General features: G+C 42.8%; 1 protein-coding gene across 1 annotated transcript; it reads right to left on the bottom strand.

The window, feature by feature from the left end:
* Window positions 1-24,351: 24,351 nt before the first annotated feature.
* Window positions 24,352-60,041, bottom strand: TFCP2L1 (transcription factor CP2 like 1). Its single transcript, XM_071435251.1, has 15 exons — window positions 59,811-60,041; window positions 55,465-55,616; window positions 42,674-42,750; window positions 41,014-41,119; window positions 40,661-40,767; window positions 39,921-40,073; window positions 38,939-39,049; window positions 37,134-37,225; window positions 35,727-35,775; window positions 35,537-35,630; window positions 34,583-34,673; window positions 33,899-33,999; window positions 32,782-32,924; window positions 30,359-30,410; window positions 24,352-29,923 (listed from the first exon to the last, which is right to left on the bottom strand). The coding sequence occupies exons 1-15, from the start codon at window positions 59,870-59,872 to the stop codon at window positions 29,886-29,888; spliced, it is 1,428 nt and encodes a 475-aa protein (XP_071291352.1). The 5' UTR covers window positions 59,873-60,041; the 3' UTR covers window positions 24,352-29,885.
* Between the last annotated feature and the right edge of the window lie 3,285 nt (window positions 60,042-63,326).

Below are 63,326 nucleotides of genomic sequence, written 5' to 3' on the forward strand. Positions count from 1 at the left end.
AGTCCTACCATCACAGAGAGCAGGAAAACACAGCTCTGCTGTGTGCTTTATACAGCTGGTTCGTTTGCAGGCATGGGTCAGTGAAAAGCAAATGCAAACCTCATGCCTCAATGTCCTTATATATGAGTTTAAAAGCACACAGCACACTTATAAAAGGGCTATGTCTCCAGGCCTAACCTATAAGTGCCAAACAAAAATCCACCAAGATTGATGAGTTGGGGTTTTTTACAGCATTCAGCACATCTGACATTATACTGGACTTTAAAAAGTCCTGCAAGAACAAGGGCAAATAAATATCTAGAATAAATACAGTCAAATGGGAGTTCAGACACTCTACTCTTCATTTCCATGGGCATGTCCTGTACTTCGAGATGTGGTAAGCTTTCAAGTCAAATTCCTGGAAAGATTAGCCCAATGCACAACTCCCAGAGCCCACAGCTCATTAGGAAGAGGCTCTAATGCAACACCTTCCAAGCAGTCCATGTGCATGCTGGCAAAGCAGTTTCTTGCACACATTTGCTGGAGACAAAAGTCTGCTTGTCTGGTCATTGGGTCATTTCAACTTCAGAGACATCACCCAGCCACAGACAGCATCCACCCAGCGCTTCAGGGTGACAAGGAACAGAGGAACCTAATGCTGCTGCTGGAAAATGGGTTAGTGGATTGATTCATCCAAAGGAATGATGTCCTTGTGGCACACCTTTTGCTGGTTCCAGCGGAGGCCAAAAGGGCACACGTGTAAGGGCCAGCCCAGCACGTGGGCTGTTTAATGATGTCCTGCAAAGAAAACTCTCCATTGCCAGCTTACTTCATTACTGAAAAAGAATATATGAAATTCCCTGACACAGCCTGCATGAAGGCATCTGAAGGTGAACAGGTCATTTCCAGTATTAGCAATTTTTTCCTCTAATAAATTTCAGAAGGGGGATTGCTGTAGAGGCTGTTGAAAAGCAGGCTCACAGAGAGCCAAGGCAGAGGGGGGGGAGGTGGTCCCACTTGCAATTGTTAACAAGGACCATTTTCAGGCAGACTCCAACTTGCAAGCTCAGAAACCACCCAATTTCTCTAATGCTGGAGAAAACACAGGTCTGTGGAAGGACATCTGTTGCAAATAATCCGTCTGCACTGCCTGCCATCAGGTGCCTAACTCACCTTTAAATGAGCCATCTTCTCAGTCTTGAGATCAGTTCTGTCCCTCAGCCATGCCTTGGCCACCCACTGGTCCCTGCCTGGTTGAGACTGCAGAAATGCTTCATAACTAACAGCAATTATCATTCTGGTTTCATCACTGCCTTTCCAAGCAGCTTCTGTCTCTGCTGTTTGGAAACAACGCTCAAGGCTACCAGCACCAGATCAATAACTCATCTGGGAACAAACAACTGAGATGAAGGAGGATGGTCAAGGGAGGACCTTTTTGCCAAGGGAAGGTTTTCTGCCCCATGATAGGAACCAGAGATGGTCGTGAGAACACAGGCACAGAGAGCAGAGCACCAGCATGGGAGGCCAGGCACGGAGCAGAGGGAGCCACGCACTGGGGAGCATTGCTACATTCTGCTGACATTAGTGCTCCTCTCCAACTTGTCTACAGTCAGCTGAGGAGAACACATGGTCCTTGTAGCCATGGGGGCATCATATGTAAACCCCAAAACTCCAGAAAGCAAGCTGATGCAATTTTCATTATAATGAATTAATGTGCACTCATACACCACCCATCCAAGTGTTTCCCAAATACTTTTCACATGTTCTTGTTTCTTTCCCATGTTCTGAGAATTGAGCAAAAGGTTTTCCTGTCTAATTTTTTCCAACCAGCATATATGAGGATTTTTTTTACCAAATGGACAATTAATGAGCGTGTTTGCCAAGAGGTGGAGTACAAAATATGGTACATCTGTAACACTGTTATCCAAAGGCTCAGATTTTGACAAATATTCAGCCCAATGTTTGCACAGGACTGATGTTTCATAGAAAACTCAGAATGGGTCTCTGTCATGTATCCCCATCCTCACTACAAGGCACATCCCTCTCCAAAGGAGGGGAAAACAACACAAAACATGCATATGCCCTACCTTCCCAGAAAGGATCAAAGGATCAAAGTATCATGAACTATATAATGGGATAAAACCCACTGAATGTAGCAGAAAGGAATAAATATCAAACATTAATCTTTGAGCATCTGGCCTTGGACTAGCTGGGTCTTTTCCCAGGACTGCACACTGGAGAAAGGTGCAGTCTGAACTTCATATATGGCATGGCTGCAAAAACCAGCAGTACCTTGATAATTCAGAGAATTTAAAGCCAGAAGGAACCATATTGCTTGTAAGTTCCCTTTCTATTTACTGAAACGACTTCTTCTGTTTAAAATAATACTTTGGTATGACTAAAACATACCTTTCACCAAGGACCTCATGCAGTAGTTACCAAGAGGCAGATAATCAATGCCATCCCATTGTGGTTTGGCTAATCACCCTCCCATTAAAAGTTATGCTTTATTTTTAAGTACCAGCATCTCTCTTCAGCTGCAAACCCTTCATCTTGCTGCTCTTTCCAGAAGAAATGGCATGCTGCTCTTGCTGCTGTGGCTACTCAGGGTGACAGTGAGCCTGCCCTCCCATATACTAAAGACAGAGAGAGTTTCTTACTTCTCTTAGTGTAAAAGAAAAGGCTTCTCCCAACACCCCTTTTTGGGGCACTTTTCTGTGCCCCATTAATTTTTTAAAAATTTCTTTTAAAGGCTCTAGAGGTGAAGGCTCTATGCCAGTGTCAATCTCACCTATACCTGATACAAGCAGCATAACCCAGCTGAACAGGCAAATGAATGATAGAATTAGAAGCTACAAATCTACAGATATTTTAGTCACATACTTGACACTTCCCCACCACTGAAACACAGCCAACTTCCAAAACCACTATTGGTGCTTTAAAACTACACCTCAAAGGTTGCTTTGGCTGTGACAAAAAGCACAAAAATAAAATATGACACAGTATAATAAAATATAATTACTAGAACTGTGGAGGTTAATATTCCCCATTTAGAAGAAGTGCCTTTTACAAACTTTAAGGACCATATCTTAGATCCTTTAACAACCACTTAATTTTATTGTAGTGCCACTATTCTGTGCTGCTGCACGTGATTCAGTCTTTCATGAGGCCATGTACAAAAGATTATGTTTTGGTTATATTTTAACTGAAGCAAAAATACAAGTCATACAGCTCTTTCATACACAGTAGTATTTTGTTTGTGTAATGTAATTGAAGTGCTCTCAGAGCTCTTATGGCTGTTAAAGATGTCTTTGGTCCATAGATTTGGACTGCTGGTAATGGATCGGTTATTAAAAATCATTGTGGACGTCTATAGCACAAGGCACATTAGATCACAAAACCACAAGAACAATTTTTCTAGGTCACAGATAAATATATTTGAAACAACTGTTGGTTCTCCCCTCAAAAATGTTTGCAAATTCCTTAAGTATCTCATAAAATTTGTATTTCTCAGACGGCCCTGGCAGGGATTTCAAGTTTGCACTTCATATCATCACTGAGGAGTTCATAAAAAGCAGACTTCCAAACTGGACATACTTTTTCACTCCCAGCTACACAGTGATCCTCAAAGCATTGCATTTTTTCCCTGGATGCACCATAAGAATCAAATCAAATAACTCACAGCTTGTCACTAGATTAGAAATTAAAGACGAGCAGGAGCAACAACCAGACCGACAACTTGCTAATCCAAACAAGATGATCTGATCTTATTACAGGGAAGGTTTTTCTGGAAGAACAAGGGTGTTCACTGCTACTGCAGACACTCAGCAGAAACACAAACCTTCAGCTAGCTTTGTAATTGCCCCTCAGCATGAAAACTGCTGTCAGCACGTGTAACTGGTGGGGCAAATGTAAGAACCCGAACCACAGACCACCTTTGCTGTGGAAATTGATGTTTTATAAAGTCCATGTAAAGAGGATCCCTGTAGGAGTGTGAGCATGTGTGTGCAAATCATGTCTGAAAACACAGCTGGCCAGCTCTATAGTCAATTATTATTCATATTTTCTCAGAACAACTTAGAGTCTCTTCAAGCATGGCACATATGAAATTCTATTCACAGGTGTTTAAAGACTTCAAACTAGGACAGAGGAAATCTGTGTTTCATAGAGGAAGTCAATGCTCTGATAGGGATTATATATTGTTGAATATATTGATTTTCAAATATTTTCAGAACTTTTAAAAAACTTATTGGGAGCCCATTGTAAAACAAGCACTGTGACAAAGGAAAGAAGACAACATTTCCCAGACAGTGTCAGCATCAGCACACTGTACGTCCTATCTCTAAAAATTAAAACAGAAGATTTACAGTAATAAACTTCCAGTTACCATATCAATGTGAATAATTTCCATCTTGTCACTAGAAGAACAAAAGTCTATATAATACTGAGCAAATTACCAAGAAGACAGCAGTAAAATATGGTTGGTATTTCTGTAGGTATTTGACTGCTGAAAAACGAGTTGAGATTATTTACTGAGAATAATGTAAATGAAAGTACTACCTATATGTAAGAACACACACATATGCATGCATTATGTTCATTTTGCAAAAACATACCCAAAATTTCTTCAGCCATGCTGGTTTGAATGGGTGCCATTCCTTCTCACCATCTGCTCTAAAGAGCATTCCTTGGCGTTAAACTGTAATGCGTTTATGGAAAACTGGCTACAACCAGCTCAAACAGGTCAAAATTTATGTCCTCTCTATCAGCAATCAGTCTCTTGCAAAGAAAGCCAAGGGGAAATGATCCTTGACACACTGCTCTGGGTAGTTATGGAAATCCTTCTAATTGTACACTACTCCCAACAGTGACAATAAATAGATACTATTTGCCAATAATACTGATTGCCATCAGTCTGGGGTTACTATACTTTCACACATATAAACTGCATCTCAGATAACACCTATATAAAAGCATGAGTTGTTGTGAGCGTGTCCTCAGTTCACCTCATCATTTACTACCTCCCACAAAGCTGGAGGTGGAGGCAGGTGCCAGCCAGGGGGTTCAGGCATCGTGGTGATGCAGCTTTCCCTCATGATGCACTGACGTGTCTGTGGCCTCTCCTACTGCTAAATCACAGGGACTTTCCTAGGGTGACACATGGATTTATATGTTGCTACTTTAAAATACCCATAAGATAAAAATGAGAGTGCCTGATGACATGTCTCTAGCTGGGCACACAAAATCCTCAGTCACTTGTCACTCTAGACAGTTTCCACACACTGGGGAAGACAAAGGAGTGCCACCACGCTGGCTTAGGTGGTCACAGGAGTGCCCTCTCATAGCCACACAGCGGGCATGGCTGCACCATGCAGGGAGTACAGCAGGCTGCAGTGACAAGCTGAATCACAGAATTTGTCATTTAGGTTGGAAAAGACCTCTAAGATCACTGAGTCCAACCATTAACCCAGCACTGCCAAGTCCACCACTGAACCATATCCCTAATCACCACATTTACACAGCTTTTAAATACCTCCAGGGGTGGTGACTCAACTGAAATGTCATGCCAAAGGTTTCCAGCAAACTTGCACTCCACAGACTAGTCCAAAGCCTGACAGAAGTCCTGATACCAGGACTTTTTCCAAGGGACAATCTTATCTGTGAGCATGTTTACAAGAACATCATTAACTGTAGTTAGAAATTAGGGACCCACTGGGCCATTCAGACCAATGGACAACATCAGTCAAGTTGGCAGCACAGGCAAAGACCTCATGCTGATGGAAGGTGTCCTTCCAAGCTCAATGCACGTGCAGTTCTTGGAGTGAGAAATTAATCTGCATTTTTATTTTCATTTCCTTGAACTGGAGATAACACAGCAATGATTTTGTATCAGGTGTGCTTTTTACTGGACAAAGTTCACCTGACATGGGGGCAGCAATCACATAGGCAGGTTACAGCTCTGCTGGGTTTTAAACACCTTAAGGTGTTGTTTAGGCAAAGAACTGCTTAGCCTCACTTCTAGCAATCCAACAAGCCACTTTAAAAGATATTCAAAATAATGAAATAACTTCTAGAAGGATTTTGATGATGAATGTTTAGCCCTTGTAAGGTACATTTCAATTCCATTAAAAGCTGAAGACATTTTGTGAAGCAGAAAGCTGAAAATAAAAATGCCTGAAACAGCAGAATCCAGGACAAAAGGAAGTAAAAATTTGTATGCATATTAAGAAACATCTAATATCAAACTGAACAAGAAAACTGCCTGAAATGAGGCTGCAGGAATGCTCCCACTTCAAGAGCATCACACTGACTGACCCAAGCACATAAAACTGCAACTTTGCACAGGGAGACACTGAGAAAAGACTGGGGGCAATTCTCCACTTTCCAGAAAAGACAGGGATATACTTAAGGAGGATTGGGCTCAACTAATTCACTGTCCAGCATTTACAAGCTCATCACCAGTGTATGCTGATCACACAGGCTCCTTCTGCATTTACACAGGATTCACCCCAAACGTGTGTGGCGACCTGAGGCAGGCTGGACTAGTTACTCCATGCAAAATGAGCATAGTGGGATATGAAATCACTGCTTAGACAAGATACTTGCTTTTTGGAGGGCTACAGATGACTCCTAAGCACAGATTGCCATTTTACCTGGAATGGTTTTGGCACCAGACAGTGCAGGACCAAGCACTTCCTGATCTACTGAGATCAGGTCCATTTTTCTTTACTGGGTAATACCATAGCTTCCTCCAGGCCAATGCATCCAAGTTTTCTTGACATGAAAAACCAGACTGTGTATGTCAAGATCTTATCTCTGCCAGGCCTTGAGACACAGCTGGATCAGGCACTGGATCTGGCAGCGACAGTAAAACTACTTTTGGTCCCATGCAGTTCCTAAGTCACCGTCTATTTTAAGTATTTCAGATTCTCAGGCAAGGGAGATGGCATTTTTCTGGAAGGCACATCTGTGTGGAGCTGCATCGTTGAATACTGAGGGTTTCTTTCAATAACATCTGCCTGGAGTGACTCCTGAGTCCTGTTCAGCTTAGCTAAAGTTACCATCTGACTACATCCAAAATATCATAAATTCATCTTCAAGGAAACATTTGTTCTGACCACGGACAGTCTCTGTCTAATAAATGTCTTCTAGAAAAGGCAGAGTATAGTACATCTCATAAAAATATAGGACTTACAGACATTTAACAAATCTGGATCTTGAGAAAAATACCCAGTTAATTCAGTGTGTTTGGTAAGAGCATTACACTGTCACATCCCAGCAGATACTGTCATCCACCACATGCAACGTCTGCATTCCCAAGTCAAAACATTGGCATATTTTTTTCTCTGAAGGCTTGAGTCTAGTGCCTTATTCCTCTCATCAACCAGTAATTTCTTCCTTAATGTTAGCAAGCACCTTATTTCCTTTGCACACATTAAATTTTCCCCCTTATTTTCTCCTCAGGAAGGCTTCACTCCTTCTGTATGTTGAGCTACTTTCTCTCTTTGATTTTTATCGATGAAAAAATCTCATCACCAGATACTCTGACATGACAGCCCAGATCACTGTTTTGCCTCATTATACATTGCTATAATATACAGTGCTTAGGACCCACAATCAGGTTCACTGCTGGTAGAATTCCCTTTTACCATGCCTAGTGTCTTTATGAACTTTCTGATGTCATTGCTCTTTGAAAGAAGCAGGGTTTCTGGGTCAATAATTTCCCATTTTGGAAGCTCTCCAATTAATATTTTATTTCTTGTGGTGTCCTTGCAACTATGTTGAGTTGCTATTCCCAAAACAGTTTTAGACTGTTTTACCCTTCCCCTCCAGGGATGAGAACACACCACATACTCCTAGCTCACATCATCTTGAATCCATTCCTCACAGCACTGAACACACTTTCAGCACTTTCCTCCATTGTAGCCCATAAGCCATAAGTTGTCATGGCTCATGAAAATCATTGGTAGAGCTTCACCAGCTGGTACGCAAACGAATTTCATCAATTGATGAGGCAACTAATCCATGGAGTTGTCTCTTTTCAAAACTGTTCCATCACTTAATTTTATTTTTTCATTTCTGTCTACACCTCTGATTCTAATGTCAATCTACAAGCTGCCAACTGAACTGTTCCCACTTGTTTTGGTACCACAAACCCTTTTTGGTAACACTAACCATTGTCTGCTGGTCTGGGTACTTGGGTTATGCCCCTTCACTATTACCAAATTTAGCTTTGCTGTTATGTTGCAGCTGGTGGTTAATGCCATATGTTAACATTTCTTTCTAATTAGCCTATACATTAAACACATGTGACAAAAAGAAACCTCTTAGGTTTTAAGCACATACTGCCAAGCAAAATTAACTTACAGCATGGTCTTTGTGCCTTAAGTGAGAGTGGTGTGTTTATGGCCAAAATACCAACAAAGCTATGACAACACAACCCAGGTGATTACAATATTAAAGCTCCCTGCTGATGCCACAGGCTGCATTGTTTTAGCTTGTAACTCACCCCTCTCTCTAAACCCAGGTAAAAACAAAAAGCAGAGAAAAAAGATAAAGGCAAAGACAAGACAAAGGAAAGGAAAGTGTTGTTTCTCCTCCACCCCAAACTGCACAAGAGGGAGAAAGGCATCTGAACAGGCGACTCAGTCAGCTCAGGGAGAGCCATCAAAGGCTGAGAATTTTTGGCATCATGAAAACATTTTCCTCAGAGTTTAGGAGCCTAGAGCATCTTCAAAAAATTACAGACATAAGATGAGATATTATGATCCATTATCATGGTAAACCTGACCAGCTAGATTCCACCCAGGCTTCATTTAAGACCCCTGGATGCTCTGTTACTCGTTCTCCTCAGTCTCCTGTGCCTTTAGTCCAGTCTGTCTCCTGTTCTCCAACACAATGACACTTTGCAGAGACGACATTACCAAATATCAGAAGGTGCTCATGCAAACCTTGTTGTTTGCTACACAAAAGAGTCAGTGAGAAAGAGACAGATGACCTTCTCTCCAAATTTCAGTGTTCAGCTTAACACTGATGACCCTAAGGTTGCTCAAGTTATCTAGTGTGCTGTGACACCTCAGCGAGCCCTGTTAGCTAAGGACAGCCAGGAACAGCAGCACTCAGTCTGTGTGAGGATGGATGGATGGATGGTTGGTTGGATGGGAGCCACGAAATCTGGATGCAATCTCATGCACTACATGTCTCATGGATATATGTCTTTTATTAAGTGACATAAGGTGGCTAGACAAGACAGTCTGATTCCACCTCTTTCATGTCCTGCAATAGCTTTTTTGAAGTCTCATCAGTGTTGCCTCTTGCACAACCAACACTTTACTTGCTTCTTTTCCATGTTAAGGAACCACATAGTCCTTAAGCCAGCACTGTTTAAAGCCCAGGGAGTCCCAGTGCTCTTCCCATGGAGCTGGACTGCAGACCTGCAGGAGCAAACTGTGGAAGCAGTGGGTGCCAGGATCTCTCTGCCATGTTAGCCCCAGCAGGCAGGACTCAGAGTCACCCCCAGTCATCTCTGAGATGCTGCAGCAATCAATGACCAGGTTGGACAAAGAGAAGAGAAAACCTCCAGTCCAACAGACACAGCAAGAGTCTGCAACACCAGCGCGGGTGCACAAACCAGAGCCAGCTGGAAACACGAGCAGATCCTTGCAGGAAGGCAGACAAACACTTTAACACCACTGCTCATAAAGGGCAAGGCAGAAACAGGGAGGTTAAGTAGTTTACTTAAGCTATGGAGCAGAGCCTAGTTAGACACCCTGGAGCTGGGCTCAAGCCACTGTTAGACCAGCAGCTTTCAAATAATCATTCCCACGAACTTCTTCTGTGGTGATATTTCTGAACAATACCAGGGAACATTCCACCATAAATTGTGCTGTGTTCCAGTTTCCACATTATAGCTGTGATGTAACTCAGTAACACTTTGTCCCATCAAGCCCAACAACAATAGATTTAATCAGAACATTTGTCTCAGAGAGACAATGGGGAGTTCTGATTAACCTGGCACCAAACTCTGACAGTTGCCTGCAAGGGATTTTTTTATTTTTATTTTTTTCTGAATGCTTGCCCTTGGCAGCTCTTCAGCCTGCAATATGCCAAGCCCGTGGCTGCCAGGAGAGCTGTGAAAATGCCCCATGCCATTTGACATGCAAACAACATACCTCAGTTCAGAAATGCAACATTTCTGCAGAAGCAAGGAGGAAGATACTGTTCCCTGAGCATCCCACCAGCCAACCACATGAGCATCAATGACATCAGACCACTGTCAGATGCAAAGGGTCTGTCCTGTGAGAACTTGCTGGTGGAAGCTGAACAGCAGGCACTGGGCTCTCAGAAGAGGGACGAGAACAAGAGCAGCACTGCAGCTCTGCTCTGCAATGGGTTTTGCACCTCTGCCCAGAGCACAAACCCTCTGTGGGCTGCTGCAGAGCAGAGAGGCCCCTTCATATAGAGAAGGTGCAGGTGGGAGCCCAGGTGAGAAGAGAAAGCACAGGCCTGCTCAAACACAGTGATTGACAGACATCAGTCAGTCATCAAAGGTACAGGAGCACAAGCTACAGCCCAGTGGGACTGTGAACAAAGTAGGGCTCCGTGCTGCATCTGAGCAGCAAGTTGCACCAGGCAGTTCCCTGAGGCCTGCAGGGTGGGATAAAGTATTTTTTAGGTTTGGCTTAGGGGATATCCTGTATTGTTCCTTCATGCAGCCCTCTGTGCTCACAGCCCATCCCAGACAGCTCCCTCCCTGGCTTGCAGGCAGCCAGCATCTCCACATCTTCCTTCCTTCCTTCCATCCATCCTTCCATCCATCCATCCATCCATCCATCCCACACCTGTGCTGCTCACATCCCACAGCCTGGCTGCTTCCCTGCATGCAGCTGCCCTTCTCCCTAGCAGTGCAGTCACAAAACCCCCTTTCCATAAGGGGCCAAACTATATCAAGGCTGAGTCTCAGACTTGCCCTGGAGAAGATTGCTGCTAGGAAGTAATGCTCAGGAGTTGAAAATGTAATGGGAGTGTAACTCAAACTAGCCCTTGGTGTTTGTAATCTAAGACAGTTTGACATAAGTTGGGGGAAATACGAAAAAAGACAAAAACAAAACAAAAAAGCCAGAAAGAAAACAATGAATAAGAAAGAAGAAGTGCAATAACCAAAGCCTGCAAGAAGGTCCCAAAGCAGCTGTCAGCCTCCAGCTCTTACTCCATCCTTCCTCCTGCTCAGCCTTGCTGTCACTGCTTTCTCTGCAGTAGCACAAAGAAAAGAGCCAGTTCTGCTAGAGGAGATTTGGGTCCAGAGAAGGAAAGGGGGCTTGCCCAGGGCTCCCCATCAGAGCAACTACAAATTGTATTTTGGCACAGCATCTTCTGCATATCCTTCTTTCCCACCAAAAAGACAGTTTCTCCAATACTAGACAAAATTCCAGATACCCTTGTTTTCACCAACAGCCACTTCCATTCTCATCCTTTTGCCCTTCTTATGGCTGGCATGAGTGGTACTTCTGCAGTTAAGAAGTTCCTGTGTGTGTTGATGGAGTTGAAGAAACTTTCTCTGGGCGGATCCAGTCAGACAGTTTGAGACTTTTTATAAGCATGTTACTCATCCTGACCAGCTCCTGCCTCCAATTCATTTCAGTAAAATGTGTTTGTTTTGTTATAAATCTTGATTTTATGTCCACCACTGCCAAGAAAACACTCTGCATTCTGCATATCGCCACTATGTTCTCCTCTTCTTAGGAGCTTGATGTTGTGAAATAAAAAGATCAATTTATATTAAGGCCATATTTTTATCAGGCCAAGGCTTTTAATGGAAGGAATTTGTGTATGGTAAAATATATTAAAAATGACTGTTACTAAAAACCCCAACCAAAACAGTTGCTGTTCAAAGCATGTAAGCACCTTTTTCACTCTGTAATTTATTCAAAAACCCCTAGCATTCTTATGACTGTTGTACTATTGTTTTATCCACCACCAAAGTAACATTCTGATCATTCTGATTCTCAGATTCATTACAATAGCTCTGCAATTATACATCCAGATTGCTATGTGTGCACCAAGGAATTAAAAAAAAATTAAAATAATGAAGAACACCTTGTCTTGAGCTTTCTTAGAGGGCCTTAAGAGTGGAAACACTCTCATTTCTTAAGGACTTGGTTCATTTTAGGAATTATATTCCTTCCACAGAGATGTACAAATGTTTCCAGTCCAGAGTTTTTGGAGCTATGCAATAATTAGAGTTTTTCTCCAAGCTCAGGAGGTATTGGAATATTCTGAAGATACCCAGATTTAAAATATAATAAAATCTTCTCCACATGGTTGCAGAGTGGTTTAAAAGCAGATAGAGAAGATCCAGCTGTACAAACAATTATCTTCCAATATGATCTGGAAGCCATTCAGGAGCTGGTTACAGTGCATATAACACCATTGCTCTGTTCTCCCACATCAACAGGCTAATCCAGATGCAATTACACTTCCAACCATCATTATGCACATTCCTAATTCATGGTGTTTCAAAGAGACTAATGTCACATTTATTCTCTTTGTTACCAGCCCTATGATATTTTAAAACCATCTTTTTGGTTGAACTGTACCTTCATTAGAGATGGTTTCAAATCAGATTTTTGATGCTCCAGCTCTGGGGTCATTCACTATGTAGACCTCAGGTCTATCTCTTCCTGTAAATATGACCTACAAACCAGGGCCCAAAGCCAGTGATCCCCTGGCTAGTTCATCTTGATGTGTTATTTACTAACTCCTCACTCCCTTTAATAGATTTAAAGTTCTACCTCCAGATATTTTCTTTCCATATGCATTTCTTTCTGAGTCTAGTAGGTTTAATTATTTCCAGACCTTGCAGCCAAAAGTGAAAGAAACCTAAACCATACGATTAGAACATTTTTTTCTTCAAACACCACAAATAATCCATTACAATTATTTATGTCTTTGGATTGAGACAAAGAAAGAAAACAAGTATGCCATAAATGACAGCTTGATGTATTTCACCACGCCACAGAACTGCGTCAATGAAATCACTTTTAACTTGTTCTGCTGAGGTTCCTGAGAAATCTTATCAGGATTATTGCTGAACACAAACCAAAGGTGATACTGTTTGTATTTTCAGTTGCAGGAAAAACAAGAAGTGTTTTGGGTGATGCTTGAAGACAACCAAGAAAGTTTTGAGAAAACAGAAGTGGTTGTGATAGTGGAAGGGCAGAGGCAAGGCGCTGTCTGAAAGGAGAAGGCAGTACTGCCGAAAATGTCCTTTCATGCCTCAAAACCTGCCAACTTTTCCCAAATATAATACCAAAAGATGATGTCTTTACCACAGATTTTTCCCTGATCACCTGTACACTACCCTTCATCTACAAACCTTTACATTCCCTCAGGGAATCCAGTTGCTTTAGATTAAGTGGAATGTGAGCGAACAATCAAGTGATGCTTCTTGATTCACAATAGTTCATAACAATAACAGTGGCCACAGCATTTAGAAACACCTTTAGATTGTGAAGTGAAGAACAGCACAAATCATAGCATGTGCCTGCATCTCTTCCATAGCAAGAAATCACAGAATTGACTGGTCTTGCTCTTGACTTTGAGTTTGTCATCATAGGATAACTCAAACTGCTCTTTCCTTTATCAGAAATTTTGATGATACAGTACACACTTCTAGAAAGAAAATAGTCCCTAATAAATTCTCATTCATTAGTCCTACAGAAAAATACTAAATGTATTCAGCAGGCAATACTCATACTAAAAAAAACAAAAAACAAAAAAACAAAAAAAAAAAAAAAAAAAAAAAAAACCAAAGTACATTTTTCTATTCTGAAAGACAATTTTCCAGATCCGGTGTTACTAGCAGCTTTCTTTACAACTGAAAATCTACAATTTCTCTACCACTGCCCATATTCAGAATTTACAAGGAGGAATTTCTGCCTCTGCAATTGGAATTTGGGTTTGAAAAGGTCTGTGAGCAACCTAAAACAATCTAGTTCATTTATTCCATGCTGCCCTGCAGAATGACAAGCGCTCTGCATTTGGAGTTTTTCCCAGTTAATACCTAAAAAAAAATACTGCAGGGTAAGGATTTGATGTGTGCATCAACTACCTCACTTTTGCCAAGCCACCACATCTCCCAGTTTGTTTTGTGCAGTGCTAAATCCCATCTGAAAGCAGTTTTGCCACAGCAGGGCTACCTGTGATGATCAACCAGAACATGCACTAAGTCTCCACTGTGGTCATGCTGTCTTGCTAGGAATTGATGCATCCATAAGTCATCTCAAAAGAGCAGTTCTGAGTCAAACCTTATGGAAAAAGTTGCACATAAGCATTTAAGCAAAATTAGTGGTGCTGGCATTTATGTGTCATTGCAGGTAGAAGATCTTGAGACTTCTACACATCCCATGAACTTTAGTAAACTGACACATCTGGAATGCTTCAACACATTGTTTTGGTTGAAAGAAAAACCCACATCAAGCTGTTTTGCAGCTTTATTCCTAAAAATCCATGACACAATGTCTTTTTCTGCAGATAAAAAAGAGAGCTCTGTGTCAGGTTTCCTGGTTTGAGCAATCCCAAAGCTTTACATAGTGTGAGGTTTTGAGAGCACTAACAAAGTCACTGAGAGACACTGAGGGCTTTGGCTGTTTTACAGCTTTGTCTCAAGGGAAAATAAGAAGAGACCACAAATTTGTTCGTCTTTTAAGGAGCTGTACTTTGTGGAAACATGAAAATAGTGAGGGCTCCACTGGGTGATTAAATAGTAGCCCATATCAAGTAATAATGGTACTGACATTGCTTTTTAAAGTAAGTTCAAGTGTAAGGAGCTGGGGCTGCACTGAACTTGCTGCGGGAAGCTGCACACAACTCTGGATCCACAGTGCTGCCTGCTCCCTCCGTAATCTTTGCTCTGTCTCTCTCTATGGGCCTGTGGATTTTTAATAACTAATTGCCTCATCCCTGGCTGAGGAGCTCCATCAGATACATGAACCACTTGATGAGTTCATGCTCAACTTCCTCAAGGAGCAGCAAAGAGTTTGGGTTAGCCCTGGCCTTCACAGGGCACAGCCAAGCCATGCACCCAGCTCCTCCTGCTGGTGGGCCTCAGCACCCGGGATGGGGGTGGTAAGGATCAGATCAGGCACCTGACCCTGCTTAAAACATTTTTCTTCAAGTGTTCACCCCTCTCACAATCCAGGTTTGCCACCACCTGTGCCAGAGACATCCTGGAGAGGAGATGAAGGGACTGAGAGGGCAACCACAGCTTTGTGGTTGCAATGTGGTAGGAAGATGGAAGTTAAACCATCACAGGGGTTACTCACAGAGGTTGGAGATGTGGCCCTCATTCACACCCCACTGAAAACCAAAACCAGCCCCCCAGGGTGCAGCACAACTTTACTGCTGACCTCTCTGGCATTGTCTGAAAGAAGACAAGACACACATTCTTCATCTGAGGCTGCTACTGTCAAACTTGAATGTGCATTTTCTTTCCCCAGCCACCTCAAACACACTGTCTTGGACCAATATGCCCATTGTTGTAGCTATGAGATGAATCAGATGAAGAAATCCTTCCAAGTCACAGCCAGTCATTTATTTCTAACCTGGAGTAGTGTCTGCACAGACCCTGGCACAGGGCTCACACCACAGCCCAGGCACAGATGGAATGCAGGGCAGGAATCTCTGTGGGGCAGTGCAGCAGCCAGACACATCCTGGTGTGAGCCCATCCCGAGCACAGACAGCTCATCCCAAGACAACAGTGCAGGGTCAGCAGCAAGAGTAGGGCAAAATACACACAGAAAACCTGAAAGAAGAATAAAAGGGAGGGAGGGGGGAGCATGAAAACAAAATACTGTGGAAGAGGAAGCACATGGCAAGTGTTTTTTGATCTTGCCTACAATTGTATAGTGAGTGGTCATTAACACATATACACATCACTTCCTGGGACTGTCTGGACACACAACACCTGAACACAGAAAATGTACAAGGCCAGGGAGAAGGAAAGGTTTTACTTTGATCAGCAAAGCACTGAATAACAGGCTCACTATGTCTACATGAGGATTTTACCCCTTGCTAGCTCACAGGATCACAGACTCTGAAGACATGAGTGGCACAGACAGGAAATGTCACTGCATTTGCTGGTGACTGCCCATGGCTCCTACCTTACCTGTGCAGCAAGATCAAATATTGGCCTTGCCTGCACAGGGCAGGGAGTTCCATCTCTGAGTGCTACATTTCCAGTGACAGTGGGAACAGGTGAAGCCAGGGCTCTCTGCTCCTTGTCCCAGGAGTGTCCCTGGCTTCATTTTCCCACATGGAGGCCCCAGCCTGTTCAGTGTGATAATCTGTGACTGCTTGGTGCTGATCCAGCACTCTCCAGCTCCTTGTAGAGTGCACTAACCTCTGTTTTTTGACCATTATCCAAACACACTCTTTGCATCACACTTTTTATCTCCCCAGCTGGTAATTGCACCAAAGGAGGCTCCCGGATAAATATCAGTAGTTACAGATTCTCCCTCACTTGTCATTGTTCTACCATGATTCAAACAGCTTCAAATGACAGGCTTGAAAAATGGCCAGGGTTTGCAAAGTGTGGGAATGGAAAGTTTCTGAATGCTGGCAAGTGCTTATCAACCCCTACATCATAATCTCAGCAACCAACTGGCAACAGGGCTGTGCCAAATTAGGTGGAAAAGGAGCACACACAAAGAAAGATCAATAGATCTAAAGACAGAATTGCTATAAGCATGAGTACTCCTGAATAACTTCACCCACTGTTTGCTACAGCAGGACTTTCTCTCCAGTAGCATCTCCAAGTGCTGCTCCAGTGACCCTCAAGAAGGCTGATACAACATCCAAGAGTTTCAGCTGCAGTACAACATACACCTCATCCATTTTTGCAGCTGTCTAGCAAAACCAACCCTACAGCTCAGTCATAGTTTGCTGTGGAAAAGATTTTATCAACCCATGAATTCTTTGGATCTGCTTGGGAATATGTAAATACTCAGACAAAGTATGAAAAGAGAAAATATTGCCGGGCATCAAGTGCTACAGAAAAATTCTTACTCAAGAATACACAGGGCAGATGTTGGTCAGCGTGGTGGGATGCACTGCCTGGCCAGCACACAGGGCTATTTCACTGAGCACCACTGAAGTTATGCTTCTGGCTGCAGTGTGTGAAAACCTCAAACACTGAGCAGTCACACGCATCCCATCTTCTCCCTGTGGAAAAGAGGGTTTAGCCGTGCTTCCCTAGTTCAGTTACTGCCACAGGTTCCTGACAGACCAAAAGTATGTTTGCACTACACAATTTCCCTCTTCATAAAGATTATGTTGAAAAGAAACCATCAACCCCCCAAAAGTCCATCTGAACATAAAAAAGTGTAAAAAAAAAAATCCTGCCCTTTTTTCAGCAACTTTTGCAAGAACTAGGACATACCAAGCATGACTGCCTTTTATATGCTGAGAAAACTCAACAACATTAAATTTCCCCAGACAAACACCATGTCTTTTTAAGGTCTTTCAAATGCACTCCACTAAAAATACATAAAGAGATAAAGTATTACAGATTAGTTAGTAAAGGCTGGCCTTAAACCTAATTCTAAGAAAGTTCCTATTAACCCTATAGATCCCAGCTGAGCTGGTCCCAGGGATGCTGCAACAATACTCAGGAGCCATCCAGACCTATCAAACATAATTCCATGGGTCTTGGGGCCAAGCCATCATGTCAAGCACGTGTTCAGAAAACAGTTTGTGTTCTCAAAGCAGTGAGAACAAAGTGTACAGGCTAAATAACTTGATAAATAAAAATGTACCTTAAGCAATTGGTGTTCTACCCTGCTCTGCTGCCTTTAATTTACTGAGGTGAACAATGAATTTAATAATACTCTGCCAAGGGGAAAGAAGTCAGTGTCAGAATATCCCATTTTGAAAATGAGGCAGGAATAATTTTGAATGGCAAAACCTAAGTTTATCATTTGTTGAATTTCAATTTTTAAGTAATATTTTCACTCTAAATATCAATTACTCCCAAAAAAATTACTATGAAACAGAATAAATCTTCTCTTTCCCAGAAGCTTTATCAGTCACAGGTAGACTGTTTGAAGGAAGCTTGAAATTAAATTCCATGATGCATTTACTACTGCACAGACCAGAGTATCTACAGATGCTCAGTAATGTTGACAGAGACTATTCTGAATGGAAAACGTGTCAAGTAAGATTTTAAATTGAGAAAACCTGAAATATAGAACTGATTTTATTATCATCATCAGATTATGCCATTTTCCACATTTTAAATCTTCCTAAAGTCAAAACCCTTTCTAGCATGTGTCTCACATTCTTCTGAGAGAGCTGCACTCCAAACAGGACTCTTCAGTGTGAAGCCCATGGTCACAACTTGGGTGATTTAGTAGTTTTCCCATCAAGTTCCCTCTAGAATTTGCTCCTTTTTGAAGGAACATAATGATGATTTTCCTCAAAGAAGACACATGAAGGCACCATGTAATGCTTCTTGTGCTTTTAGCCCATGATCCAGGCTCAGCTTGTAAGACTCACCTTAGTTTCAGGGTAGAAAGCCCTGCCAGTTGCAGCCTCTCCATCCAAATAAAAAAAAGCACTGAAAATAGCTTACATCTTTATTTACATCAAGACTGTAACTTAAGGATAAGCATCTCTTATCCACCAACTCCAGAACCATTTCTCCTCTTGACTGTGTGTTATTTCATCATGCACAAAAAAAAAAAAAAAAAAGCCAAGTTAATGCAACTTCTCACATCTGGAGACATCAGAACAAGCAAGCAGAGCTGAGAATTTGCTGCACACATAACCAACTGCATAAGAACCCAGTTTGGAGATTTAATGCATTCCCAGCACAGGCTCCCCAGGCTCCCCAAAATGTAGACTGCTCTTCCAGGCACATGTGGAGCATGAGGGCATCTGCACAGTATGGAAAAACTCATCCATTGAAGTTTCACCCCAATTTAAAGCCCCTCAGACCCCTCACACTGCCAATTCCACCCATCATTGTGAAGCAGTACTGTTAGCAAGTAAAACCTTAAGTTTTTAGTGTCCAGCTCCATCTTTAGCTGGCAAACACACCACCACAAGAACTGCCCAACTTGGTAGAAAGTGATTGCCAAGTTACATTTTTTTTCTATTCACTGGGGAAAATTAATAAGTAAATAAATATATCCCAAGTAAAGTAAAATATAACTGTTAAAAACTGTTAAATAGACATTCTTAAGGGATGAATGAAAGATAATTATGGCTTAGCACACCCTATGTTGTTTTACTTTTCTCCCACCCAACACTAGAAAGACCAAAATCTTTTCTTAGTGATTCATGAATTCTCTGTGGCAAGAATGGGATATTATAATCTCTATTTGGGTTGCCTGGCTAGCACTGGCCATGGGCTTCCCCTTGCAGACCCTGCACAACAAGCAGCCTTTGGCCTAGCCCCACTCTGAGCAAGCCCAGATGACTTTTGAAGACTCCTTCCACACTAAATTACTTTATGAGCCTGTGAGTTTATAGCCTTTATCACAATAACAGGTTGACATCAATCACACTTTCTGGCAAGATAGTGAAACCTGATATTAAGCCTGGGAGCAAGTTTCACCCATACTGCCAGCTTTCAAGAGTAATTATCCCATTGAATGCAAAATCACCAGCCTGTAATTGATTTAATTGCATCCTTCTCCAGCTCCCAGCAGCACCAAGCACTGCACAGCCAGCACTGGGCTGGCAATTCCTTGAGCAGCCACAGGTGAGGGAGGTGTGAGCCCCAGCAGGAGGGATCAGCACAGGTTACAGCTGCAGGTGATGCTGCTGGCTGTACTAAGGCTTTGGCCCTAGAATTTGGGGATAGAAAGTTACTTGCCTGTGTGACCATTTTTATCCCCTGGACAGCTGAGATGTGATGGCTTTTGCTCTGAATTGCTCAGGATTTGTCTCATTTACACACCCAGAAAGGCAAAACCTGGAGTCACACAGACCCTTAAGAACACAGCAGAAAGAGCACACAGAGCACCACTCACTAAACAAACCGTCACTAGATGCTCCCATCAGAAAACTTCTCCAGACTATACCATAGCTTCATTCCCAGCATTTTAACAGCAAAAACTTATATCACAGCTGGCATGAACCATGTACAGCCAGTCCCCCAGAGAAGTGGGGGAAATACTGTAAGGGTGGGGAAAGCATTAGGGATTTTCATGCTGTGGGACCTGGTACAGACTCTTATGGAGTTTTATTGCAGCTTTCTACTCTCAAAGAGCAAACACTTTAGCAAGGCTTATCATAATGGGACAAGGAATAATGGCTTTAAACTGAAGAAGGTCAATTTATACTTTAACCACACCCACTCACCTGAGATACCACCCCTGCTCTGCCCTCAACTCCACCACCAAGGGAGGGAAGGGTGTGGTTCATAAAGCCAGGTCTCCTGAGCAGGTGCAAGGAGGGCTCCTTGTCTCCAAGCCAGTAAGGCTGACCCCACCATGGGCCAGTTTGGGAAATTAACACTCCCAGGAACACCTGCTGGCTTGTTTGCATCTCCCAGGATATCCCCCCAGCTTTGGCAAAAAGGATATTTTCAGTGCTGGCTTCCTTGGAAGACCTCCTAAAAAGTGAAATGTGGAGGTGAAAAAGTGTCGCTCTTAATTAAGGGCCATCAATTTCTTCCCCAGCATTTCCAGGTCAGCTTCCTTGCCCTCCATCCACTTGGCACCCTGCTAAGGTGACAAGGAAACACCTGAAGAAGGACCCTGGTAGTGTAGCTGTGACACTCTGTTGGGATGGGGCTCAGTGTCTTCTACTCCTGACTATAAAAATGCCCTGTTAATGTTTTACCTAATGTCTGATCCATGCTTCAGCCATAAATCTCCACAGGAAGAATTACGTTAAAAATCAGACACTGCAGACAAAACACATGTGGCAGAGTGCTGCCATGGTATTTACATTCTTACCATTCTTCCTGTGCTTTGTGGGTGTATAGAATGTAATTGCTTTTTTTAAATGTATATGTCTTTTATTTATTCCCTTCTCAAACCTGAAATCACCTCCCCACATATTCCCATATTTGTTCAACCAAGAGTGGTGGCTACCAGTCAGGAATGTACCAGGAGTCCAGTGGTTTGAGGGTTTCTGAGTTTCACAGCACTGTAATGTCATAAGAATTTAATTTTATAAGCAAGTGCCAGGCTAATTTTTCTCCACAGCCCTAAGCCCTGATAAATTCATCCATCTCTTTGGCCCAGGGTCTGAGTTTGGGCTCTTGGTCATGCTCTTTGCACTAAAATATAATTTTAAGGGCATTTTCACAGAGGGAGACACAGGGTCAACACCTGTGGGCATGGGAGCCTGAAAGGTGACAGATTAACACCACTTGGTGATGCTCGTGAGAGAGAAAAAATTGTTTCATTGTTTTAAAGTGGGAGTCTCCAAGAATCCAAAGGTTCATTTTCTCAATTACTTTGCTTGAGGATCTGGCCAGCAGTGACCAAACCATCACCATAACTAGATCAAAAATCAACTGTTGGAGAATTGAAAAGTGCAAAGCCATTGGCAGCGGCTGGAGGAACCAAAGCTTTAGAAAAAAAGAATGTCTCACCCTTTCTTCCCCCAGTAATCACTTCAACAATCACCAAAATTATCCCCATGTTTTCATTTGGGAATACATTTCTTTCTTCATTTCTTTCAAGCCATGCCTGTGACAGTAAATAACTATGGCTGCTGGAGGAACAAGAGTTGTGGCCTTGTAGGCACTGCTGTGAAATGAGGTGAATCTGAAAAAGGGAAACTATGGGCAGCTCTGGAATAATTTTGTCTGGGCCAATGTTTTTGTCCTCAGGACAGCTGTGCACCCTTGGCTCAATGTATGTGGTCTCCAAGCCTTTGTGCTGGGTTTGCTCTCCAGGGTGCTCTGGCCATTGCACCCTCAGCCAGGATTACCTGCACTGAGTCATGGGCTCATCTTTTAACTTAACTTTTCCCTTATCTTACTACCACAGGTTAAACCATTAGGTGATATAATGGAGATCCTAATTCCCAAAGTGGTGCCAACCCATCCAGGAACTTTCTTCTGGGAGATAGTAGGCTTTGAAAATATTTTCAAGGAGGAATTCCTCTCAGCATTGCCTTTTTTTTTAAGTGTATCCAACATAATATTTCTAGCACATCTCTTCTCTACATCAAAGTCTTCAGCATTTAAATTTTCACCATGGAAAAAACTATTTCTCAGTGCACTAATGTGCTCAGCTAAATTTGGATTGTCGCTAATCAAACTTTTTTCCAGCTGCATCATACTTGCTTATTACTTAATATCAGATAAATCAGAACTGAGGCTTTTCTAGACAGCAAAATGGATAGTGGCACTGTTTGCAACAGCCAAAAATAGAAGATTTAGGATGGGATAGGATGAGACAGTCCTGCCTCCCTGGGCCACACATCTCTGGGGAGCAGGGGAGTCAACACTTGTCTGAAACTCCAGTTTGATCAGGACAACCAGCCTCTGCTGTAATATACTAAAAAAACCTTCAGCAATTTAATTTATTGCAGGATCAAATCTTTCCTACTCAGGTAAGCCTGGAAGCATTTAGCTTCTTTACGGAAGGAGTATGACAGGTGGTATTTCCCTGTCTGCTCCATAGTTGTGACTAATCTAGCTGAAAGACTCCATTGTTTTGGGAATTAGAAAATTAATTTTAAAATGTTTACTTCCTATTGAGGATTTAGATGAGACTATGCCAGTGCTTTGACTAAACAGCTCCAGTCCTAAGTCTTGTTTCTCCTCACTCACTAAGAATTCCTGTCCAGTCCTATAGCTGCTGCTAACTTCTGGATCTATTCTGAGGTTGTTTACATGTGTTTCCCACAGAAATTAAATTGTGCAGAACTACCACTTTCCCAGTCCTTGAACACTTTTTTCTTAGGTAAAAACCTTCCTAGTGTTCCTTTCTGCATTGACCAACCCCAGCCAGCACATGGGTCAAGCTTACAGGAGAAGAGGGATAGTTTTGTGTGGAGTTTGGTAGGAACTATCCACGCACATGACGCTCCCTTGGCCCCCCACCTTGCAGGATCAGGGAGGGATTCACCTACAGCTCCCAAGAGCCCCAGGGATGGCCCCTGCAGCTGGCAGGCCTCATACACCCCCACCAAGGCACCAAGCATTTGCTGCCAGTGACCCCCCACACTTTGCACCCTCCAACCAGCCCTGAAGAGCCCAGATGCCAGCCCTGGACCCTGGAGTGCCTACCAGCATCCTGCCCTCAGGGAACAACCCACCCAAATTCCCTGTTGCTGCCTGGATGTGGATTTGAAGCTACACTGAAGCTGTGTGAACCCAGGAGCCCTGTGGGACACAGGGCTGCCTCACCATGCATGGAGCAGCTGAATACAGTATCAGGCCTCAGGTGGCTGGACTTCTGCCTTCAGAGGAATTTTAAACTAATAGACATTGGGGTAGACAGTCCCTTTCCTCTTCTAAGGGACACATGAGTTACTGGTAGGAAAAGATAATAAACTCTCTTGAACCTCTACCTAGGAACATTGTCTGTGCCCTTATACTTTGCATATGAACTGCTATTCACACCCAAGGCCCAAGATATGTTTTCTAATTTTGAGATTCAAATACTACTTCAGCAAAGGAGCTGAAATGGCTTGAGGTCAATTCAGATTAAGGAGCGCCCTTACATTGGTTGTACATCCATTCTCATTACTTTGCCTTGACATGAAGTTTGGCTGCTGGAAGAGTATTCTATCTCCAAACTGGGCTCCATCTTCTCTGACTGGAAAATGACTCTGAACATCTGCTCATTTCCTGACTATGTAAGTTACTAGATCTATGGTTTGAACCTTAGAGGATACTGGAGTTCTTCCAGCCAAACCACTGTGAATGCTGCACAATCCAAGCCTCACTGCCAGCATGTGTCTCACAGCTGCTCAATGGGACAGAGTGTTGCCGTGAGGAGGGACTCTGCTCATCTCTGATGTCAGCCAGGACAGGCTCTGAAATGGCTGTGCCTTCTGAGCACTGCAAGACCAAAGCCAGCTGCCATCTGACACAGCTGGTGCCCCCAGTAAAGCACATGCCCACGGTCACAGCCCCTGCAGGGACGAGGCTTCTCCTCGTGCCGTGACCCGGATCAAACATGAGCTGGTCACTGTGCTGTGGGGAAATGCAGGCAGTCCCAACTCGAGGAAAACGCTGCAGGACATTTGGCTGCAGCTGACATTCTCTGCCCAGCACTTGGCAGCCCTGCTCCCCCTCACCCCGAGATGGTGCCCAGCCCCTCACAGCTGCACGCCGAGCAGCGGCCAGTGCTGAGGCGCTCCTGTGCCCAACCGCACCAAAGAACCAGAGACCAAACCCGTGCTTCTTACAAACAGATTTATTTGCATTTTGACTGGAGCACAGATTCTAGATACAGATTTCTTCTGCACAACAGTACAAGAGCCAGTGCAAAATATGCTTTTTTATTATTTATTCATGTACAAAAAACCCCAAAAACCAACAAAGGAAAAGACGAAGAGTGTGGCAGTATTTACTCACAACTGATACGCCTCAGCCTCCCATCGACCCACCTCCACTCTCCCTTGCCCATCATGCCAACTTTGTGGCCAGCACTGCCTCCCTCTAACAGCTGCATTGTCAGTGAAGAGTGGTAACTCCCTTTTGAAAGATAAACACCCCAAGCAAACCAGGACAGCAGGCTACTTTAAAAAGTTGGGCACACCATCTGGTCACCAATGCATCCCTCGCCAGGGAGCAGAATTTTGAGGGAATGGGAAAAAAAAATACAAATCAAAAATGCACAAAAAATTAGGCACTAGCTTAACCTATTTGTTAGAGAGAGCCAAGGATGTTAGATACACCTCCAGTCTGCCTTCTCACATTCACCCACGGTAGTGATGGTCAAAGCCAAACACTCCCCACTCTGAGTACCCTGTGCTGTCAAGAGATTATAATCTAATGAAAATATTTCCATTACTAGCATAAAGTTAAACCATTTCATAACTGGAGGAGAAAGAGAAGCTACAGTCTGAATATAAGCATTTCTTTGAAAAGTAAAGAAAATCCCAACAGATAACAGACAAAAAAACCTATTTGAGTCATCCACCAGATGATTGTTAGAATTACAGCCAATGCTTAAGCAATACAACATTGAGCTAGGAAAAGTCATCGTATGGTTGTTCTGCTTATGGAGTAGCCTTACTAGTTCACTAGCATTGGGCAATCTATTTCTCTGTTACTCTAACTAATTTTCAGAAGCTGCAATGTAGAACTGCAGTGTTAGTGAAAGAATATGCTCATCTTCACCAAGGCCTGGGATTTGTATCACAGAAATTCATCAAACTTACATCACTCCAAGTGTACCATGTCCAAATCACCTAGTTGCTACTATAAACTTTACATTTCTACCCAAGGAATGGCTGGGTTTTGAAGCTTGATCAACCAGAGTCTTTTACACTGAACTGCAACTAAACAAAGCAGAGTACCAGTTAAAGCCAAAGAACACATGTACTCAGCACAAATATGTGTTGATACAGTACAGTATGTATGTGGATATATATGTATATATATATGCATATATATGTATATGTTACATTATAAGGAGAGTGCCATTCAGGGCTTCTCAAATGCAAGAATCCTTTTATCACCTCTGAGTCTTGAAACTTCAGCCCATTAAATTTCACACTAAAAGTCAATGAGAACTCCAGTATTTTCCATATTGAATGATTATTTCTATTTTAGCCAATTAACCATGCAGGGCCAGCAGAAAGAACAGGAGCTTTAATTTTAATAGCACCAGTCCTGCCACCTCAATCAGATGGCCAAGATTTTATCACCAGATCGTTTGCCCTCTCCCTGCCCTGCAGTTGTGTATCATGGGCATTACTTAGAGTTTTCCAGACATCACCAGAGTCATATTAATTGATCTCTATCATTTTACTCCATTGATAGAGAAAACACCACAATTTATGAAATTTCAAACAGACAGTACAGATCCGACAAGAATGCAAGTTTATACTCTGCAGTACTGGCTAGAGTCATATTGGTATTAATCACATGATGATTCTCCCTTTTCATCCCTAGCAAGCCCACTTTTACTCATAGTGGCTGTCATCATACATACAATTGAAGAAATGGACAGCTTGGGAAACTGTGTTACTCACTGTTATCCTAAGCCCCAGTCCTTATAAAGTTCTGCTGCACAAATTTCACATATAGCTGTAAAAAGTTCCAGTTAAATCACTTTGAGTAGGTTTTCTTACTTTTTTAAGAAAGAAATAGAAGCAACAACAATAAAAAAGAGTAAAAATAAGTGTAACAGGCACTTAATAAAAACTAAATGCTATTTAGATGAGTGGGAGCTACTCATCTCCCTTGCCTTTAGTCTATCTAGAATTTAGATATCTATCCTAGACTAAACATTTGTGCTTCCTCCACTCTTGAGGAAACAAAAGTTTCCTTCTGGAGGCTGTCACTTCCACAAAGGAGTCAAACAAGTCTCTCTAGGGATGGCAGATCCAAGGACAGTCAAGGAGTACCTGACACACAGGTGAGACAAGTCTTTCCTTCTCTCTTTGTCTCTCTGCACTTTCCTCAAGGGCAGCAGGGGAGGGGAAGTGCTGATCTCCCCTCTCTGGTGACCAGCAGCAGAAGTGAGGGAATGGAGTGAAGCTGAATCAGGGCAAGTTCAGACTGGACACTGGAGAAGGTTCTTCACTAGGAGGGTGGTTGGTCACTGGGATAGGCTGCCCAGGAACTTCCCTTGCCCCTGGTCATGGCACCAAGCCTGCCAGAGTCCAAGGAGCACCTGGGCTGCCCTGGATGACACTCACAGACACAGGGATCAGTTTTAGGTACTCCTCTAAGGACCAGGGCATTGCACTCTGTGACCCTTCAGGGTCCCTTTCAACTCAAGACAGTGAGTGAGTCTAAGCTGAAGTAACTCAACAGTCTCCTGGACACCAAACCAGCCATGCTGTGTCTTCATGGACACGTATATTACTTAACCACTAACCTCCAAATTCCTGTTGGGGCTACAGAGGTTAAACAAGGACTAGAACTACTCTGTCAAATACGGGTAGGTATTACACACACCCCTAAGCCATACACCTTTACAACAGCCTCACACAGAGCCAACCCATAGGAAAATATACATAGTCTATGGGATTGTTTACTCTGGTATATCTTTTAGAGCATGAGAGCAAGATATATTGTCAAATTCATCCTCAAATTATTTGATTTATTTTAAAAAATCTAAATACAGGAAGGCCCTAAGAGACTTCTTTTTGTTCAAAATTCATCAAGCAAGTACTATAGAAACACTATGAGGACTCTGGCGTATAATTCCTTACAGGCAAGATTTGGTTTTTAGAAGAATCAAGAAGTTAGACATTTTATAACAAGCAAACAGTTCTCAGTCCCTAACTCTGGCAGCAAAGCCACCTCTATCCTTTCTTCACTCTACTGTATCAGTATTGCTGTGTGGCCTCAGTTACAGGGCTACCACACATATCATACCCAAGTGGATATGATATGATATGGGCTACACTCCTGGAAACTTCAAGGTCTATTTAGAACCCTTCCCATGAGGTCAGATTTACCTGAGCTGCATGCCAATGACAGCCATACCATACACTGGGCCAGTATTACAGAGCAGGATGAAAAGCCACAGCCAACATCCATCTTCCAAAGCACCTTCTAGAAAATAAATCAAGCAGCTCCTGGTACACAGGGGCACACTGGTCGCACCTGCTCACAAAGGCATCTGGAATTCATTCACTCTTTTGGAAGGCAGCTGTGCATGGCCACAACCTGGATTCCATGGCCAGGAGCTCCCTCCTGACCTACAGAGCTTGGTTCTCAACAAGAAGCCTCAATTCCTTCATTTCAGAAGGGGGAACCACCACGCCCCAAAGCCTAGACATCCTTCTTGCACGCCTACAATTCATGGAGCATGCAGGACAGTCAGTTGAGCAAGATCGTGCCTAAGGAGGCATTGCTGCTCAATTAGCTGAGTTGGCTGAAGGTTTTCCCATTGTAACACAAGATTTCTATTCTAGTATTATTTTCGGTGTTAAAAAAACCAAAAAAACAGTGGAGATGGGTGGGGTTTTTTTGCGCAAAACTTGATGCTTTAATGAAAAAAAGGTTGCTTTTCTCAATATTTTGCTGTTTATTTCTGTTGGGAACACTTGAAACACATAACTTTTGTCAGAGAAATATCAGTCCGTGTCTGTCCGAATTCCTCCGGTGTCAGCTGGGAGCTGTAACTCAAGGGCTCCATGGCCCCCTCTCTCCCTGGGCACCTCTCCAGCCCTCATGACGCATTCCCTGTTTGACTAACCCAGGGTAGGAGCATCATGGGATCTGTAATTCAGCCAAAGAGCTCAGCCCCAAGGGAGACATGGCGCACAAGGCACTTGAATGACAATTTCTGAGGGCTGCAACAGTAGCTCAAACTGATGCTGCTTGAAGAGCCAAATGGATTTAATTAAATGTTTCCATTTAAAAAGGCTGGAACATTTTATTCAGTATTTTCCAGCTGACAATTTCTCATTTTTTGAAAAATTTCCATTCCAGGAAAATGTTTGGTATTTCAGCTTTCCATGTCAGTTCAGGATGTAATGAAATGTTCAAGAATCAGATTTTGATGGTATATGGACACTCAGTTTGGGGAAACAGCCACATTAGTTAGCTGTCAAAAGTGGAATGGTTTCATCCATGCAAGAAAGGTGTAATCCAGTTTGCCTTTGACTTCAGTGGAAGCCATCTTTTTAGCTTAATGGAGCCTGGATGGAGTCCCAAAAGACCAAGGGAGGGTGGAGCTGATCATAGTTACAGATATGGGAAACAGGGGTCAAAAGTGAAAGAGCAAGAACATAGGAAGCAGCAACTAAGATGATCTGTTACCTGGTCTTGATCAAAACAGTTTTAACCTCAGTAACAGGATGAAAATCCATTTAGATTATAACTTCTAATTCCCAGTTACAGTAAAGATAGCAGTTAATCACTAATTTGTAGAGTAGAATAAATCCATAGTATGAATTCGTCATGAGCACTATAGCTTCCAATGCTCAAAACAGTTCCTCAGAAAACCTTCATATGCTCCATTCAAGGAGACTACTCTCAAGCTACAGATAATAATATGGTACTGAACTGCTCACCACAAGTTGTCTGTCCTCCCTCAAACCCCCCAGAACTGCTCTGCTGGATTGGTACTACAGAAGGTCTGTCAGGAGGGACCAGGGTCTCTGGACTTTGAGCACACCTGCAGGTGGAGAACAGCTAAGTGTGGGCTTCCAGAGCTGACACTTCAGTGAAGGCTGGGCACCAAACCCATCCTCTGCACTGCCCAATCTGTTTTGGGAGGTAGCCCCAAGCCTTCCACCTCAAAGAGTACAAGAGGAACCCTGTGGAGTCCACATCCATCAGCATCAGGGTGTGTGTTGAAAGCAAGAGAGCACTCAGAACTGTAAGTAAATCAATTAATGAGGGGTGAAGAGAATTGGGATTTGTTTATCTTTCATTTCCCTTTAGTACAAGGCAGATGTTTCTAAGTAATAAGCAGAAACCTCTACAATTTTCAAGACTGAAGAGGAAGGGAGGGAGGAAAAAACATGTACAAGCTTTGAGGATGTTCTCAGCTCCAGCTTAAAAAAACCAAAAGAACCAAAACAAAAATCAAACCAAACAAACAAAAAAACCAAACCCACCAAAATCACACACCACCAAAAATTTCTATCTGTAAAAGCAAGTTTTTTCTTAAGCTGTTTGGTAATTCTTAGTTCACAGGAGCATTTATCCAGAAGGTTCTTCGTGTTTCCAGTCTAGGTTGTAGCAATCTCAGTGAGGCACTAAGTTTTAGGCCATTAAAAGTCTCTCTGTGCAGCATGGTCATTTTAAAATGATGTGGTAGCCATCATTGCTCTCAGCTGAAACAAAGAAATGCAAAGCATATTTTCATCGCTTTTAAGAAACACCAGAAATACAGAACTTCAAATTTTCTCAGTATTTTGCAATAGTTCATACACTTGTTTCACAACCCACTCATGAAAACCAATGTTGAACACCTAAGTAAAATAATTTACATTAAAAACCCCTAAATACTATCATATTTTATCATTTTACTCAAAGGCTTCCTGCTCATTTATGTCAGTGGTGTCAATGGATTTATAGAATTTTTGTAGCAGTGTAACTGAGAGTAAAGCATTGATCAGTCTATCATAGTGTAGTCAACAGCTTGACTTACACTAGATTAGATTACTTATCTTTTCAGGATAACAGCATTGAATTTGTGATAACATTTAGTGCAATTGAAAGGAGGAATTATCTTTAGAGTAACAGGTAACAGCAGCAGCAATACACACCTTTCAATGTACTGATAACAAAACAGGATTCATCTTGGAAGTTTTGCACCATCTGAAGGGCAGAAGGAAAAAAGCCAACACAATACATTTTTAGCAATTAAATTCACAATTCTTTCAGAGCCAGTATAGACTTAGAGGAGAGGTATTAAACAGCATTTGGTGTCTAATTCTGCACAGTCCTGAGCAACCCTGCCCATGAGATTATTAATGTACATGACTGATCAATTAAGGTCCTTGCAGTTGCTACTGTGTTTAAGGGAAGCTCACACTAAATGTGTTTGCCTGAAACTGATCTAGCTTATTCAGCATTTTACCATTCTCTTTGTAGCTCTTGATCCTGAAGGTTCCTATACCACTCCAATTATTCTATTAAAGATCATGCTCTTTGCTGCTTTTAGTGAAGCTGTACTAGTTTAGACAGGATTAAGGTAGTCCCTTTCCTAAAAATCCAATAGTGGTAATTATATATTCAGCTAAACTATGGAGCTCAGCTGAACTTACATCAGCATTTAAAGAATACCTGGAAATGGTAAACCCCAAGAAATGGACTCCCTTCTGAATAAAGGAATTGCTACTGAAAAGCCACCTCAGCAGCATCCATCTGGCTATTTTGATCAGACATTAGTACAGATGCTGTGCTTGCAGGATTATTTTACCTGTTTGTATTTTGTCAAGGAACAAGAATTGTAGTGAAACTATTGTAAGAAACAAGGCAAATCATAGAAGAAAGCTCAAATAGCTTTAGGTTCTAGTCTATTTGTGAGAGGCAACTAGATTTTCAGAAGAAGTGCAGATTCTAGTGACAGCTTTAAATAAGAAGATAAAGATTATTTCAGCTGCAATATGAAAAGCCCATTTAAGATTCATCCTTAAGTCAATGCTTCCTCTCATCTTAGAGTAGTTATGTGGGACAGAGGAGGTAAATTACCTTCAGGAGATGTCTCATACAGTTGAAACAAATGCTGGACACAATTCCAGAGAAGGGAAGAGTGACCTGAACCTCTCTGATCAGTTCATGAAATCCAGCCTTGTGAAAAAGCCTTCTCCTAGCTACTGAGTATCATTCAAGAAGTACATTTTTCAGCTGTAAGTTCTCACATCAAAATACCCTTTTCAACGTAGACTGATCTCCCTATACTCTTTTGGATTTAACATCCAGCCTCTACTCCTTCAAATCAAACTTCTCTGGCCAGTTTGTGTGTCTTTGCCTAATGATGCATGAAGTACATTCACAGAGTGCCACAGTCTTGCCACTATAGTACTAGAACAAGAAGAAAAATATTAGAAAAGCAATAGAACTTGTTAATAATTGACTTCAGCAAATACTTAAAGCCTTATACCCAGGCTGGTTCATGCAATTCCCCTACCAAGAGCTGCCTCCAAGCATTTTGCATCCATAAAGCATTGAAGTTTCAGATTTAATCAGGCTGGAATAGCAAGGAGACTTCAGGAATAAGCATTACGGCCTTCCATTTAGGCTCCAGTTGAGACCTATGCTCTGCTTCATTTGTTTTAACAATGCTTCTTAAAATGAAGCTCCTTAAGTGATTCTGGGGCATGAATGAGTAAGTAATTTAGTAGAGAAAAAAGAGGAAGAAGGGCAACTCACTATTAACCTGTAAGTTAATGGAATGGACTAAATTAAGGCATCATATAATGGGACACAAACAGTATGAGAGGTCCATAAATTATAGTATGCATATAGTGACAGACCCAGTGCCTGGAAACATGGGCCAAGATGTAAAACTAATTGCCCTACAGATTTTCAAACTTACTTTCTTTGGGCAACTTACCTATTTAATTTTAAAAGTTCTTTAGATCCTCACTTCGAAATGTGTGTAAGTAGCCAAAATTAAAAGAAATTCATAGAATCATTTAGGTTGGAAAAAACCTCTAAGATCACCATGCACAAACATTGACCTGGCACCAGCAAGCCCAACTCTAAACCACGTCCCCAAGTGCCCCAGGGATGGTAACTCAACCACTTCCCTGAGCAGCCTGTTTCAATGCTTGGTAACCCTTTAAATAAACTATTTTTTCCTAATACGCAATCTAAACTTTCCCTAGTACAACTTGAGGCCATCTCCTCTCATCCTGACACTTGTTACTTGGGTGAAGAGACAGAGCCCCACACTGTCACAACCACTTTTCAAGTAGAGTGCAATAAATGACCAATTTTGTTTTTTTTTTTTTACTTTAAAAAAGCAAACAAAAACCCCAACATCTTTTACAAAGCAAAGGTCTTGAAACCACACCAAAATCAGTGTTGTGCATGCTGATTCACTACTTTAACTTGTTGGGATTAATGGCTTTACAATTCTCCCTTGAAGGTGCATTCCATAATTTGAAAGTTCATTCTAGCTTCAAGAAGTCAGACAACTGTTCCACCTCTGACAAAGCTGCAGCCCCTTCAGCCCCCTCACCTCATTGCTCACGAGGACGTGGATCCCCGTGGGTCCCTGCCGGTAGATGCGGTTGATCTGCTGTGGAGAAATGCTGTACAAGTTTGCAATCTTCTCCAGCAACTCCAGCATGGTCAGCTCCTCTAAGAAGATTGCATGATACACTGCAACAAGTGGAAAGCAGCTACAGAACAGCAAATGCAGATGGCACCAAGACACTCAGCATCAACAACCAAATGGGTTTAAGATGAAGTTCAAATGGAATAAACAAGCTTAGTATTTTAAAGCATCCTCCAAATATCTGATTTGATGATTTGCAGAAAAATACCCACTATTCCTATGCAGCAGGCAATTAAAACACACACAACTTTTACCCAGAGGAAAACATGGGGACTAATTACAACTTGCATCATGAGGCACTAAAACAGCCTTCTCATAAAGCTGCTTATATTTGTGGATAATCTTCTTTTACTGATTTTTGAAGTTTAAAAAAAATAATTCCATCAAATAGTAAAACACAGGCTATGTCACACCAAAGCAGTATTTTATTAGATACCATTCACTGATTCCATAGGCACAAACTAGAATGTACAATGTAGAAGGTAACACCATGGATGACAGTATTGTTTTAGAAATCTAATCCAAATTATAGCTACGAGGTAGGAAAGCTGTGCCTGTTTATTACTAAATGCAAGATTTAAGGAGAATCTTTGTTCTCATTTGATTGTACATTGTGTCATGAGGGATGAAAAATTCCCAAAAGCTGTGAACTTTCAAGAATTATAACATTACTTTAAGACCTACCAACCTTCCACTCCCCTGAATATTTTCAAACAAGACATAATCTAAAGAAAATTGTGGATGGAAGGGTGGTTTTTAATGCTGTTGTCCCTACTAAGAACTGAATAGACATTTTGCTGTGGCACTCTGCAGACAATTTGTAAGCTGGGTCTGTCCCCCAGGCAGACGGTGCCATTTGGAATCTGTAGCTGTTAAACCATAACCAAAGTGGCAAAACTGGGATAAACAGGATCCCCTCAAACCCTAAGGACACCAAGCTGTTCTACACAGGAGCTCAGGCAGAAAGCAGCATTCTCACCAGGTAAGTGTTTAACAAAATCCATACATAAGAACTTACCACAAAGACTGCCATCTCCATTTTCTCGTTTTTGGTGGAGATGGGACCTGTTTTGCTCTGGTTCTTGACAGACATAAATTGTCATCTTGGGCCTCACATTTCTATGGATTAATCGAAACCAGCAGTAAGTTATTGAGTAGATCTGAAATAGATCTAAAAGTTCCAGGTCAGCTATCAAACAGTAAGAGATGGAATCATTCATGCCATGCATAAGTAACAAACTAAGGGATAGTCTTGATGCTGGTGACTAGACAGCCTAGGATGTCTAGCAAGAGACTCCTGGGAGGTGATGTAGAGCATCTTAATCTTTTCAACATCAGATAAGAACAAACAGTTTACAGCACTTGCTAAGCAGTTCATCATACCTGCCTCTACTGATTTAAATCCTGCTCAGCTGTAGAATTTATGAGCAGCATAGGGTAGTGTAGGCTGTGTATCTCATGAAATGATGCAAGCAATCAGCTGGCAGCAAATAAACCACTAGAGATCCACATTATGCTGCTTTGTTTTGGCAACATTTCTGAGCTGTGCTTGGATTTGAATATCATTGTGATCTCCAGTCCCTGAGAGAACCTCTCTGAAGTATTAAAAGGGAGTATAAATGCTACAACTCCAGGATTAACTTCTAGTTAACACTGAAATTATCAAGGGATCAGAAAAAAATAGAAAGGAAATAGTACAAACCTTCCTTTAATTGCATTAAAGAGCCGAATTCCATCAGCAGGCCCACAGATTTGAACAAAATCTTCTTTGGACATCTTCAGTAAGTCGGCACCTACATATTTCAAATTGATTTTTCTTCAGAAGTTAAGCAAATCCCAGATTCCAAATAGTATGTATGGGCAGCAGAAAAGGGCAGGGGTAGAGGGCATAGAGAATCCACAAAGCTAAACCACATAGATTTATACAGAGAAGTTGCAAATTCAGAGAGGTGTGCACTTTAAATCAATCACTGTGAAACAAAGCTGGAAGCTGCCAAAAGAACAATGCTGCATTGGAAAATACTCCAGCCAACTCATAAACAAGGTAAATATTTCACACTGGCCATTAAATGACCTGTTCTTCTGTAACTGTCACATTCACTGAGTTATTTCATCATGCTGCAAGTCAGAGAGAGTCTCCTCATGGTTTCAACACCTCTAACAACTGCCCCTTCCACCGTCTTACTGGTGTGTACAACTGCTGAATGGGAGGGCACAGCGAAGGTGCCAGATGCCTCTTAAATGTGCACATGGACAGGATGGGAGGCAGCAGACAGAAGATGAAATGCTGATTAGATATAAGAAAAAACATTTTCACTGTCAGAATAGGTAAATATCTGAAGAGGTTGTTTAGAGAGATTGTCGAATGTCCAGCTTTGGAGATGTTCAAAGCCAACTGCACAAGGCCCTGGACTTGCTTTGAAGTTGCACTTCATGAACTTAGGAAGGCCCTTCCATCTTAACTTATTTCCTTCCATTTTTACTTACTCTGTAGGTCTACAAATTGTTTTGACAAACGGTAACTAATCTAAGAACCAAAGAACAACCACACTGGATCAGACCAAGGATCCCATCAAACGTGGCCAGCAGCAGATGATACATGAGCTGCACTTACAGAAGAGAAAAAAACCAGAACATTTGGACTGTTTAAACTCACCCGAAAAACTTGAGAAGAGTCTACAGAATGGAGAGAACCTATTACGATGAAGCCACTGCTGGGCATCTTGAATAGAAGCAGAAGGAAGGAGATGCTACATTGCAAAAAGAATAAGAAGGTCTTGAAATGAACTGTTCACCAGTGTCCTAAAAGAGAAAAGCACCACATTAACATGATCTCAAGTACTTACATCATTGCTGGGAGGCAGGAGCTCCATTTGGTGGGTTGGAGAACTGTTGCTAAAAGAAATTATATAAAGTTGGAAGAGAAAAAAAACACATTATTTTAAATTTTACATTGCAGTGTCCATCCTCTTCCCCCTCCTCTATTTGACTCAACTTTCACAAATTACATCCAATTTGGCTTTTTTTGTCTGTTACATCCAACTTGGCTTTTTTTGTCGATCAGATCTTTAAAAAGGTGTTCAAAATTTGGAACAAGAATAAAAAAAAAAAAAAAAAGCTCTCTACCTGAGTCATTTGTTGGTCATTTGAGGTCCTCATCAAAACTAAGATAAAAACTCAGGTTTGCTGACCTCAATCAAGCTTTTCCATATGGTTGACTCACTAATGTGACATCACCTAAGCAAGAAAATTGTAACCTACAGGGTGGCTGAACTTGAGATTTCTATGAGCCAGAAATATCCTAACTAAATCTACTGTCTAGTAATAATTCTTCACAAAAAATGAATAAAAGACCTTATAATTCAACCCCAGTGTTATCTTAAACATAGTCAAGTGCCATAAATCATGCAAAACCACATTTCTAGTAAATTCCCCTAAACACAGACAGGACTCCTAAACATATCAGGGATTTTACCAAAGGAAAAAAAACTTAGCAGATCTCTCTACTAACACAAAATTTTGTAATTTCAGTGTTTGTTCTTTCTCATAGTCTGAGGGGATTAACTGAAAATTAGTGATACAGCATGGATTAATACAACATGGTAATTAAGTTGTGTAGGAAGGCAATAAGATGGCAGAGTCCTACCAAAAGAAAAAGGCCTATACCAAAGTCCTAAGGGGAAGTATGCAGAAAGGGGGACTGATAAGTACTATGGGACACCAGTTATCATCTTCAGCATTTCAGAATCACTAGAGCTGTCATGTTATGATGGCTATTTAATGAATTAAACATGTCTTCATTAGCCCTTTGTTCTGAAACAGCATCTCAAAAGCCAGGCTGTTTTGCCACAAACAGCATTTCTTTACATGCCATTCACCTAGGAATTCAGCACCCCAAACTACCTCAAGACAGAAAGTAAGGAGGAAACACCAATTCTGAAGAGGTGCTGAAAGCCTCTACACACTTGTGAGAAGATACTGGGGTTGGTGGTAGAGGGCATGGTGTATTCTCACCAAGAGTTGCCCTGAGGCCCTCTGATGCTCCCCTGCCAGGCATCACATAAACATGCACAAACAGTACTCTGCACTACAGGGAATCCCTGGATGGAAGGTCTTAAAGGCTTTTGGAAAAATACTTTCTCCTTGCCAGAAAGGGGGGAGGTCCTTAACATCATCTTACAGGCTATGAGATGCATGGACACACAAAGGCTACCATATCAAGAGGAAAGATAAAGCATGTATTTGTTACATACCCATCTCCGAGGTTGAAGCTGTTGGGAGAACTGTTGTAGCTTGGAGATGGAGCATTGTTCATTTGATAAGGCACATCTGGCCAGGGAGAGCACTGTTGGATGAAAGGCAGTGGGGAAACTTTCATAAGGATGGAAATAAAGGATTTGATTCTCTAATACCACATTCATGCTGTTGCCACGCCACTAACTTCAGCTCATCACTCCTGCTGGGAGGAAGAGACGGGCCATGGATTTTCTACACTGCTCTCCAAGTGGGCTGTCAGGGGGCCAAGATTGATTCCAGTTGTGCATTCCACATTTCTTTCTCCCATTTCACAAAGCCTGTCCCCAAATAACACTGGGCCAAAGTGTGCACAGCTGTAAGTCAGAGCAATGCCAGTAAGTCAACTCAGACTGAAGGCAGCAATGATACAGAAATACCCCTGGTCTCAATTATAAATCCCTAATTAAATCCAGGCAAGAGTGACAAAAATGCTCCTGTGGCATTGCTTCAGGTTTATACCAGCAAAAGAGCAGAATTTGAACCAGCCTGCTGAAACCTCTGGCTATTAGTCAAACAGCTCCAATCATAAATGGCTACTAAGTGGAAAAAACTTAAGATAGACAGACAGACACAAAGCTACTAAAAGCCTTCACAAATATAGGTCAGACTCCACATTCCATGACAGTAGCATAAAACCAGAGTAACCCAGCTAGAATTGGTGACTCTGTCCTGAATTTAAGCCACAGTAATCAGCAGGAGAAATCTAGCCCTGTTGAACCCCCTGCCACCAAGAGCTCAAGAAAATGCTCTGTAGAGGCCTTGTTTGCAATGATAAAAAGACAGCAAGTGTAGCTTTGGAGCTTTATCATCTCCACAAACACTAGCAAATATTTTATAATCTCCACAAGCACTGGCAAATATTTAACTCTTTGGCAACCCACATTTCCCCACGCAATATGTCAAAGTGCATCAGAGCTCGCAGGCAGCGTCTGGGATCTGCCAACTCAGTAGAATTAGGTCTGTCAATCAGAAAACATGCTGGTTGCTCCTGGCAACATGAGGAAAATGGAGTGGGAGAGATTGGATCTCAAAAATAGGAAGTTTATTTAAATTAGGAATAATTAACATCATTTTTGGAAGTCCAGCAAGCTGCTCCAAAAAAAAGAAGTACTAAATCAAATAACAAGTCATTCCCATAGGGAGACTGAGCAACACTTAAATCTCTTGAGCCCTGTTGCTGACTAATTCTACAGCCTATGCTAAGTTTATACAAACATCTTAGTAATGACAGGGAGGGGCAGAAACACATACAACTTTACACCAGCTGCATCAGAATATAAAACAAGATATTCCTAGAGTACAACGCAAAATCTTGCATGTAACAACAGCTTCATAGGCACATTCCCAGAAAAACAGATCAATAATTTAATCAGACAGCCTATTCATCTGCTCAAGTGTCCTATCTTCAGCATGAGCTTTTGCCAAGCAGTTCTGAAAAAAATAGACAACTGTATTTTCATACAACTGGCACCTGAGGACCATGACAAGTGCCCAGGAGCACAGTGGTGAAAACTGAGAAAGTTGTTGTTTTGGTTTTTTTTTTAAAGCCAGGCTTCTAAGGGTTAGTTTATACCCCAAGACAAACTTTGGCACCTTTCATAAATTTCAGCAGTGAGTCATTTTATAATTTTGTTTCACTCTCAGTTTCACTCAGATCTGAGCACACGTCTCCACACAAGACAATCTCCAGGGGCTCAGATGCTGTTTTCTTTTAAATTTATCTCCCAACATGATGTAGTATGATGTGTCTAAAACACTTTACCTCTGTGAGAATAGTTGTCTCATAGGAAGGCTGATACTTCTCCTTCTCTTGGGTGGTCTTCTTTTCCATTTTTTCCCTGTCAGTCTTCTGTTTTCTGTCAGCTCCTTTAGGCTATAAGTACAAGCACAGGCTCTCCCTTATGCCAAGCATTACAAGTTTGGAGACAGAGGCCAACAGATTAATCTGTTCACAAAAGTCTCCTTAAGATTTACAGGCATTCTACATATGAAACAAGATCAGATCTGCATTTTCTAGACAAAAGAACTAATCAAGCATCCCTGTTTCTGTACATTCACCACTGATGCCTACTGCAATTCTGAAATGGGCTGACCACAGCCCTGAGATGTGATTCCAACTACTTCAGTCCATAAGTTACACACCTCAACTGGCATGTGTAGCATCTTTCCAGAAACAGGAAAGACACTGCTCACAGGAACACAAGTGGAGCAGCACATCCCTTGAGCAAACAGGCCTATGGAGAGTTTGTTGTTAAGTAGCTATAGGTCTGCTATGCCTGGATTAGGAGCTTCAAAGATTCTTGTTCTATGAATCTTTTTCTCCTCCAGGTACCATAGAGACAAACTCTGCTCCAACAAAAACAAAAAAAAAAGGTATTTAAGATCTCCACAATAAGATTTTATTGTTCATGGAGGGTTCAAACAAAGAAACTGAAGATGCCCTAATGCCTTGATTGCCTAGGAGCATCAAAACACACCGGATACCCCAAATATGTCAGTATTTTTGTAGTGTTTGAAGTACAACAGACTAGCACAAGCCTTGGTGCAACATTTCAACTAGAATTGCTGTGTAGGTCAGTGTTTATAGCAGCATGTGCACATGAGTCCTGTTTAAGATCTTAAGCATACCCAGTTAAAAGTCTGTTCTTTTACTCCAGTATTTGCATTGCTCCTATACCACCTGAAATCTTTGCATATTCCTGTGCCTTAATCTAGTTGATGACAAAGCCAAAACTACCTCATACCTTGAACACTTTGATCTGGCAGCTTGCAGAATGCAAGTGTTCTGTGTATTCACCATTTTCATTCTGCTTAAAGGTGTCGATTTGCACCCGGAAGGGCACCCCTTTCTCTCCTCCATGCTTCCGTGGAGTAAATTCTGTGCTGATGCAATGTACCTGGCAAAACAGAAACTGTGCTCATCTCTGGAGACAGCTGGAACCTGTGCTCATCTGAATTTCAGATACTGCCTGAACATAAGGTTTTTGCTCCTCACAAAAAACTAAGAGGCAGAAGAGCTTGTATGTTTTCATTTCTGTTCCTTTCAACAAAATAATCAGAACAAGCAGTTCAGAAAGAAACAGGGCATCAGGAAAAGCATCCTTTAAGTAAATACCTCATTCAGATTAAAAACAAATCATTGATGCTCAGAATGAGAAATAGTCATGAAAGAGGAAAGCAAGGAAAACTAACAGGTTATGAACAGGTTCCTCGAAACAAAACCTATGCTTAGAAAGCAACACCAGTGTCTGAGTACTTTTTTAAAGAAAATCCTGGCAGTAGCAAGTAGTACCCCAACATTAACAAGTAGCCAGCAAATTGATTTAGCGAGTATCCTACAAATTAATTACACATGACTATCACGAGCTAGTAATTATCATTACCATCCTTCTCTCTTGCTCATGTATTGGTTATTTTTTCTCCCCAGGTCTTTAAAAGATATCTAACCACTGTATTTAGCACAGAAATATGACTTATCTCTTACCTGAATGAATGCTGAAGCCCTCTTTGATGGATCCCAGAGAAATTCAACAGTGTTCAACTGCGTCGGGCTAGCCCTGGGATCCAAGATACCAACTGACAGCGGGATATCTGTAGAAGAAAACCCCTAAAATTTTAAAAATATTAAATTGAAGAAGAGAAAGCATTTCCATACAATCAGAACATGCATGTGAAAGCGAAGCCATCAAAGACAGCTCTACTTGTGCCTATAGCGTCAGATCTCCTTCCCTCCCAAAGACATACAGGATTCTTAGGAAACCTAAACACACATGCAAACACTGCATGCACCACTCATCTCCCCAGCAGTGCAGAGGTGCCACAATGAAATAGCCTCACCTATATCGAGGATGCGGTCCCCAGGCCGACTCCACCTCCAGCCCTCGAGCTGCTGATGCTCCGTGTACTGCAGGCGGCGGTCATGGAAAACCACACGAATTATACTCTGTTAAAAAAATAATGAACAATGGCATCCAGAACCCTCTCTCAAGATTAATTTGGTTTTCCAGAGTAGAAGCAAAAGCTGATCTGTTATGCTTCTCACCTCCATTGATGAGGAGAGTAGAAGGGTCCACCCAAGAGACCCATCACCATGTGTATCAAATTCCCTAGGGACCCCTGAGAGAGAAACACACTTCCCCCTTCACAGGGCACATCTTACAGGAGTAACACAGCCCTGTACAGCTTTCTGGGATTCACTCTGGAAGCACTATAGCAATGTCCACCTAATCTTAAGTGTCATGGCATGTAAACTTCAATATTTTGCCTCAACACCCAAAAGGGCTCATATGGGGGTAATATTTAATGAGTCTGTACCATGTCCCAGCCCCAGTATATCCCATTCTGATTTGCAAATGTGGAAGCAAGCTCACCTGTTGCTGTCCCAGTGGAGCTGATATGTCCAGACACCTTGTCAGTGGGAATTAAACTTTATTCCAGCCATTAAGAGCCAGTCATTGGATTTGCCCCAGAGTAGTTAAACAAGGGTAGGTAGAGTAGGAAAGCATCTGTAACAGCAGGCTGGTCTGCAATGGTGCAGCCATGCCAATAACTGGAGAAAAAAGGCTGGAATAAGGGCAATCCCCAGGGCAGACAATCCTAAGTACTCCTAACTAAAATGTTCTTTTGTATATTCACAGTGCTATACTTACATGAGTTAATGACCCCTAACATCCCAGTTTCTCAAGCCCACACTCTTGCTGGGGACTTCTATATCAAGTGAGTGAGCAACTTTTGCCAGTGAACCTGAGAAATGTCCAAATCAAACCCTAGCTTAAAGATGCAAACAAGCCACAGTGGGAACACCTGCAAAATTGGAATCTCAATCCACATGCTACCTGAAATGGGCCAAAAGACAAATAAGGAATGGCCAAAACTTGGACAACATTTGAAATCCAAATTGGAATACTAATTTTGCAACTAGTTCCCACTTCTCAAAGGAAATCCTGAGGCAGAAAGCCAAGAATTGAAGGTTGGATCCAGAACCAGGGTCCAGACCAACGTTTTTGAATTTGAGCTGTTTTGGCAGTGGAGGAAACAACAGGAAAAAGTCCCCCAAACCAAACGATCAAGTTCTATATGTTCATCATTATGCCCATTACCAAAGTAAACTGGAGCTATACAGAATCTGCCTGGCAGGACTATGGAAACACCCGGGCCCTCCATTTGTCACATAACAACCCAGGCATGCTGCTGTGATTCAGTAGGGAGACAAGTCTGCCTCTCCACAGCTTTGACCATGTTCACCACTGAACTTTGGGATTCCCCTGAACCCAACATTCACAGTGAAACTCTGGGGTCGTGATCACAAACAGAATAAAGCCCTGCAAAGCCAAGCTGCATAGTCCCATGAAACTAGCACTCAACAACTCCATCACCCCTGCTTCCATTAAAAACAATGGCAAAGTGTTTTCCATTGTCTCAGTGGGAGCAAGGTCAGGCCCTTCATTAAAGGCTGTATGTAGTAGCAGGAAGAAAAGAAATCTATGTTTCTCCTTACCTTTACATATTTTGTGTTTAAATCTTGAAACTCTCCCAATTTCCTATTCTCAAGTAGACGGATTTCATAAGACTGACCTAGAGTTTAAGGAAACATTTCCAAGGTGTTTAATATGTTGTAGCAATGAGAGAGTCATGCTGGCATTTATGTGGCTGATAAAGCATACGTTTGATCAGGGAAAGCTTATTTTTGCTAACATAATGCATTTGCCCCAGTAATCGACAGGCACTAAAGCACAGCAGAAATCTGAGGGGAAGGTTTGCCTTTTGGCAGCTAAAAGCTCTCCATTAGGACATCAATTACAGCTGTCTCCCGAGGCTGCCATGGTTTTCTGGTCACCCTTCAGAAAGTCACCAGGTTGCTTGAGGCAGTTGTCCCCCCATGCCACATGGCTGTAACAGCACTGTCTCTGTCTGTCCCTTCTGCCAAAGCAGTTCTGCCAAACCAATGCCTGTGTGAAGAAGTGTGTGCTGGCACAACAGGTCCAGGAACAATTCTGCAGAGGATGGCAACTGGAGAAAATCTTGCCATCTTCAGGGAGCAGTCAGGCCTGCAAGGTGTTTTGGTGAACCACAAAAAAAAAATGTTTCATAAGGCTTGGAAAGTCGCTGCCAAGGGCAGTATTCCTCCAGACTTGTGTGGAGGCAGCAATGGGTATTACAGCATGTGCAAGGACCAGTTCCAGAAAGGGAATACACACTTCCACCACCCCACCACCACCCTCACATAAGGAATTTAGTCAATTCAACAGAATTCAGCTACCTAGTTTATGAAATAACATCTCTCTGAGGCTGACAGCAGACAAAGGAGACTGATGTCTCAATACCTTACACATAGAAATTACTAAGACAGTACAAAAGCTCATTGTACTATACCAAGCCTTTACAATAAGCCTGCAACCAGTATCAAGGCAGGGTAGTACCATTAGGATTAATGGAGCATATGTGTACCTTATAGCTAGCTTTTCTTGCTTATCTTTCGATTCTCCCTTTTCCTGGAAAATGCACAGGGTATGTCAAGTCAGGCACCAAGGAGGAGATCAGTTTGGTTTTTCTGGCTCAACCAGTATCTCTGCAGAACTGGCCCTGCAGAAAACTGCAAACAGATCTATCTCCCTCTAAGCAGCTTCTACCAGAAGAGATAAAAATGCTGAATTTTTGGATCTGGATTTAGAAATGGGAGACTTATGACAGCAGATGTGTCAAAGAGGCAGACTGCCTTTTGAGAATCCCACCTGCATGCGTACAGACCATATCCACAGAGCACAGAGATAATTGTGCTTATTCAGCTGGCTGGCAGATAGGAAAAAGAAAAAAAAGGAAGGACAAAAGAGGCCATATTGAAGCCCCAAATGTTTGCACAACAGCCCTACTGATGTTAGTAGGAGTTCTGCAAACAGGAAATGACCCCTTGAATCCAGCAAGTGACTGAGGGCATGGGGAGAGCAGAGAATAAACCATATGAAGTACCAAAATAACCATGAGAACATGCACCGAATCTTTACCCATCTCCTGGCACATAAGTAGAACAAAACTACAACAGTGACCTGCCTTTGAAGACTGCTAGAAAACAAAAGTGGATTTTGTAAACCACAGTCCTGAAATTGAGGTCTTCCACACTTAAACTCACAAGACTTTCCAATGTTTCCACTGATACATGTTAATATTGTTCACCTGGCAAATTTTAGAGATATTTACATCATCAATTCTGTTATATCAGCATAAAAAAGATCAAGGTCAGGTTAAAAAAATGGGTTTCTCTCAGAATCATAGAAAAGACCCTTTAGACCATCAAATCCAACCATTAACCTAGGAATGCCAGGTTCACCACTAAAACATGTCCCTGGCACCATATCTGATGTACTATGCACTTGTATGTGCTGTACGTGTTTATCTATGTTGCCCAAATTGGCTGCTCCATGGTTCACTCTGGAGATATACTTCACCAGCTATAGAGTGATACAGCTCATCATCTTGAGCCCATTCACACAGCCAAGCATCTCTTGCACTGACAGTTCATTCCCATGCAGATATGAGGCTAATTAATCATTACAGAATATTAATTTAGGTTTTGGAAGCAAGAGACAGTAAAAGACATCTGTGACTGTACTCAGGGGTAACAAGGACAGTGAAATGTAGTGGTATGAGCTGTGCTATGGAGGAAGGCAGTGGTCAAACCAGAAGCATTGTCAGCCATTCAGCAAGTATTTCAGGAATGAGAAGGTTTTTGGGACACCCTTGTGCACTGATACACGCTCGCACTTTGGTCAGCTTGATCTGCTTATCCTCAGTTACAATTAGACAAAAGAAAATAACAAGCATAAAAGCATCATCCATATTCCTTTCAAACTAGCATGAAGCACTTAACAACTCAGCAGCCATCTCTGACCCTTGCAGGGATAGGGGCAGAATTGCAGCCTGGAATGCAGTGGGCACCACACACCTCCACCCAACAGGAGTGATTCACCTCAGAAGGAGTCAGAAACAGATCCTGCAGACCAGTGAAAAAGAAACTGCAGTGTAGACAGAGTTAATATTAAACAGAAAGCCAAAGAGGAAATAACATGCTTTGATGAAAGATATATGGGTCATCTGATGGAAGCCCTGGAATGCAGTTTATGCCATGAAAAACCTCAATCAAAATGGTATTTTATGCTAACTGCTTTCCCCTTGAACTCTGAATGTTTAACTTGAGTTGCTACATGATTATCAAACACGACTGCTTCCAGCCAAGCTTCAGAAAACATGAGGGTATGTTCCCCTCTCTGTGAAACTCTGTCAGTGAGAATTTGGTCCCAATTCCTCAAAGTTCCCTTATCTATCCATCTTCTGGTAGTGGTTTTTAATTTATTCTCCTTAAAGCTTTCCAGCAAATTCATTGCTTTGTGGCTTATGGTACCCAGAATTTATTAGCATGGACAGCATTCAGATATTTGTACTTTTATAGCACATAACTGCTTGGATTATACTTTCTCCTTGGAAAATACCTTCCAAACCTTGTTTACCCTATATTTTCCACCATTGCTACCAGCAAAACTAGTGAAATGGTGAATATTACAATCTCAGCCCTGCAACTATTACTGTAGAGAAAAAAGCCTCTATAGAATGACCACTTGGATGTTGGAAAACAAAATCCCTTTGTAAAATAAAGCAAATAGCAATCTAACCTGAAGGAAGCTGAACCCCCCGGCGTCAAAGAGGGAAAAGAAGTCACACAAGGCTCTGATACACAGATCATTTATGAATCCTGCACCACTGACTCACCAGCACGAGCAGGCACACACTGACAGTTTTCTGCTAAAACTAAATCAGTAACAGATCATTCTTAGTCAGGTGTCCAAATCTGTAAAGAAACATGTCTGTAAGTGTGATTAAACAATCTGCACTTCCAGTTCCCAAGTTAGACTACAACTAGCTAAGCCCAAAACAAAGCTGAAATACAGAGTTCCCCCATACTGAGTTTTTCCATGTGTCTCAGATGGAAACACAGATTAATACAGGTCAGACTACAATTTTCCAAGTCAATATGTGGTGGTAAAGCTGGAGACAGGAGCAGAGGATACCAGTGCTGAGACTAACAGTGATTTGATTGAACAGCCCAGGTCAGGTGTAATACTGGGCACAAGCACAGGGGCACCTAAAGCACTTCTGTCACCACCTGAAACAAAGGGGACACTTTGCAAGCAATCCCCAGCACAGCTGATGCTGCAGCAGCCTCCTCCATGACTGTGTGACCTGTGCTGCCCGCCCTCACCACAATCCTTCTTCTCTACCTCAGGCAGAGAACAGGATAGTAATAATGCTCAGAAAACCACAACACATTCCTGAGGTGCAGTTTGTCTCCCAACTTCATGGAAAGCTTCAGGGGCACCAATAAAAACCCAGGCAGGTGACAATACAGTAATTTCTATTTTAAACAGACATTCTCTGGGCAGAAGGAAATTAATGTAATCTCCTCCTAGGCTAGAGTTTGAGCAACTCACTTTACAAACTAAGTAGTATGCAATAAGTAACCACCCAGGTCCAGAGAGTTCCTGGTTCATAATTCATGAAGCCAACTCCACCTATCTGAAGGAGGATTTATAGACTGCTTATTTTTTAAACTTGCATTGTCTTTGATAATTAACACACATTAAATGTGGGCATGGCCACTTAATGTGGGGCCAGTAGAATTTGAAGTCAAGCACTTACTACAGATGAAAAATAATTCAGTTCAACACAGGAATGATTTCACCTGCTCAAAAGGTACAAGTTTAACAGCTTACTGATTTTAATGGAATTTAGACAGCCACAGGAATTTTAAGCAATTTCTGAATACAAAAGATTATCACTATTTCAAGCTCAAACTTACATTTTGTTCAAATGTCATTTTACTACACAACCACAATATCCTGTTTGTTTTTCTTTGTTTTGGTGGTACATTTCAAGGGCCACTTGCACTATGCATTTTGTGGTTTTCTGCACAATACACCGATACAATACACTCATTTCCAATTAGGATGCTGATGTTCCAGACTGATATGACTCAGGCCTTACTTAATCTAACAAATCAGCCTTTCCAGAAATTAATTAAACCCTAACCTTTGAATAAGCAATATCCCCAACAAAAGTCTGTGGAAAAGGGAAAAAAAAAATACCCAAAACCCAACAGTGTCCTCTTTCTCAGAATGGATCCACATAGCACTAGACAGAACCAGCCTGGAAACTGTTTGATTATTAAGCCAAGCCAATAAAAATTCCATTTAGCAACTTTATATGGACATCCTAAAGAGCGCACAGATAAAGGCAAAGGAATGCTGACAGTCAAATGCACCATGCAGAAGGAGGGGGAGGGAAAAAAAACCCCAAGCATTTATCATACCAAACCAAAGCATATCCAGCAGGCAGGAGAATCACCTTTGAAACAGCCAAACACAACTATTCAGGGCATCAGGCACACACAAAGATTTTTCTGACAAGAAAGATTAATGAACCCTCAGGGTAAACACACAAGAGTGGCAGAGCTGGCATGTGAACTTGCATGCTTGATGACACACACCTTTTTAGCCAGTCACAAGCTGAAATAAAAATTAGCATAAGACTTGCTCAAGTGTCCCATGTGTGGACACTCTGCAGGACAAGAAGCAAAAGCAGAACCCTCAATCCCTGAACCACAAATGACAGTGAGATATTCTGCAGTTGCTTACTGTAGCCTCATTTGACAAGATGCTGTAGATGTTTATCCAGTGGATATTTTGAATTCACCAGCGACACAATAGGCCACCCTGGAAGTTCCCACTATGCTAGGAACATGGAAATCCTGCAAAGGAGGACAAGCTGTGGCCCAAGAAATGCAAAAGGAGGACTAGAGTCATTCTAACACTGCAGGCCCATCTTGCCCCACATCCCATCTTCAACACAGCAGCCAGAGATGGAGCAGGGTCAATAAAGCCAGCCTTTTCTTCCTTGCCATATCTTCTCAGTTTCTGGTATTCAGAGTCCAGATTGCATCTACATTGAGCTGCCCAGCCATGACCAATGCTCATTAACTCTTTTGTGTGGTCTCCTGAATTTGCTTGTACTGTGGCAATGAGAACCACAATTTACATATGCCTTGCTTTAGCACTGACAGTCTGGGCCTTCACCTGCCTCCTGCCTCTCCCCTTGCACAAAGCCCCCTTAGCTCCACCATGTTTTGGTACTGAGGATTCCTGCTCTGCTTGCCCCTACCATCAGGGCAGCAGTGCTACAGGAACACAGCACAGCAATTCAACTCCCAATTCTACCACCACACCACAGAGCTTCACCCTCATCATGCCCCTTTTATGTTTTTCCTCCTTTTACAATGTGCCCCCAACTCAAGGGGGGTTTTCTTGTCTCCTTTTTCTACTTCCCTACCTCTTTCTTGTGGGAAAGCCAAAGAGCTGCCTGGGAGCCAAGTTTGCTGCAGGAAAATTTCACTGCTCATTTACTATATGAACATTTTTCAGAGTCCTACTCTCCACAGACTTTTGAAGATGGTCTATTTTACAGTGGTGACACTTCATAGCTAACAGGCACTAACAGAAACACTCCTCATTGACAATGGTTTCCACTCAAGAGAGGGAGGTGCATTTAAATCCCCAAAGTCTCACTTTGAATCAAGGACACAAGACAAGCCAGTGGACACAAAAATTCTTCTAGTTGCTAACTTCACTGTGTGCACTTGGGTTTCTTCTGCATAGACTTCCACTTGATCTCACCCAAGTTAAACCATGTTATAAACTTTGATTTTTCATACAAATTAATCAGTGAAAAAATTGAGGACTTCCAATGGAAAGCTGAAAAAATACCTACCCTGTGAAAATAATTTCTTCCTGTATTTCCACTTCTTTAGCATGTATTGAAACACCCAGGATTATCTTAGTCACATCTGTCCAGCTCAGAAAACCTCAACCCTCTCTGTGTAAGTAAAAAATACAGGCTTTTTCTGGTTTCAACCTGTTTTAAGTCAATTTGGACAACAGGTTTTATAGCTTTGAAGGAGTAGCTTTGTGTGTAATATTTACTTGAGTTTCAGATAACTAAAATGAATGGTCCTGGGTGAGGGTGCTGACGAGGGATGCAGAAGAGCTGAGTATGACTCCTGACCTAGCAGCTCCCTTAGATGCCCCCAGGTTAAGTCCCTTCCTCCACATTTCTGCAATAGGAAACTGGGGGAAGCCAGTCCCACTCCCACCCGTAGCTGCTCAATCAGGCTGCCACCACAGGGCAGGGAAGGAGATGGGATCAAAGCTGACTGTACCTTCCACACCAGTCCCAAACGTGGCACCAAGCTGGGACAGGAGGAATTTCACTGCTTGCTGTCTAGTTTCAGGGACATATAATAAATGCTTCATAGGAAGCAAATAGGAGGAAAAAAAGGGTGGGTTTTTCCCTACCTCTTAAGGAAAAAAAGTATATTCACTTGTAAAAATGTATATTATTCCTACAAAAACAGTTAATCAGGTCAAACCTACAGTATTTTTCAAGCTTCTTACTGCTATCTAAAATGTGATCTTTTAGGGCACGAATTAGAGGAGGCTAATTGGAAAACTTCTACATCACCTCACAATGACAAGTAACATTCACACTAACAGCAAATCCTGTAAAATCACAGGCAAAAAACTCTGTCATAATTAAAGGAATCTCAAATAGATATGGATAATGAGGTAAAGTAAAAAAAATCATGTGGAATATCAGGCAAAAATCTTCCCAGTATTTTCATACTTCTTACTACACTCTGAGGAACTTCTGAGCACTCCCTTTTTTCACAGATATTGAAGATTTATGGGGGAACAAAATGCAGTCTAGGGGCTTCCAGTAGGATTTGTGCACAGGCTACAATCCAGCAAGCTCACAATCCCGTTTGAATTTCATCCAGATGTTAGCAACAGAAGAAAGGATTACAAAAAGAATAGAAAACAGCCTCTTGGTTAAAAGACAACTGAGATTCTAGCTTCCTCGGGACAACAGAAGTCAGATGCTCTACTTACACAGAGGTGCCCTGTCATCTGAAGCAAGATTCATGGTGAGCTTTGGGATGGTGTGGTTTGGAGACAGGGTTGTTTATCCTGGGCTGCCAAGTGAAGACAGAGCTGCCAAACATATGGGGAAATTGCTTCTAGCACAATTAATGGCTTCAGCTGAGACACCAGAACCTACTCAGAGCTGTCTTCAAAGTCAGGCAGGAGACAAATTCCTTCTCCAAAGATGAAGTGCACCACAAGAACCAAAAACACCAAAAGCCACTTTCAGAAATGGGAAAGACAAATTAGCATTGTTAGCCATTTCATTTTTTAAGCCATCCAAACCCAAGAACAGAGTGGAAAGGGGTCAAGGAGCAGTATGGCATCCCATAACGATTAGGGAAAAAGGATGCATGGGTGGGTGGGCAGGAACCAGGAGCACCTGGTACTCACAGTCCCAATGGCACAAAGCCACTGTTGTGCCTGTGATCTCAGGCAAGGGTGGAATGTTTGTCCACATGGGAGAAGCCACCAGCAGCAGAGCTCCTACACATGTCCAGAGCCTGGTCAGTGGTGGCAGTCACTGTTAAGAAAAGAGGTAGTCCTAGCACGGGACAAAGCAAAAATATCCCCATAAACAGAGCTATAATTAAACCAGAAGCACACCCAGCCAGAGCTGGTCACTCAGCTTTCTCTACACTTCATTTAGGCAAATAAAGAACCATTCCAGGAAAAGTATAAACATCCAGGCAGTTGTGACCCCATAAAAACTCAATTACGTCGGAGTTAACGTCAATATAAAACAGCTTTTTTCATTTACTGTAAAGCTCAGTGTTTAAAACTGGGCTCTCTTACTGTAGATTAGGCAACCAATTTGAGCTTTAGACTTAAGGGAGGCAAAGGTTCTCTTCTGCCTCCTGCTGTAAGCAATTTCATCTCCCACCCAAACAATTAGGCATCTACTCCAAAGCATCCTCTTGCCCAGTGCTTTCTGCACCTTTCTTTGGAGAAGCAACCAGAGCACATCTGCAGTCGAGCTGAGGCAGGACAACACCTAACAGATTTTAATGCAGCACCATTTAAAATGTGCCAGTTTATGCACACATATCTTGAACCTGGATATATGCCTTGGCACCGTGGGGGTGAAATTTGGGCTTTTGCTGAGGTGTGACCCAGACTCAAGTCCATCATTAGGTTTATGAGGCATCACTTGCTAATGCCCCTCTACAGCAACACTCCCAAAATCACAAGTTCTCTCAGATATTAGTGGTTTTCCCTCATGGCCTGGGTTTGTCTTCTGAACCATGTAGGACTGGCACTAAGGCTGACTCCTGGAAGACACCATAAAGCAGGGGTGTCCAGCCTTCCAAACCCTAGCCAGCTGTACACTAAAGTCTTTGCAGAGCCAAGAACCACAAGCCACACACTGCAGATCGGGAGAGCTGAACGGAGCCCAAGGAAACTTCACAGGCAGATGACGGCAAGTTACTCTGAAGTACCACTGGGACTCTGGGCTGGATCTCTCACACAGCTCTCAGTGACCCTCTGCCACCAAACTTAGCCTCCCTCCATCTGAAGTAATTACCATCTGAAGTTCTGAGCCAGCCCAACACTGGTCATGAAACAAAATCATGACTTGAACAGCTCACAGTCCACATGTGGTTCTGGCACTACAAGCTGATTCCCCTGGGCAATGACTTTCAGGTTTTTGTGATTTTTGACATTTTGTTTTTTACAATAATGACTTTATTCCTCAAATTTATTAGCCTTCAGATCTACTGTACACAGTGCTTGTTTCCTCCACATTCCTTCTGCTGCAATGTCTGGAACCACCTTTCATTGCATCCAATTCTGTCCATGATTGAAACTGGTTTCAACCAGCCTTGGTCAAACCACACCCCATATGGCCATGGAATATGCACTGCATCAAGCCATCTTGCTGAAGCAGTGGTTTGTAATATGGTTGCTGGTTGATTGTTTGCTTGAAAATCCCTATCCACAAGAGACACTGAAATAGTGCTAAAAGGCAGGCTAGTTCCAGAAACGTTAGGATGTTTGTGCTGCAGACTTCTGGACAACTTAGTTCTGTTGACAGATGTGATCCCTGACCAAAGGAGAAATGCCAACAGCAGCTTCCAGTGCAAGGACAGCACCTTTACCAGTCTCATGGACTGAAGGTGGAGTGGTATTGAGACACCACACTAATAAGCCTGTACTTTGTCCCATCAGATGAGTAATCCTCCTGAGATCCAGTAAAGACCTCTTAATGAAGGAACTGCCCTAAGGATCAACAAACTAATACTGAGTTCAATTTGGCTCCAGTCTCCCAAGGAATGTGGGAAGGCAGGAGAGGAAAGAGATTGGGACTGACAAGTGTAATGAGTCAGTCTTTGGAAACCAAGCTACAGATCTGACTCTAGTTACCTCATTTACAGGCTGGTTCTAGAGTTGTGGCCAGAGAGCACTCATGGTTTCAAACTGGAGCAGACAAACTTGGGACTCTGCCACTGCTGAATGTCCCCAAGTCAACTTAACAGCTAAGTTCACTCCGTTATGCTCCCTCACAAATCCTTCCCCTGCCCCTTTGTGCAAATACTGGTCTCTGGTTTCCAGCTCCAGAGTCCTCTCAGCCTCCATCCTTGGGGAGAGTCCAGACCAAAGACCTCTTCCTCCTCAACACCACTGACCATCCCTCTAGGTCTATCCTGCAAGAAGCAAGGCTCAAGAGAAGCCATTATGCTTCCCAAGTCTGGAGCCCTCTCCCACCTGCACACAAACACAGCCACTGGACAGTCCTCCTTCCTAGCCCATATGAAGTCTTTTCAGATCCCACATGGAACTCGCCACTGATTCCTCTTCCATCTCTGCTACTCAACATGGCCTTCAGTTTGCTACCCAGTATTTCCAGCTTTCCACAGCCCATAGGTCAGGTCTGACAGAGCTTTCTTCCATGCACTTCTGCATATGGACATTCCTGAGCTGGTCCACTCACCACCACTGGAACCTGTCACATGTGGAGAATGTGTTCCAGGGCAGGAAGCAGAGCTGCTTCACAGTGACAAAAGCTCATAACTGAGTGATAAAAAGCTAAAGCTGAGAAGGAGCATTTGAACAGCAAGAATCACCTAGCAAGCAGAAAAACTCAAAGCCCTTACTCACATTTTGAGAAAGCAACCACACTGGATGTGAATTGCTTTGTTGGTGCTGCTGGGACAGCCACTGTCTTTGTACCTACCTTACTACAAGCCAGCCATGACTGACACACAGGCAGGGCAGAGGGACATTCATTAATGAAGTTACCCATTTGCTAAAGTAATCCATCACAACACTCAAGAAGGGAAATTTTATGTAACAGTGCTTGGCCAATCCATGATAAACACAGAAGGAGGTTAAGGGGCAAGAGGTGTCCCTTTGCTTACAGCCAGCACAAGCTGATAAGGCACAAGTAATGGTCTTAAATTGCTTCATGAGATGTGGCACTGTAGCTGGGTCACAGTGCTTTGTAGTCAGCCAGTTCCTCTCCCATGCCACAAGCATTGGTTCCAGAAACCTCAGCTGCCTCGAGGTCCCCTTCACAGACCTCATCAAGCTCATAGAACACAACTCTACTAAGGGGATTCATTTTCTGACAGAGCCTTTTAATCCTCATCCCTTTTCAACCCATGGCAATGTTCTCACCAATAGCCCACTAAAAGAAACCAGACAGCCCAGCTTCCCCAGTCGGCCCCTCTGCACAGCTCCTGCCAGCCTCATCCCTGCTCTGCTCCTCCAGGCCTGCCCAGATTCATGCTCTTCTGTATTCTGCAAAGACATCCCACCTTGAGGGATGAAAAATAGATGATGTCCAAGAAATTACAACAAAGCAGGAAGCACTGTCAAGATGTAACAGTGGACAACTCCTTGCAATAGTAAGCAGGACAAAGCACAACATGGTCTATATAAAAGGCAGTAACTGTCTCACTTTACAAAGGAAAACGTGGATTGCTCCAGCCAGGCAGTTTTTAACAAACTCATGGTATTGCATTAAGAGCTGTCTAACTTTTTCCCTGCCAAGGTAAAAAAGTAGGCACTGCTTCAAGTATGCTAAAATATTTGGCTGTCAACAGATTTTCATTTTAAAAAACCTTTTATTCCAATAGGAAGAATTGTGTTTCATAGGAAGACTGATCTCAATCTCACAATTGATATGCCCCATTATAACCTCCTGGGATCAGCTGTGTTTAGATAGATAAACTGAGATGACACAGTCACATATTCCAAGCATCTTTTGATCCTGAGAGATAGAACAGTGCCAGCTTAGATGACAGGAAATACCTTGTTCCTTGGGTAGAGCCTGATCTTTCTGTGGGGGTTCTATGGGTCTACCAGCTGTCAACACAGATCCAGCAGCCAGCTGCGCCTGAGGTCAGAGCCCAAGGGAGGTCAGGGCTCCAATTTCTGCCAGCATTAAGAGACATCTATCCAGGGAGGCACCCAAGTGAGCATCCTACTCAGGGCATGAAGCTTACAGATGAGGCAGTATCCTGAGGCAGGAGGGGATCTCAGTGAAAGGGCAGACAGCCTTCAGCTTGTTGTTAGACCCTTTTTTACAGCCTGACAGAAACTGGGCAAAAATATGTTTCAGCATAATCTGTGCATGGAGAGGTCTGATCCCCTCAAGACCCACGCACAGGAGGTGCTGCAAAGTGACAGCCAAACACCAACCACAGATGTGTCGCTGCCAAAGGAGGGAAAAGGAAAGAACACAGAGAAACAAAGTGTTTATCCAGGAGTATGAACCAGTCTGTGAGGTCAGCTATACAGGGCCTTGCTGCACTGAACCCTGGCAACTTGTCAAGTTAGGCACTGAGCAGAGCCACCAGCCAGCCTGCTGGAGAGATGTCACTGCCCAGACCTCAGAGCAGCCCTTGGATACCTGCTAAACCATTCCCTGGCTATACCCTCCAGCAGTGCCACGGGACTTGCAGTGGGGTAAGAGCCCTCCCCAGTCCAATGTGCTTCATCAATCTGGCCTTGTGAGATAAAGGCAGGAGGCTGCAGCTTAAGGTGTCTGAGATCAAGCCAGTGCTTTGCCACAGGGAACTGTGCATGCTGTAACACTGCCTTAAGTCAACAGTTAAATCAGTGGTATTTCATTATTTTAAAATAGTTGATAATCTGGTATATAAATGTGGAAAATTAAATATTTCTCCTTTCCTCCACCCCCTCCCCACTTCTACCCCTCTTTTCCCATCCCGCTGCCCTCCCGCTAAGGCAAAGTATGGGATCACATCTCATGAACTGTTCCCAGGAAATATCCTCTCCTTCAGTGTACTGCAGACCCTACCTTGGTTGAGGTAGGTCAGAGTCTCTTCGTGCAGTTTCACGGCGGGGGAGGTGGCTGTGCAGAGGACGTACTGAAAGGGCGGCAGCTTGGCATCATTCTCAGGAGACAGCTGCGGCTCTTCCTGCTTGAAGATGGGCAGCGCGAGCACATCTCTGCAATGCACAAGTTATACACAGTCAGAAAGAGTTTATGGGCTATCCCAGCCTCAATCTGCATCTGCTTCTCACCATCTGAGATAACAGGATGGTCTCTGGAGAAACACCAGGTTAAAATGGCTAAAAGAGGAAGAATTTGGCCTGTTTAATGTAAGCAGGCAACTTCTGCATCTAAGATATCAGCACTGCTCACAAAAGAACAGCAGAACAGAGTATGCCTAAGAACTAATGCAAGGTTTCAAGAAATAAATCAGATTCACTTTTCAGTTAAGCAGTCTTCTGGATGAGGAAAAAAAAATCAAAAATAGATCCTTCATCCTTGTGGATGTATTTGATTAAGAGTTCTCAGGTTCTCAGATGAAAGACTTTCAGAAAAAAAAAACCAAGAAAGGGCACTTTAACAGCCAAAAGTCAGATCGGTAAAATGTCTTCAAGTAGCAGCCATGGGTGGGAAGCAGACAAAGCTCTGGTGTACAAAGGAGATACTCAGGTAAATGATGGCATGAATGGCTGGATTAATTTATTCATAATATGTCCCTGCATTCTAGTAAACCTGATCCCAAGGAAGCATACAGCTCTTAAGTCAGCACCTGGCTACCTTTGTAAATGCACACACAGGTGTGTGGGAGCAGCTTCACTAGGACCTGCACACAGCCCCAGCTCCCACTTCTTTACAAAATGCTGATAGTGACCTGCCTGCTGATTTAGTCCCAGGCTGATCCCAACCCACACTAATCCCCAAGCAGAACTGGTATTAGCAAGGCTGAGAGCTCAACAAATGATGAGTTGATTAGTACAAAATGAGATGTCAGGAATAAGCATCCTTATCTCAGCCTGTCTGATACTGAAGAGCCACATTAGCCTTCCTATGCCACTAACGCTGCTGATCACTGTGTCCATCTACTTAAAACATTAATACCCTTCCAAATTAGGAGGATTATACCGAACACGGTGACAATTCAGAACAAGCGATTCTTTTTCTCCTCTATTTCTTCCAGATGTGTGAAGACTCGAGATTCACTTTACACAGGCTGTAGCTCTGCTCCTTTTGACAACCCCATACACAAAATGCTCTAAGAAAAACCATCCAGCACGTACAGGCACGCAACGTGAAAGGCCATTAAGAATTTTTTCCTTGCCTGTTCAGTTAATGATCCACTTAGAACACTCACAACCTTGAAGGCTACCCAGGTCATCAGTGAAACAGTGCAGCAGTTTAGAGTAAACTGCTCAAGTGCCTGGTTCAAACACAGGTACTCCTGTTTAATAGAAAACAATGCCAGAGAGCAAACTGTGCCATTTCAGATGCAGACAGAAGACATTTCTGTTTCCATTCTCTTTTGCAACCCCACGCCCCCAGTATTATCAGCCACTCGAAGGCATCCAGCCCCATTTGCTTCCTGGCATTACTGACATAATCACAGCTCTTGCCTAACTGCTGCCACAGAGAGGCTTTTTTTTTTTCCTTAGTGATGATTTACTACAGCAATGAAGTGACAGAAATGCCTGCAGTAGATTTCTGAAATAGATAGCATTGCTCCACACACATGCAGGATCTGATACTGCTCCGGAGTCATCTCACCCAGCCCGGAGTCATCTCACTCGGCCCGGATGCCAACATTTGCTCCTGAGGATGCCAACATTTGCTCCTGACCCTCTCTGCACAATGCTCTCTGAATGCCTGTGGCTTTACAGATGAGAACAGGTCAAAAACTCCAGCGCCCGAGAACTTCTGTACTCCGGCAGAAACCGCGCACAAAATCTGGCCTGGGTTTAACAGTTAGGGGTGAGGAATTTTTACATACACTCACCTGAAAGAGTTGAGAAATTCAGGCAAGGGGAAGTCAAAATTTAAATACCGTATTTCACATCAGGTTCTCTGCACCCCTACACCTGCCAGCACAGTTGTCTGATCACCGAATTCTGCAAGCATGGAGGAATCCATGACTTGGTTTCTGGAAAGCTTCACCGTATTTAAGCTCTAACAAAGCCACATAAGTTAATCACATTTTTATTCCTAGAGCATTTAAACTAATGGCCTGTGGTGTAAACTGCTTTGGGCAAGACCTTCTTAAGCATTCGACCTTATTATAAGTGTTTGGAACTTAGAATGAGGTCAAAAGAATTTTTAAGTTGTAAGTATATAAGCCATCACAACACTTATTTAACTCTTCACTCAAGAGCTGCAAATCAAGTTTAGGGAAAAACAGGCTTTTACAACAGTTCCTATCCTAAAAAAAAGAAATATTGAACTCCTTAAAACTTTCCCAATTTTCACCGTTATCCTAAAGATTTACAGTTCTGCACTTAAATAACAATTAGTTTGCATCCCTGGAAGGAGAGAAAGTTAATTGAGAGTTCAGTCAGCTGACAGAACAGAGGGTAGAACATGTACTGCGTTTTCATTAAAAATGAATGAAAATTTATAAGAATTTTTCTGTAGCATCATCTTGCTCCTGCTACAAATACCACTGAAGTACAGCAGAACTTACACTGATGTCTCAAATACACAGAAAGCTCTTGATCTCTGCAAAATGTAACTTATGCAAACTCTTCTTACAGCAACTTCAAATATTGTACTATTTCAGTTTCTTGTAATCACTACAAGGCGGTATAGAAAGCCCTCAGAACGGCATTGCTCAGCAGAAAAATGCCCCTGCTAGAAATGCATGTCTTGACACATTCTCATGGAAAGTGAATTGGCCAGAATTAGCCATCTCTACAAAAAAAACAAGGGTTTTGTTCAGCCAACCTCCTCTGAAACACCTGAGGGCATTGTTGCCATAATAGTGGCTACAGGGATTTTAATCCCAGCTCAAACCCGCCACTTGAACAGAGACAGGTACTCACTCAAGCTGAAGTTTGTTCCTAAAACACCCACAGGTCACCTCCATCCCAACAAAAGCCTTCCTGACAGAACAGATATCCTTTATCCCCCAGCTAGCACCAAGCCAGCAAAAATAAGCTAGTATGTTTTCTGGCCCATTAAACAGAACTTAAATTGTGGAGTAAAGCCTGACCCAGACCTGATCATCTTCTAGCACTCCTGCTACAAATCCATGGAGTTAAATGCAGCAGCCCGACCACCGTAAACACTCTCTAAAGGAGAATAAGCTGATGCTCCTCTGCCAGTACCATTTTCACTGTTCTAAACTAATCAGATTTGCAAGTGCAAAGCAAGAGAGAACAAGACTTTTGCCACATACATGTTGTGAAACTGAGTTATTGACATAGAGGGAGGAGATGAAGAATCTTGTACGAAGAAACGGAAAAGCTGCCAGAAGGCAAGAATCTCCCAAAATTGTATTATTGGATAATGGGAAATTATTATTTAGTCCAAAATAAAATTCCTTTGCAAGTACACTGATAGGCAGCAGAAATAGTCAAGATAGCGTGTCTCCTTGAAAGAGAAGCATTATCTGCAATCTAAGTGCTTCCCCAGACAAACTCAGTGCTCTCTCAAGAGTGGTTATTTGGGGGTACATTCGAAAGTCAGGGTTCTTGGGCCACAGCCAGGTTCTTCACTGCCACAATTCAGCAAAATCCCACTCCAGCAATCGCCACCAGCTGACGGCTGAGCTTTACATCTTCAGAAGGCAAATCACTCACAAGCACCCAGCAAAAAGGGAACTCCCAAAGTTGCCTGCTTTGACATCGTTTGGAGGGAGGAAACACGGGTTTGTGCTACACATGTCACAGACTATTGTTTAGCAGCCCTTGTACTTAAATTAGGCACATTTAATTGAACGCAACTGTGCAGAGGCAGGAAAAAGCTGGTTTAGGCAAGTTCAGAAAGTGAAATTCTGCGCTTATCACACATCGTCCTAAAACGCAGAGAAAGAAATCCCATCCCCAGAAAACTGGGTGCCTTCTCAATTTGCCAGCAGGCGTTTTCCTCAGACCTCTAACAGCGCTCCGCCGCCGCACCTCCTCCCTCGGAGCTGCGCTACCCCAGCCCGGAGAAGAGGGAACCCGGCACAAACACGAAAGCAACGCTGCAGGGAGCTGCCTAACCAGGCGCTAAAAAAATAAAGAAGGGAAAAGAGAAAGCAAAAAAGGAAAGCGGTCCCTCAGGCAGAGGGAGCGGCGCGGCGGGGCACCGGGAGGGAAGGCGGCGGGCGGGCGGCCGCGGGACGGGGGCACCCGACCGAACACGCACCCGTGCCAGGGCTGCCGCCGCCCGGGACTCACCGCAGGTAGCTGCCGGTCGAGTGCTGGTTGTAATGCTCCGGCTGCGTGTGCCAAAACAGCATCTTGGGGGCGGCCGGCGGCGGTCCCTGCGCTGCGGAGCGGCGGCCGCGCCGCGCTGCCCTGCCCTGCCCACCCCACGGGTGCCCGGCACGGCTGCCGCCAACTGGAGCCGCGGCCCCGCCGCCTCCCGGCGCTTTTATGGCCCAGCCGCGGCGGGCGCGGGTTGGCCGGGCCGGGGCGCCGCAGCCCGGCGAGCCCTCCCCCGGCCCGCCCCAGCGCCAGCCCCGGCCCCCGGCGGGCACGGGCCGCGCAGCCCCGGGGCGGAGCGCCGGCCCCGAGGGACTGGCCTGGCGCAGGGCGAGGTGTGAGGGTCCTGGGGACCTGGGGAGGCACGGACATGGCAACTCCCGGGCGATCCCCGCCGTGCTGGGGCTGCCGCCTGGGATCTGGGCTGTGATTTAAACCGGGCCGCTCCATCCTACACCGGGTGTGAAACTCCTGCTCAGGCTCCTCGGAAGTCCCTGTTTTCTTTAAATGAACGACAGCTGATGGCTTTAGGCCCGTGCTGTCTCTTACACTGCCCTGTGCCTCAGGTTAATGCGACCTTTGTGTCAGGGGGTGTTTTCCAACTGAGAGAGCGAGAGGCAAAGTTTGCCTGAGGAGGTGGATGAAGAAGAGAACAGTGTCAGAGACTGAACTCACACCTATCTATCCCATTGGAAGCCCTCCTGTCCTTTCTATCTCAACTCCCCCACACAGTACAGAGAAATCTGTACTGTCTTTTCCATGTCAAATTGCAGATCCCGATCCTCAGCCACAAAACTGCCCACAGGTTTCATTTTCCTAACCCCCTGCTCTCAGGGCACCTTCATGTCCTACCAGTTCTTCTCTGGTCTGATAGTTTGGACAGGATGGAACAAAAGAGGAGAGGGACTCCCTGTTTAGTCATTTCATACTGTCTGTCCACCAGCAGAAATAGGAACAGATCCTTAGTTACTCTGAGTCACTAAACTAAATCTTTCAGTGAGTTTTTCAGGAGAGGGCTTCCTATCCCTGAGGTTCCTGGTCAAATTTCAGCTGAGAAAAAGGCACTTCACTCAGGGTACTTGTCAGCACTGGCTGTCAGATTTCACTGTTGGATGAGTTTTTTCAGACAGATGAATTTTCTATTCTTCTGCCATGATTATAGAATATTGCTATTGTCATAGCATTTATAGATCATAGTTAGGTCAAGCCCAATAGAGTCAGATGCAATATAATGATGGTCATTGGTGTTTCGTATCTTGAGATAAAGAACAAGGTAGCCTGAAAAGCAACTAAGCAGCTTTATAGAGATGTTATGAGTCTAAAAGTTTTTAGGATGTGTTATTTATATCTGCTTGTTAATTTCAGAGTAAGAAATTGCACAAATCAATGCACCTTTACAGTATCCTCAGTTATTACACAGTTAGACAAACACTGGCTCTAGCAAAGCAAAATGGCTGGAGTTATCTTTTTTATACTCTCAAAAATATTTAGCTCTACTCACATATCTGAGACCTTGATTAGGCAAAGACTATATATAGCTCTTGGACTGAGAAACAAGGCAAAGTTTGCAGAGCTGTCCAAGGACTTCTCTAAATAGTAAATATCCTTCCACAGTTTAAGTAGTTTGCTGCACCTACTGGGGAAATATGAAGTCCAATGTAAAAGTAAGTTGCCACACTCTATAAAACAAAGGATCCCATCAAGTCTGGAATGATATATTTTCTTTACTATCCTTCTAGAAAGTACATATGTTGGAGTGAAAATTACTTTAAAATGATTCCACTCATTTCCTCTCTAGCCTGTTGATGAATGTAGAAAATAGGGTAAAGTCTACTAATTAATTTTACAGAGATCTGGCAGCAGCTCTGTCTTTTAAACATTCCTGTCCTTCCCATTCCTTTCTATGACAAATCTGATGAAGAAAATGACTTCTTTGTTCTTTGTCTACCTCTCCTGAAAGAAATCTCAGCCATTTTCTGGTCTATCTGCTGCTCTTCCCCCAGTGTGGAAGTTTGTGCCACAACATCAAATACCTTCTCCTGGCCTTCAGAACCCACCGCATCACATAGGCCAAATCATCCTCTGCACCTCTCTCTCTGGGGCTCTCAGCATCTGCTCTTCCTCTTAACACAACCCCTCACTGAAGAAGTCTTCTCCACCACAGCTTTGTCACCCAAACTTCCCTGTACTCTCCCACTTCCTCACAGATTAAAGTAATTTCTTTGCTGTGCTGATTGCTTTTCATCTCTTGTTTTAGATGGTTGTTCAATTTGCCATGGTAAAATAATTTGATCATATGATTAAAAGAGATTGATTGAATATTTTGTTTGTTGGATTGTTTTCTACTTGAGGTAATGCTATGAAGGGACCTTGGGATACTTTTTGTGTTGAAAAAAGGTATTTAAAAAAACACAAGTGTCTTCTCCTGTGGATGTTTGTACCTGGAAACCCAAGCTGTGTGCCAGTGAGTTCAGTCCAAAAGTTCATTCTGCTGCTTCACTGTTCATTGCAATCCCTTTAGGTAAGCACTGAGTGGGAAACATCTTTCATCTGCTTCACTGGAGAGTCGAGAGGTTTTGATCAGCTTTTCAGCACCTGGAACCAAACTAGCGGAATTTGCAGTGAAGTGACTGAGATACAGTCACATATTCAGTTCCCTTTCTGCTCTGGAAGAACAATGTTCCCATACCAGCTAAGGGTATAAATGGACTTGAGCTAATTGTCCATTGGACTAATTTTCAATTGGACTAATTGTAACACTGTAGAGATGGCTACAGATCTATAAAGAGTGAAACACTTCACTTGCTTCTGAAACTGAAAGGAAACAGAACATCTCCGTACCTTTATGACTTCCATCACAAACATCTGAGTTGCTTCCGGGAAGTCTAAGAGGATGTTCTATTATCAGTTTAGCAATTTTGTGTTCACAAGCCCCAGATAAAGGATCAAGGGTGAACATTATAGTGTACCCAAGAGCAGCCAGTTATTCAGGGATTACTCCACCTCCCTCCTGATGCACAGACCATGGAATCTGGATGAACTGCAGGGATCTGAAATGAGCTGCAGAGACTTACTGAGATGGTCACCCAAGCACTGAATATGCTCTTATGAAAAATAGTCAGCATATGCCTTTGTGTTGCCTCTCTGAGTATTTTAGCTCACAGGTTTCCAGCCTTTGGTTTGGGGATCCTTGGGGAAGTTATACTGAAGGAGGCTCTCCAAGATAACCAAGAAATGTGACTGGGCTATGACTGGCTAAATTTGCTCAACTTTCCTTGGAAAATACTGAAGGCACCAGAAAATAGAAAGGACTGCAGGCCTGAGGTTTTAATCAACAGCAATATTATGAATGAAGAAAGGAACAGCTTTTACACAGCCCTTATTGCTTTAAATTAGAAAAAAACCACATTTATTTGGCTTTGTCAGGGTTTGGGACTGCTTCCAGTGGCAAGTACAGGCTTTCACAGGTACTGACCCTCAAGTTCTTCT

This window comes from Agelaius tricolor, unplaced genomic scaffold (assembly GCF_023055355.1).
Source record: "Agelaius tricolor isolate 1412-34295 unplaced genomic scaffold, bAgeTri1.0.p SCAF_10, whole genome shotgun sequence".
Classification (NCBI taxonomy): Eukaryota; Metazoa; Chordata; class Aves; order Passeriformes; family Icteridae; genus Agelaius; species Agelaius tricolor.

Bases quoted from the DNA above. Each gene is read 5' to 3' on its own strand.
- TFCP2L1 (XM_071435251.1), bottom strand. From the start codon at position 59,872: ATGCTGTTTTGGCACACGCAGCCGGAGCATTACAACCAGCACTCGACC. The intron at 34,000-34,582 runs GTTTGTACTATT...ATTAATCCATAG, and splicing joins TTTAATGCAATTAAAGGAAG to AAATGTGAGGCCCAAGATGA. The intron at 30,411-32,781 runs GTGAGGGGGCTG...TCTGCCCTTCAG, and splicing joins ACGTCCTCGTGAGCAATGAG to ATGGTGCAAAACTTCCAAGA.